The sequence below is a fragment of the Cajanus cajan genome, chromosome 8, assembly GCF_000230855.2.
Source record: "Cajanus cajan strain Asha chromosome 8, NIPB_CcT2T_4, whole genome shotgun sequence".
Classification (NCBI taxonomy): domain Eukaryota; kingdom Viridiplantae; phylum Streptophyta; class Magnoliopsida; order Fabales; family Fabaceae; genus Cajanus; species Cajanus cajan.
Genome location: NC_138524.1, coordinates 11,371,919 through 11,444,007, shown reverse-complemented (window position 1 = coordinate 11,444,007; position 72,089 = coordinate 11,371,919). Strand labels below are relative to the sequence as shown.

The 72,089-nt window shown below is 28.1% G+C and overlaps 4 protein-coding genes across 4 annotated transcripts; 1 reads left to right on the top strand and 3 right to left on the bottom strand.

Moving 5' to 3' along the window:
• Positions 1–7,816: 7,816 nt before the first annotated feature.
• Positions 7,817–8,870, top strand: LOC109790423 (uncharacterized). The gene has a single exon (XM_020349569.3). The coding sequence runs from the start codon at positions 8,008–8,010 to the stop codon at positions 8,680–8,682; it is 675 nt and encodes a 224-aa protein (XP_020205158.2). The 5' UTR covers positions 7,817–8,007; the 3' UTR covers positions 8,683–8,870.
• Positions 8,871–39,650: 30,780 nt separating this feature from the next.
• LOC109790426 (vascular-related unknown protein 1) lies at positions 39,651–40,669 on the bottom strand. The gene is made up of 3 exons (XM_020349572.3): positions 40,294–40,669; positions 40,124–40,189; positions 39,651–40,016 (listed from the first exon to the last, which is right to left on the bottom strand). Exons 1-3 carry the CDS (start codon positions 40,621–40,623, stop codon positions 39,858–39,860), a joined length of 555 nt encoding a protein of 184 aa, XP_020205161.1. The 5' UTR covers positions 40,624–40,669; the 3' UTR covers positions 39,651–39,857.
• Positions 40,670–43,353: 2,684 nt separating this feature from the next.
• On the bottom strand, positions 43,354–45,631 carry LOC145950833 (uncharacterized). The gene is made up of 4 exons (XM_083062636.1): positions 45,245–45,631; positions 45,028–45,160; positions 43,658–43,728; positions 43,354–43,532 (listed from the first exon to the last, which is right to left on the bottom strand). Exons 1-4 carry the CDS (start codon positions 45,326–45,328, stop codon positions 43,506–43,508), a joined length of 315 nt encoding a protein of 104 aa, XP_082918762.1. The 5' UTR covers positions 45,329–45,631; the 3' UTR covers positions 43,354–43,505.
• A 10,688-nt stretch (positions 45,632–56,319) lies between these two features.
• Positions 56,320–60,501, bottom strand: LOC109790424 (RING-box protein 1a). Its single transcript, XM_020349570.3, has 5 exons — positions 60,282–60,501; positions 60,157–60,207; positions 60,024–60,083; positions 56,752–56,823; positions 56,320–56,661 (listed from the first exon to the last, which is right to left on the bottom strand). Exons 1-5 carry the CDS (start codon positions 60,409–60,411, stop codon positions 56,624–56,626), a joined length of 351 nt encoding a protein of 116 aa, XP_020205159.1. The 5' UTR covers positions 60,412–60,501; the 3' UTR covers positions 56,320–56,623.
• Between the last annotated feature and the right edge of the window lie 11,588 nt (positions 60,502–72,089).

Genomic DNA, 72,089 nt, shown 5'->3' with positions numbered 1-72,089 from the left:
CGCGGACTTATCCGTTTATCCGCGGGCTTCACGGGCCGGATACGGACTTGAAGATTTAAGTCCATTTATTTCGCGGACCGGATTTATCCGGCCCATTAAAAATGCGAACTTCGCGGACCGGGCCTTAAACGGGCCGGACCGGTCCGCATACCCACCCCTAGTTGTATCCCTTTAGTAAAATTTTGACTGGTGTCAAAAAAAAAAAAAATTGACAAACATTTGGTTGATATCGCTTTATTCATTGTGATGAACCTGATAGTAAGGATTAGAACACATAAAATTTTAATGTAATTATAATTTTTACCGATATAAAAAAGGCAATTGACACTATACTATGTTTAACATGCATGAAAAAATATCTCTCGATCGATTCAAATCACTTCGTATAAATAAATGAAAATTTCAAATCACTCTCTTTTATCATTATCTGTATACTGATTTTTTAAATACGTATCCATTACAATTTAAAAGCAAATTTATAGCATGATTTAAATTTTCAATAATTATAAATAAAAAATTTAATATATATATATATATAAAATGTTTATTTATTATAAATATGATTATAATATATTTATATATTTAAAATTATTTGTTTATTATAAATTTTAATTTTGAACCTTATTATCAGTATTTTTTACTAATAAAAAGAAAGTGATAAGAGAAAAAAGGAGTTATTAAACAAAAGAGGACCAATGTGCTTGCAGTACCGTTTTTTTTTTTTATTGTTAGAGATATATTTTTTTTAACAAATGCTCCATTTATTACAATCAAAGATTACAAGAGTTATATATATATAACAAATTCTCAAAAACAATGTCATGAAATAATTAACAAAAATATTTCATATTTTTTTTATTGAAAATACTTTTTCAGAAAATGTTAATTATGATTCAGCACTTACAACAAAAATGATATTTTTTAATTTATTGAAAGTAGTAATAAGGGACAATTACATGTGGATACGATGAAGAGGCAAGTGAGTGGCAAAGCCTAATTGGCTATGCCAAATGAATACGTAAAACTTCATTTATCGGCCGTGCATCTTGCCTTTTCCAACTCGTCTTTCTATTATTCCAAGTACATTATTTAGTTATTTCTTTCAAGCATTTAATTCAGTCTATTTTAAGCAAATATTAATCGTTTTCAAGTTTTTAAGAAAAAATTCTTAAAAATGATTATTTTTTCTTAAAATTAAACTGATATACACTAATTATAAGTTCCGAACTATTTAATAAAAAAAACGCTGTAAGCTAATATTTGCCATGTGCCGAGTTTTATTATGGATTTACAGAATTTTAGGATTAAATTAATAATAATAAATAAATAAATAAATATATGTTTGGTTTTCTATGACAATTTCTTGAAATGTATTTTCATGATAACAAAATTTTAATTTTGTTTAGACATTTGATCAAAAATAAGTTTTAAAAAAATTGTTAATTGATTTAGGTTATCATTCCATGAAAGAATTCAATATCTTAAAATGTTTTATGGTCCTTATTCATCTGTCAAAGTCCACTTTGATCAACTAGGTCAATTGATATCTTAAATCTTAAACCTTAAACCCTCTAACTTGTGGCTTTATAAAATATAATAGGCTAAAATCTTATTTTGGTCCCTTATATTAATTGTTTGTTTGAATTTAGTCTCACTTTTATTTTTTATTTCAATTTGGTCCCAAACTAATTAATTGGTTTCAATTTAGTTTCAAATTAATTAATTGGTTTCAGTGTGGGACTTCCATCCAAATTATTTAAACGGAGTTAACTTTTGGCCACGTGGATGCCACGTAGATGCATACGTGGATGGTGACAATTTTTTTTAAAATACCTGGACCCAGAACGACCCGTTCTGAAACCGGAACAGGCCGTTCTGGTTGCACTTTTGGTGCGTTAATTTTGCATCCGGAACGTCCCGTTCCAGGTGCAAAATTAACACACCAAAAGTGCAACCAGAACGGCCCGTTCCGGTTTCAGAACGGGCCGTTCCGGTTTCATCCTTTTTTATATATAAAATATTAATAATTTTATAAAATATATATTATTAATTATATTTTAATTATGTTATTATATCTAATAAAATAAATATATTAATATTTTTTTATATTTTATTTTATTATGTTTATCTTATTAATTTTTATCATTTTATTCTTCTAATTTTAAATAAGTTGCAAAAAATTATAAAGTGATACTTAAATATTTCTTCAAAAGAAAGAGAAAAAGAAAAAATTATTACTCTATTTATAAGATAATTATATTTTATAAAAATAAGTAATTTTAAAATTTTTACCATAAAAAAATATTTTTCAAAATTATTATATTTTTTAATAAAATTAATAAAGAATATTGGTTTAATTTCATTTTTTATCCCTCAAGTATTACAATTGTGCAATTTTGATCCCCAAGATTTTAATTGGGTAATTTTAGTCCTTAAAGAATTGCAATTGCGCGATTTTGGTCCTTCAATTTTTAATTGAACAATTTTAGTCCCTCGAATATCATAATAGTACGATTTTAGTTTCTCTAATTAAAAATTAATAATTTTAATATAATATATATATATAATGTTTTAAAATTAAACAATTATTTATCTATTCAAATTAACGTATATTATAATTTTTGATATTATATAATAATATTATTAATATATTTATAGATAAACTAATAATTTAATAAATATAACTTGTTATATATTAATATACTTTTACAAAAATATAAGTATATTAACTAGAAATATATATGTGATCTTATATATTTATATTTTTGTAAAAGTATATTAATATATTAAGTTATATTTATCAAATTATTAGTTTATTTATAAATATAGTAATTATATTATTGATATTAATTTATCAGTAATATTAAAATATTAATAATATATAAATTTTATTTATTTAGTAATAATAAATATATATCATTTGATACATTAAAAAAAATTATAATATACGTTAATTTAAATAAGCAAATAATTATATAGTTTTAAAACATTATATATATATATATATATATATATTAAAATTATTAAATTATTAAATTTTTAATGAGAAAGACTAAAATTGCACAATTATGATATTTGAGAGATTAAAATTGCTTAATTAAAAATTGTGAGACTAAAATTACACAACTGTAATCTTTTAAAATTGTGAGAGATTAAAATTGTTCAATTAAAAATTGTGAGATCAAAATTGCATAATTATAATACTTGAGCGATCAAAAACACAATTAAGTCACAAATATTATATTCTCAGTTTTGGAACGGGTCGTTCTGAAACCAGAACGGCCCGTTCTGCTGCACTGGTGGCGTGTTAATTTTTGCATCTGGAACGGCCCATTTTAGTTGCAAAATTAACACCCCAAAAGTGCAATCAGAACAGCCCGTTCTGGGTCCAGGTGTTTTCAAAAAAATTGTCATCCACGTGGCATCCACGTATGCATCTAAGTGGCATCCACGTAGCCAAAAGTTAACTCCGTTTAAATAATTTGGACGGAAGTCCCACATTGAAACCAATTAATTAATTTGAGACTAAATTAAAACCAATTAATTAGTTTGGGACCAAATTGAAACCTAAAATAAAAGTGGGACTAAATTGAAACAAACAATTAATATAAGGGACCGAAATAGGGTTTTAACCAAATACATATGGTGGTGCTCAAGGTTCCCCAAACATGTTATTTGTGGTGGTCTTTTTATAGATAATATAGTGGAGCTTTTTTTTTGTGGATTTGTATCTAACATTGGTATTAAGGTTGCTTTGCATGCTGAGTTTATTATGTTATGTATGCTATTTGAACATATGCATAATATTGGGTGGTACAAGCTTTGGTTAGAGTGTGATTCTAAGCTTGTTATGGACGCTTTTGAAAACACCCAGATTGTTTCTTGAGACATCTGTGGTAGATGGTGACTTTGTCTCTCATTTTGTTTGCATATGATTTTTTTCATTCTCATATTTATAGGAAAATAAATCAATGTGTAGATAAATTAGTTGATTTTGGTTTAAAGCACGAGATTTTTTATAAGTGGTGGCTTATTTTACCTTTTTTTTTTGTTTTGGAGGTTTTTTTTCGTGATTGTTGTAGTTTATCTTCTTTTTCATTTTTGTTGATTCCAACATGAATTTTGGTATAGCCCCCATGTTATAGTTACTATTCTCCTCTTTATATATATATATATATATATATAGATAGATAGATGAGGGATTCGTTTATACCAAGAGTAAGTCTACCTAGACTTAGACCGTTTAATAACTTATATTATACATCAAATTTTAACGATCCAACCGTTAAATTTAAAGTTCTTAATGCATAGATCAAAAATGAAAATTTAAAAAAAAATGAAAATCATTTGATACTTCATTGCATTAATGTATAAAATAATTTGTAGTATTAAATGATTATTCGTCAATTTGAATTAATGAAATGAAGTATCAAATGATTTTCAAATTTTCTAAAAATTTGCAGACTTAATCTATGCATTAAGAACTTTAAATTCAACGGTTGGATCATTGAAATTTGATGTAGAATATGAGTTATTGAACAAAGTAAGTGTAAGTAGACTTACTCTTAGAGTAAACGGATTCCTCTTCATATATATATATATATATATATATATATATATATATATATATATATATATATATATATATATATATATATATATATATTAGTGTACTACAGATGATTGATAAACTTTGCGATGTCAACCTTATTGGGATGTCTTAGTTCTATAGTGATGGTTAGCATGTTAAACCTTTTAATGAAAAAAGTAAGTCTTCACATTTTTAAAGATAACAGTTTCTTAATCGAATAAATCTACTATTAAAAAAATAAAGAATGAGTATATTTAACTATAAATTTATGAGTATTTGTTTTCCCTTTTATTTGTAAAAAAAATATTATAACTTAAGTACGAGAAAATTTACTTTAAACGGGTTATTTTAAATAACTACTAGTTTGAGCTAGTTTGGAACTAACTAGTAGGGTGAGCTTAGTGATAAGAAGTTGTAGTAATATATGTAAAATTTTAGATTCAAATCCTATCATTGTGGTTATAATTCTTATTAAAAAAAAAGAGTTTTGTAACCTAAATAATACATTTCAAGTTAACTCATTGAGATCACTTAATTACAACCCAAAATTGTTCAATTTACTATTTTTTATGTATTTTTTATTTGAATAATATTTTATTTTATAGTTATATTTAAATGAATGATTTGAAGGAAAAAAGAATGTAAAATTTTCATTAAAAAATTATTTTTTTCATTTTTTTTTTACATTTTTATGTTAAAAATTTTATGAGTCAACCCAACATCTCATTAATAAGTTGAGTGAATTACAACTTACATAATTCACCAATAAGTGAAGCAAATCGAGCTAATCCATTTAAAACCGTTCTCTATATATTACATGAAGTTTCTTGTTATATATTGTGATGATGTTTCATACCGAGGGTCTTTTCATTTTCAACAAAAATAATTTTTCAAAATTGAAATTTCTTGGAATATAATTCCTAGAAGAAAAAAAAATTACATAACGTGTTTAGTTATTATTTAAATTTCCTAAATAAATATTTAAAATCGATTACTACATAAAGGTTACAATTTTTTTTTTGGTGAGATAAAGGTTACAATTATGTATTGTGTTGATCTCCCAAATCTAGTTAAGGTGCAACCCATAACAAAAAAAATATGTTTTTGATTATATCTCTAGATTTCCGCTAATTTCGTATTGACTTTGGGATGATAACCCCAATTCATTTTTCTAATGAAATGGTACTCTAATCATCATTCAAGCCAAGAACTAGTGTGCACGAATACGTATACAAAACCTTTTAGCCTGCTCTGATCGAGACAAATACTAGGGCTTTAATAATTAATTTAATGTCGAGTATGTATCAATTATTTGATGATGTCCATAACGTAATTTAAAAGTGTGCAAATTGCAATTCATGGGAAGAAATTCATTGAATAGTTCATGTACCATACTATAAAATTAGTCGCCTTTGTGATCAAATTCAGCGAATATAATAGAAATCATATAGAGAATATATTACAGTTATTTAGTTCTTAAAATATCCCATTCTTTATAGTTAAACGTAATTTAGTATACAGCATATATACTTTGACATAGGAATGATCATTCTTCAAGCTCGGCACCATAAATACTGTTCAACATATATACATATAAAATAAAATTCTTCATGTCCTTTTAATTACTTGAAGTTTTAGAATATATATTTCTGATAAAGTATGACTTTCTTTAACTTGGTGTTATGATGGGTTTAGGGAGACTCGAAAATGAATTATATAAAATCAAAGTGGTTACAACTTAAAAGAATACATTAGATAGAGTTAAATATTTATATTATAAATTATAATACTTTTATTGTATTTTTCTTAGAATAATAAAATATTGACACATGAATAATAATTATTCATTAACTAACATTAATTAAAGCTATACATAAAATAAAATGATTATTTTCTTTAAGAGATTAATCTTTTTATCTCCTCTTAATTAACTCTCTTATATAGAGTTATGGTCGTCTCGTAGCTTAGTATTTGCTTCCCAGCTAACACTTTAATTCTTGTATATAAAGTAAAATTTTAATAAAAAATAATTGTGTATCAATAACATTTACCTTCTAAACTTATAGTGAAGTTTTTGTAATTTTTATGGATAAAAAATAAGAAATGCTGAGATTTGTATCGATATTCCATTGTGTATTTATGTAAGATTAAATGATTGCAAATGAAATTGTCTCTCCTTTAGAGTAAGTTTAACTTTGATATGTTGCTGAATCAATTTTGTTTTCTCATATTTTTGAACAATTTAAGCACGACCATTAAAATTATCCAAGAAGTTTACCTTTCATAATGTAAAAAAACTCATAATTAAATAAAAAAATATATTAAAATTATGCTAGCATCTCGCAATCACTGTTTGGACTCGCATGTTTTTGCCCATTGAGTGGTTTGACAAATTTTAATATTGCTTTAATGTGGGAGGGAAAGGTCATTTATAAATTTAGTGCACTTAATTTAGTTGCCATAACCCATATCGAGTTCGACATATTAATTAAGGAAAGTGAGTTTGTTGATGATAATTCACGCTGGTACATATCACCACCCAAAAAAATTTAAAGTTTTTTTTGAATAACTTTATTAAAAAAAATACTTATAAGACAGAAAAAAAAAGTTTTTTTATAAATTAAAATGAGAAATTTTTTATAAATTAACTTATGTAAAATTCAATTTTAGCTTATAGAAAAATTAATTATATTTTTTTCCTATTTTTTAAGTTTGAGTCTTAAATATACAACTACATTAAAAAACATATTTATCATAGTACGTGATTCTCCTATTAGGCTCAAACAAGTTCGCTTTCGGTAGAAAATACATATGGTTCTATAGTATATAAAATAAAATAAGAAAGAAATCAGAAACATTTATTTCAAATTATCATTTTTTTTTAAAATTGTTTAATGTTGAGAATGTTTTTATTCTACATAAGTTACTAACATATTAAATGTATAATAGAAAAAATAAAGATCTTACCTTACAATAATAATTAAATCCAAATTATTAATCCTTAGACCCACTCAAGAGACAATTCATACAAACCCCTAAAAACATTTCCTGTGCATGGGGTCTAATCATATCGCTCCGTTCTTGGAGCGATTAGCCTCTTTAATTAGGTGAGTGAAGTTATCTACACATTATATATTTGATAATAATTAATGTCACATTCACACAACATATATCACATTTCTTTCCTTCGTCTATTTATAGGCATCGTTAATTAGTAGCTTTTAACAGTCCTTTGAGTATATGCACATAACTTTGTGTGGGTGGGGACATTAATTTGCTCTACGGCGTTTGTTCTCTCATTAGGAATCAATCGCCAAAGTTTTAGGTTACACCCAACTCTTGATTTTGATTTCTGCCAACTTAACCCCAAGAAATTGAGTTTCGAAATTTCACGTAATCACAACTATATAGTCACGATGAGACACTATCCAATGGGATCACACATTTTCTTGCGTGCGCCTGCATTCATTTTCCCCCAAAAGCAAGTTTCCAAAGGTAGCAAAAGTAGTCTCTATTATTACCCGAAAGCAGAAACCATGGCCACTAAAGGGCACAAAATCTGCTTAGCCTTGTCTTCACTTTTCTTGATCATTCTTGCCATTGCCATTGTGAGTTTAATTTTGACCATATTTAAACCCAAGAACCCTGATATATTCATCCACCCTGTTGACCTAGAAAATTTTCAATTATTTTCATCTAATTCAACTAGTGCACCTTTGGGCATGGTGATCACAATAGTGAATACAAACTACGGAAGCTTCAGGTACAAAAATGCCACTGGTTATCTTAAATATCGTGGCACCATTGTAGCTGAAGTTCCCTTTGAGACAAGATCAATTCCTGCACGTAGCATTACCAATATGAGCACTTCTGCGGGTATCATGACTGCAAAATTGATCAATGATTCCAAATTTTGGTCGGATATTGAAGTTGGGGTGTTAAATTTGACATCGCAGGCCACACTGGCTGGGAAAGTGACTATGCTCAAGATTTTGAGGATTAAGGCGAAGGTGCTTATCTCTTGTGGCATCACTTTCAACATAACTGCTGTGGATGCTGCCTCCACCTGCAGGTCCAAAATCAAGATATGATCATCCATTTCATTTTATTTTTAAGTGTTCAAATGTGCTCTTGGGTTAAGGAAATGGGTTCAAATTATTATTATTGTCGGAGAAAAATTGTATGTATTGACTCGTTTGATCACAAAAAGTTATATACTCGTAAATTTGTTGATTTTAATAATAGTTATTTTAAATATTACATTAAAACTGTTTTAATTCGTTCACATTGTAATATTCTGAAATTTCAATGTAATATTATAAATTTTCTTATTATTATCTCTTTTAAAAATAATATATATAATATTTCTTTTAATTTTTAGTTATCTTATTTAAAATAAATAAATATAAATGTTTTATTTTAATACATTAAAATTTTTATAGTTTGAACAAATCAAAATATTATAATTCAAATTTTCTTATAATTTTCTAGAATAACATTTTAATCATTATAAATAAATATGTATATATATAAAAATAAATAAATAAATATATATATATATATATATATATATATATATATATATTCTAAACAAAATTTCATAATTTTTTTTTATATAAGTGATCATACTAAAAAATAAAAAAAAAATCGAAATCTGAGCAAAAAAATCTGCTGCCATCTTATCCCCTTATCCCCTAATTAATAAACCTTATCCCTAAGTAACTAAAATGTAAAGGGACTTAGAAATCAAACTAAAATACACAAACTTCCCATTAAAAATTAATTATGTAATCATTAAAATTCACACTATAAATAGGCTTGAACATGCAGTGAAAATTTGAAGGAAGAACACAAGCTTACGGGGAGAGAAAAAAAAAATAGTGAGAAGAAAGAGATCGTAAAAGAAAGAAGAGAAAGAAAGAGTAAGGAAAACGAACATGAGAAAAAAAAAGTTGTGGTATACACTGAATTAGAAGCAATTTTGCATTTCTCCTAAGATAAGGTGGAGAAGAATTTTATCTTTTTAAAATTTTATATACTATTATATTTATTTGTTTATATTATATTTTATGTGTATTTACTTAGTGAGGTGTTCTTAACCTCACTTATTTACTTAATCTATGATAATTTTTACTAATAATAATTAATAAGGTGTTCATAGTTTATGTTGTTTAATTATTTTATAATGATTATCACTATCATTTACTTGATAGGTACTCTTTAATATATTCTATTTACGTAAACAATATTTTATTAAAGCTTAAATAATGATAAATACTCAAATTTATTTAGCGTAATTATTTTTATGATTAACTATAATATAGTTCTGTTAAAATATTTTTAACTTGTCTTGTTTTTATTTCTTCATGTATTTATAAATATATATATATATATATATATATATATATATGATGGTCATACGAATAAAAGTTTGAATTAATTTGTAGTTGGTGGTTTACCTTGATGATTTAAATGAATAAAAACTTAAGGTGAAATAACCTTTAGTTATTTGTTATTAAAATACTCATTTATCCTAACTAGTCACTACAATTATAGTTCAAATTTTTTTATATTAAAATATATATATATATATATATATATATATATATATATATATATATTTATTAGTATTTATAAATATTTCTATGCATATTATGTAATTGTTGATATTTCTTGAATAATTGTTCTCACTCCTTATATTTCTTGCTTAAATATTTAATTAATTATAATAAAAAAAAAATAGATGGACCTACCGGTACTTCCGGGGCCTTTCTCTTCTATCATATTCGCGATATTTTCAGGAACCACTCGAAGTGTGGATGCTGTCGCCAATTTGGTTACTTTTCAAGAAGTAGCACCGTCAATTTTTACATTTTCTCATACTCAGGAAATCTAGTGGTTACCTTTTTCCTACCTCCGAAAAATCACGTTAATCCTATAGTAAACTTATATCAACTTAATATGTAAACATTGTAATAGATGTGTGAGAAATGAAGGAGTTATAAGGTGGTCCAGGTAGTTTGGGGGGAGGGACATAGGGTTGGAGTGATAAGGAGGGTGTGGGTTCGAATCCCCCCACTAACAAAAAAACTAACAATTAACAACTAACATTTGCCTATCAAAAAAAAAAAAAAAAAAAAAGATGTGTGAGAAATGAGTAATTTTAATTACGCACGTTGTTGTAAATATTTTTTTTTTAATATTATGTAATGTAATTATAAGCTAGTTATATGTAAATGAGTTCGAAAAATCTTTCTTTATTATCATGTGTAATATTATTAATAATATATTTGTGTTTTCTACCTATAAATATAATATATATATATATATATATATATATATATATATAATATTGGATAGGACTAGACATTACATCAATCATTTATATATTTATTAAACTATTAATATAATTAAGTGATGAAACATTTTTTATGCTCTCTAAATATACTATTTAGTTGTACTTCTTTTCCGAATATAATGGGATCGGAGCAAGTAATTCATACCGATTAAAAAAGTCAGTTAATATCGTTTAACTATATTAGTTTATTTAAAAATATTTTTTTATATTACTTTCATTGGAACTTGATACATTAAGAATAAATCAAAGAGGATTGATGAAAATAAAATCGTAATTAAATGAAGAATATATTCTTCGTAAAATTAATTAAAATTTATTTATATTTAACATTAATAAATATGTTTTTTTTTACTTATATTTAATATTAACAATCACGTATTTTGTTTTACTCATTCGGGGTTTTTTAGTTAAATTTTGGAAATTGTAAAATTATGACTCACTCTTTATTTAACGAGTTTCACTTGTAGTTTTATGATTATCAATAAATTTTAATTAATAATAAAAATATTATAATAACTATATTAAAAAATAGGGAAGGAAAAAGGAGTTCCAGCCTATGGGTTAGATTAGTATTTTAGCCTGATAGACCATTTGACTTGTTTCATTTAATCCACCAATCATTTGGTAAACTAGTATAGCCCAACCCATTTTTGACGAGCCTAAAAGGGTTGGGTGGGTTTATTTTGCAACTCCTACTAGAAAGTGTATTACTAGTAGAGTAAAATAGGTTACACTAGACTATGTTTAAGTTTGTCCTTTATTAAAAATACATAACATGACTTTGACCTATTTACTTGTCATAGGTTTTTTAAAAGACTTGACTTGATCTACAAACTTGCTTAAAGGTTTATTTTATAATAATTTAATACCAAGATAAAAATGAATAGATATGCTGAGTTTTATTTATATGAGATAAACATAATTCTAAGATTTAATTAACATTCATAATGATAACTTATTTTAAAAAAAATATTTTGCAATAAGTTTGAATTTTTATGCAAGTCAACATCTTAATATTTAAAAAAAATGAATAATATGATTTTAATACATTATAATATAATAATATTAATAATAAATATTTATTTATTTTTATTTAAGTAGATTGACTTTTAAGCCTATAAATATTTTTGAGGATGTGGAATTTGACCTTTTTAGTTAAATACTCTCTCTCTCCTTAAATATAAAACTCTTACGTCTATTAAGAAAGTTCATTATTCCCATTAATATAAATTTATTAATAATTTATATTATTTTTAAAATATTATTTATAAAATAATATCTCTAGTCTCAATTTTATATTTGTTGAACCCTTTCACTTTTTTTTTCATCTAAATAATGAATGTGAGAATGTTATGTATCTTATTAATGTATAACATTTATTCTAAATTATTTAAGGATATTTTAATGAAAAAATAATTAATATATAAAAAATAAAAATAAAATAGTAAAGACAAACAAATCTATAAAAATAAAGTCTTACATATTGATACAAAGTAAGTAAAATTTAATAAAAGCATTAGCATGATTTATTTTCTAAAAGAATTAACTTAGATCTCATATAGATGAACTCAAAGATTCTTGTGGAGTGATTTATCTATATTCATCTCCATTTAGTAGCACTACTCTTGTTATTAATAATATTATTATTTTATCCTTTTTGAAATGCATGGTGATTTTATTTCTTTACAAAAGACTAGATGGTGATTTTATTTCTCTACGCTCTATTGCTTTTCTTCTCCACTGTTGGGTAGGTCTTGTTTTCTCTCTTATTCTTCTTTTTCTTTTCTTCTCTTCTCTCTGCCATTTCGTCGCTTCTTCTTCTAGGTTGTTGGGTGGCTCTTTCTTTCTCTTCGTCTCCTCTGTTATTGGGTATTCTGTTCTGTGCCTCCATGCTCTGTCCCACACCTCCACTACCTTGCTTCATCCCGCCTTGACTAATAAACCTTTTATGCAAATCGAAAAACTCGTCTGCTAAATCTGATTAATCTATGAACACTCACTTGACTATCTCGATGTAATGATCAGTTCACTACGAATCGAAGAAAGACGCAACTTGGGTTTCACTGATTTTGAAAATTCAAACCTGAACCCATCCGAAATCAATCGTTGCTCAAACATCTTAGGATGGAAGCAAAGTCTCACATCGTTCAAATAAGAGGATGCACATGAGTTTATATACACACACTTGTCTCCATTGGTTGAGAGACTTTTTTGGGTGATGTTCAAAAGCAAAATCGTGAGAGCTTGGGTCCAAAGCAAATAATATCTCATCCACATGTGTATATGTCATATGTGTGGTAACTCCTTCCGTGTTCAACAAAGCCTAACCCATCTTGACTCCTTACAAGTTGGACAATAGGTGGATTAATCCAATCTAACATCTCACCAGTGTAGAGACATGTATATATGTGTGGTAACTCCTTCCGTGCTCAACAAAGCCTAACCACATCTACCATCAAAGTGAGTAACCCATCTTGACTCCTTATAAGTTGGATAATAGGTGAGTTAATCCAATCTGACTCACCTTTTAGTGAGTTTAATAAAAATTAATTTAATTTGACTCACCATATGTTGGTAGGTTAAATGAGTTGGTTCACTTAAATTTTAAAAAATAAAAAAAAATAAACTTTATAAAAATACATTATAATATTATATTTTAGAATTACAACTATATTAACAAAAATATAAAAAAAATGCCATTAATAAAAATAAACATCAACCATAACCAATTAATTAACTTATAATATTAAATAATATCAAAGTTATTGCATAAAATATTGATAAATAATATCAAATTGACACTAATTATCATTATTCATAATTATGTACAATTCTTAGTCAATGTTTTAAATATATAATTACATAAATTAACATTTAGAAATCTAAAAAATAAATAAAAGTTTTATTAAGTAGGTCAACTCGTGAACCAACTTAACTTATCATGAGTTGATATATAGTGAGTCAGGTTGTAAATGAGACAAGTTAAAAAATTTTATAACTAAAATAGACTATTTTTTTTATAATCTAATTCAACTTAAATTTGTGATGAACCAAATTGACTCACAAGTTTCAACTTACTTCAATGATTTTATCATAATATATATACATAAAAGTTCTTTAATTTATTTAAATGTATGTGGAGTATCAAAATTAACAACTAATTCTTTAATGATGTTCATCATTAAGTCCATTACGTAGCATGAATAAAAGAGGAAGTGAGATTCCAAATCTTTTTTTTTTCAAGTTAAAAAAAAGGTTTTTATTTTTTTATTTAATGAGAATTAAATTTAAGTTATCTTACAAATTTTTACCACTGTACATACCTTAATAATTCAAGTAAAAAGAAACTTAACTACTGCTGCATTAACTCCAATAATATAATATCTTCGATATTCAGAAAATATGACTAAAAACACAAAAATAAATATTTTATTTTCAATATAGTATATTTGAACCCTGAAGAAATTTGATTAAATAACACAAGATAGTACAACTTATACCAAACAATATTAACAATAGATGTGTGTACATTATATTAAAAAATGAAATAGAAGTGTTAAAGAATAAAGACATGGTCAAAAGAGGAGGTGGTTCAAACTCCAAAGCCCAAAACTAATTAAGCTCCTTTTTGGCCGCCCCAAAAGATTCGTGATTTAGAACTTTGATGGATAGTATTGTTTTCATTATATTCCTAAGTTGTTCTTCAGTTTATGCATAGGTTGTTAGTTGCCGGCCATTAAGAATTGACACTCACAATGTTTAAAGCAAAATATAATAATGAATAAAGTATCGAGTCACTTTAAACTTAATAGCAAAAAAAATAATCTATTTTATATATATGCATTATTGAATCTCTGAAATGTAATGTGCAATGTATTATTTAATACATTGTACAAGTAATATTATTGTAACATATACTAGTACTATATATAGTAGTATTTGATTTCGTCATCCAATTTTGGGTCAATTGCAAACTATTTTCTATGGGAATACCAAAAAAAAGATAAAATCTATGGTCCTTAAAAAAAGAAAAAAAAAATACTTCAAAGTTCAATGATGTGTTTTTTTATATGTAAATATAATGTGATTATTTAAACTTAGTTGCTTGGTTCTAAGTGATAATCAATGCTAATCTCTAATAATTGCATCTACCAATCCAAAGGTTTTTTATTTTTTATTTTTAATAAAAGACTACTATATGTCATAGCCAAGTAAATGAATGGGTTTTTCACCGTATTAATAATCACAAGAGAAAGGAATAATTTTTATTCATGAGAATCGAAGACACTAGTAATTTAGTTCGTATATTTTATAGGTTAAATATTTATTATATGTAATTAAAATTTATAATAAATTATATATATATATAAATATTAAATATATAAATTATATTTTAAATTTATATAAATAAATATTTTTAAACTTTAATATTATATTTGATATTTTAGATAAATAATTTGTATTGTGATATCAAATTATTTTTAATTATTAATAATTTATATTAAAAAATTAAAATATAATTTATAAATAAATATGATAAATAAAAATTGAATTAGAAAAGAAGTTAAGAGGATCTCTTAAAATGCTTTCATCAAAGAATAGTCTATAAAAACGCCCTCATATAAGATAGTTATTCACGTTTAATGTGCAACAATTCGTCGAGTCATTCCACTTACTATAGTATAATAACAACACAACGGAAAACTAAAAGAATCAGCTAGTCTTGGTTTAACACACGACAGTACCTAAACATCTATATAATAAATATATGTATAGGATGTAGAAAACATAAAATTGTCTCTACCAATTTTAACTTAAAAACATAAATCCCCTTATAGGGTTACAACTCTATACATATATACTAATATACATTTAGCATTGAATACTAAAATTGCAAGCCCTAACACTAGTTAAGTGTCTTTATACAACTACTATATCAGAATAGCACAATAGAGACACACAGTCCATCTCCAACATGACTATCCACCAACCATACCTATCAACCTAATCATACCCTACTCTCATATAAAGTATGATTATCGTAGTCTAATCACATGAAAAACAAGGGTAAGCTTATGAGTAAAAACAACATAAAAACAAATCAATATGTAATATTCTAAATTTATGATACAATATTATCTTATATATATATATATATATATATATATATTTCTTTTTAAATTTTAGTTATCCTATTTAAAATAAATCAATTTGGTGGTACTATTAATTTTTTTTTAGATAGTTATAATTTACATCATCATATAAATATATATATATATATATATAAATAGTTATATATAAATATATATATATATAGATAACATCCAATAATATAATATTTATAATATTATAATTATAAATAAGATTATCTATTATAATATGATAATTTATGTATTAATAAGGAAGTAAACGTATTGGTATAATTAAAGTAAATAAATAATTAAAAGAAATACATAAAAGCAAGTGATGTAATATGTGTGATGTAATATGTGTGCTTAAGAGAAGATAAGGTGAATAGAATACGTGTAAAGGTGTGTGCAGTGAATGATGAGGGATGCTAAACGTGTATAGAATATAAGGAAAGTGAAATACGTGACATGTGAAAAAGGGAGAATATAAGAAAAGTGAAATGATGAATTTAAACGTAAGGTGGAGAAGAAGGATGAGTACTGCAGTAGATAAGGTAAATGTGTAGGGTAATTAATTGAAGAGCAGAGGAGTTACGCATTACCTTACGTAATTCAAGGAGTATTACACCTCTATAAATAGGTGTTGCAATGGAACTGTTCAGCATTGTAAAAAAATAAAAGAACGTAGAAAGAGGAATACGTGAAAGGGAAAGACAGTGTGTTAGAAACAATTTCATATCTACTAAGGTAAGGGGGAGGAGAACCTTGTTTCTTTAAAATTTTATTTACTACTATGTTATTTATTTATGTTATTTTCTTGATACATTTATCTAGTGAGGTGCCCCTAACCTCATTTATTTGCCTAACCTATGCTCATTTTTATCTATAAAAATTGCTAAGGTGTTTATATTTTATATTGTTTAATTATTTTATATTGATTGTCATATTTATTTTTATTATTGGTACTCTTAATATATTCTTTTTACGTAAATATTTATTATTAATATATTTATAATTAACTATAATATAATTGTGACATCTTGAAATTGTCTTGTTGTTATTTTGCATGAATTTATGAAAATAAATATTGTTCTATGGCCATAGACGATAAAGTTTGAATTATTTATAGCTGGAGGTTTGACCTTGGGGATTTAAATGAGTAAACATTCATGGTAAAATATTCTGTTGATATTGGGTTGACATTACAATAATGCTCATTTATCCTGACTAGTCACTATTAAAATGATTCAAATTTTATTATTAAATTTTTATGTTATTATATATAATCTTATTCTTTATTTAATTAAATATAATTATTTCATAGCATAAAACATGAATTTACAACTTAACAGTTTTATCAACATATAACTTAACATATAAACAACACAACTTATCAATAATTCGCAACTTAAACAACACTACAACATGACAATATAGCAATATAGTAACTTAAACAACACTGCAACATGCCAACATAACAATATAATTCCTCCAACTTAATACAACATCTCAACATAGTATAATGGCAACGTAGCAACTTACAACACAACTACAACTTGGTAGCATGCCAACTTGAAAGCATCAAAGAAATATAATTACTCTATCAGGTTAGCTCTTCAAGTTTAAAGATAACATCAATCGGAACAACATTCTCTTAATCAACGAAAAATAACTAAACAACTAAATCAACTTCAATCACAACTTTCAACTTACAATACAACTTACACATAACCCAACACAATTAGAATTCTACTATTCCAATTAAACTTATATTTATCTCATATGAAATCTAAAAAAGTTATCTACAACTTTTATAAAGATTTTAAGTTCTAAGTCTATCATTTATTATACTAAAAATCACAAAAAATGCAACAATTTAGCCTAAAGTTGTCAGCTTGAACTTTGCTTCCTAAAAAGGTCATAACTTGAGCTCCATACCTCCTTTTTAGGTGAAACCTAAACCATCAAAATGATTCTAAATAACATATTCAATATGGAAACCAGTTCAAATGCAACATGCAGCCTTCAACAATGAGAGATCAACAACCTTGGGTTTTGGGTTCACCTTCCCCAAAAACCTCGACTTCACAACTTCAACATGCAACAATAAAGAATCAAAAAGAACAAGTTCCCCTTACCTCGGAGTCATCAAAAATAAGAAAAGGAAGAAGGAAAAGTGAAGAACGAAGCTCCTTGAGAGTTTTCTATATGACAACCTCAACTACAAATTCTCTCTCTCCAAAGTTTGAATCTTCAATCCAACACCACTTTTCAACTATTGGAAGAATTTAGAGTGTTCTCACAAAATCAAAAGAAGAACAGAATCTCTTTGACTTTAGAGTCTATCTCTTTAACTTCTCTCTAACTTTCTTAAAGATATGAATTTCTGAAGTTCACATCTTAAGAAAATCCTTATATATTTTTTCTTAGGTTGAGCTAGCTTAACTACAATTGAGATTACCTTAGAGATAACTTATCTCTCAAGGGTCCTTCGACCTCAAGAACTCTAAACTACATCAATTACAACAAAACAACAATTCACACACCTTATTATATTCAATCAACTGAGTAAACCCTTAATAAGAGGGTTATACAAACTTTTTCTACAAGAATGATATTAGTTTTATGAAAATATTAACCCAAAAATTTTATGTATTTATTCAATTTGTTATTTTTAGGCTTTGAGTGTATTCTTGTTTCTCAATCCTCATTTTTCACATTTAAATGCAAACAAAGGCTACAGTGGACCATTGTCATTGGTGGTGTATGTGGATCAAATTTGTTCACCTAGGACTAATCTAATCTAATAGTTCTACCATACACTCGCACATGATGGATCGTATGTTCCTCAACTCCTCTTGCTACCGCGACGACCATAACACCATAACCAATTGCAACCACAGCGACGACAAACTGCCACAACATTTGCAAGATCTCGAGCTTTCCTATCAGAACCCCTCCCAAGGCCACCTTGACCGTTGCGTCATCCATTTTGAGTGGCCTAGTCATAATAGTCTCTTCCTCTCCATCATTGTTGCTCTTCACTACGACAATCTCATTCTCCAACACACTCTGTACATCATAGCTTAGATCCATACAGCTTAGGGATTGTATGATATAATTATGAGGATTAGATTAATCCAAGGTGAAAAAGTTTGGTCCATATACTAATCAACCACCATAGCCTTTGTCTTAAATGTAGTTGTGACTCAAAATGAGTTTACAACTTCATAAATTAATCAATATTTTAATAGTTGGATGATTTGTTTTTGGGTCATCATATACATGGTGTGAATTATTTGTTCATTTTGTTCATGATTAATATTTTTTTAATAAGAAAATTAATTATAAACGATTAAAATTAAATTTTATAATAAATAAATACTTTAAATATATAAATTATACTTTAGATTTATAATAAATATTTTAAATTGAAATGGATAGATAATTTAAAAAACAAATTTATAAATAAAGATAAAGAAAATAATAATTTGAGATGATTGAGAGATATTTTTTGACCAAAGAAGATAAGTAATTATATGTCTACACATTATCTTAAAATTGACAATCAAAAATTAATTTATGTTTGTTAGATGTGACTTCTACTAATCAACTCTCTGTAATCCAGAACAATGAAATTAGTCTCTAACCCATTAATTTGAGATATGCTAGTCAAAGAAAAAAAAACTCAAAAATAGGAATGAGGAAGAGTAAGATGAGCCTACACGTATTCTTCATGCGAGTTTTTAACGTGAGTGGCATTCTCTAGAGTTTAATCGAGAAACTCTTTTATATAATATTTTTGTAAAAAATTTAAGAACAAAGAGAGATAAAAAAACTCAACAAGGTAAAATAATTAATGAAATAAAAAATAAAACTGTTATAAAAAAATTACATAAATATACTATAACTTAATCTAAAATAAGGAATCAATAAAAATATGAGTTTAGCATTATAGGTTAATTCGTCCATAGTATGGTGAATCAAGATTTAAAATATTCATACTCATATTTAATATTCAGTGATTGCCAACCAGTTGCTGATGATGTGTGGAGTTGGATTGGTTCTTCTTTCTTGTTGAATAACTTATTTTTTTGTATTAATGGGAAAAAAAGGTAGGATTTGATAGTGGAGAGGGGGACAAAAGGAAGGACATGAATAGCAAAGACATGAGGAAGGAATAGAAAATAAAAAAAAGGGTGGCACATGGTGGTTGTTAACTAACGTTGCTTTGGTGGGGAAGCTATGTTTTGAAAACCAAACACCTTTCGTGTGCCTTTCTAACTGCTTCCACGCCCATGCACCGAAAATCACGCGGACATGTCCTTCCAAATCAGTGTTTAAAAATCCGGATCGAACCGGTTGGATCGGGAACCGGTGGTCCAGTCAGTCTGAATCTTAAGTTGGATCGGTTATACAGTCAATCCGTTTCAAACTGGATTGAACCGGTTAATCTTCCGGTTCAACGGTGAACTGGTGGGTCAAACTAGTTCAACAACTTTTTTTTCTTATTTTTTTAAAAAAAAATTAAGGGACCATAAACCACAAAAATAATAATGAAAATTAAATATCTTAATGAAAGAACAAAGATTCTTATTAAATATAATAATGACTACATGTTCTAATGTATTTGTTTATAATATATACAACTTAAATAACTTTATATATATTATTAATTTTAAATTATATATTTAATAATATAATATCTATGTAGATATTACATATATTATTTTGTGATATCAATTGCAAACATATTATATATATACATATTATTTATATTTTTAATTTGTATTAATATACAGTTTAACATGTAATTTTTTTATAAATTTTTTTACAAAATAAAAATAAAATAATTTTAAATAAGAGAAAATTTAAAATTTAAAATAAGATATGAATTTATTAAAATTTATAAGTATAAAATATATTTAATATGAATATTTTTTAATAAAAATAAATAAAAATCAAGTCATGCAGTTCAATTAATGACCCACAGGTTCAACCTTTGATCCATTGACTCAGTACCTTAACCGGTTCGATGACCGGTCCGACTTTTAAAACTATGTTCCAAACTATTTCCAAGAAACTCTTTGCATTACCAACATCGGTTTTTAACATACATCACCTCACAAATAACTTAGAATTAAACATAATATTATAATTTTATAACACTAAAAATTAAAATAAAACTTATTTATATACTCTTAACATTTAACATATATGTAAAATTCTAAATTATATAAAATATAACATTTAAATTTGAGTTTTAATAAAATATAACAATGACTATTATTAATAATAAATTTATATTTAGAATAAAAAGTATCAAATTAATATAATACAAATTATAAAAAATATTAAAAATTACAATTAACATAAATAATTACATTATATTTATGAAATTAAATTATATTTATGAAATAAGCATTAAAAATAAATTATTCTAAATTTAATTAAATATTATTTCAAATAAAAAATATTTAAAATTAAAAAAAAATTGTACTGGACTAAACTAGTTTAACCAACTTTTTTATTAGTTTTGATCAATTATAAACTTGTTCTACCAATTTTTACCAATACCATGCGTAATAATTCTCTAAACCAAATCGAACTAGTTAAAAATCGATTCTCGATTAAATTGAGTGTGTGTTTGGATTTGCGTTTGAAGAATTGATTTATCAAAATCAATTTTCTAGACGCAGAAGCTATATTTTTCAGCTTCAATCAAAATCAATTTTCACCCTTAAAATCATGTGATGAAAAAAAACCCAAACATCCTTTCTACATGAGGAATCACGTTTTTGCACGAAAATACGCAGGTTGAATCAATTCAACGCGTATCCAAACAGGCACTGATCCAATTGATCGGTTTGATTTGATTTTCAAAACATTGATATTTAATAAATTGTCAAGTAATTATCTTAGAAAATACCAAAGTATTTGCAATATCATGTCAATATATGATATTTAAAAAAAATTATAAATCCATAAATAAACACTATTTATCTACTTTAAGATGAATGTTAGAAACAAAAATATTGGTTTCTGATTTAGAGAAATAATTAAAAATTTATTCTTTTATATGGACCAAACCCAAAACTTAAAACTTATTAATTTTATAGAGACCAAAATAATAATTTCTGATTAGAAAGAATAAAAATTAAAAAATTTATTATAGAGACTAAAATTAAAATTTATTTATTTTACAATTGTAAAACATATTTAAGCTAAAAACATAATATCTTCAAATTTTTATTATAAATAAATTTTTAAGTGATTTTATTGATAACCTTTTTATCTTATGTTTCAAGTGTACACGCTAAGAAATAAAAAGTATTTATTATATTAAAAAATGTAATATAATTTTTAGGTAATTAAAAGTATATAATAATTTACATTATTAAATATACTTTAACTTATACTTTGTACTCTTAATTATCTTGTTTTATTATAATTCATTATTATTATTTTTGTTATAATTCATTGTTAATTACACCAACAAAATATGATAGTAATATTCTATCTTTTATTTTATCATATGTTTGTTATGATAGAAAAACTGAAATAAGAAGTAATAAGATTATATATATATATATATATATATATATATAGGGAGTATATCAAGTGAGAGAGAATTTATATATTATGAGAGATGAGAGGGTTAAAATATAACCCTTAGATTAATTTCTTCTCACTTGATTAAACCCCAAATTTTCTCTCACTTGATTAATCTAAGGGTTATATTTTAACCCTCTCATCTCTCATAATAAATTATCTCTCACTTTATGCTCATATATATATATATATATATATATATATATATATATATATATATGTGTGTGTGTGTCTTTTTATATACATTATTAATATTATCTCGTATAATATATATTAAATTCAATTAATTATATTATGTTTTATATTATATTATACAAATAACAAATATATACATATATAATAAATATAACATATGTAGTATTTAATATTAATTTATAAAATACACAACATTATATTATAATGTATATATTACTATATACATATAATATTATAGAAAAATTATATAATAAATATAACATATATAAATTAAATATTAATTTATAAAACATATTATATAATATTAATTTATATAATATATGTTGTTAAATTTGCTTTCAAAATTTTATTTTATATATAATATATAATTATAACAATTTTGACATGTAAATTTAAAGTATATTATTAACTATAATATTAAAACAAAAATTATTATTTAAATAATTTTAAAAAAATATTTGAATAATAATTATAATTTTAAAAATGTTGTATATAATTTTAATAAAAGCAACTACGATACTAAAAGATATTTTTTTAAAGTATTCTTTAATTCATTTTTAAAAATAATTAAATTAAAATTTATATGTAATTTATTGAACTACTTTGTTTTACTTTAACATAATTTATATCATATCTTAATAGTTTATATTAAATAAAAATATATGATATAATAATATTATTTGGTTTATTATCATGATACAACAATCTACTATTTTATTTTTAAAATGTATTTTTTTTATATTTTTTTTTACTATTTTTTTAATATTGTAACACTGTATGTTTTTCTTAAGTGTTATTGATTTTATTAAAATTTGTGTTGTGATTGATTTGTTGTTAAGTTATTGAAAAATTTTAGAATTAAGTAATTTCTTATGAGTTTTAGACTTTTAGATGACAGAGGTCTAGTTTGACCATGAGAGAAGATATTGTTGAGATTTTCGTTGAAATTACTTTTATTATCATTATAAATCATTTTAATTATATCAACGGATTTAAACATGGCAAGTATACCGGCCGTTCAAGTAGTAAATTATATCGTATCCACAGGGACTAGTAGGTAAAATAAGCATTTATTGACTATTCGTGACTAAAGAATAATTCCAAATTCATAGTTTGTCATGCAAGTTGAATTGAAGGTTATGACTATTGGAATGTTGAACTATAAAAGTATTTGTTTTGTGTGTGGAGAATGGTAGAAATTGTAACATCCCAAATTTTATACAATATTTTATATTTATGAAAATTATTTTTCTATAGTTAATAATTAATAAAAGGGTTCTTTTTATATAGAATATTTTAGAGATTTTAATAAATGATTATTATGTATTTCAAATATTTATAGGATTATTAAAGGGATTTTATAATTAAAAATAATAAAATAATATTCTGGGTCAGAACGGGCCGTTCCCAAAAGTCGAATGGGCCGTTCCAAATTTCTAAAAAGACTTGTGTTTGTTGGGCCGGAACGGGCCGTTTCAAATTTGTAAAAAGGCCTATTTGGTTTCTCCAGAACGGGTCGTTCCCAAAGTGAAACGGGTCGTTCCAGAGTAAGAAAAAAGCCTAAAAAGTTAAGCTGGAAATAGGCCGTTCTGCTTATAGTCAATATGTGTTAAAAGGAACCCCTGAACGAGTCGTTCTGATTTTAGAACGGGCCATTCTACTTTTTGAAAATGAGCCGTTCTAATTTCAGAACAGGTCGTTCTAGTTGAAAATTTTATATATATTCGAAGGCTCCGGAACGGGCCGTTCCGGATGCAGTACGGGCCGTTCCGGGAACCCCTGGATGCCTATAAATAGGAGGCAGGGGGTGAAAAAAAAATTATACTGACTGAGAAGGTGAAAATCTTAGAGAGAGAAAGAGAGAGAGAAGAGAGAGAGAGAGAAAGAGAAAGAAAGAGAGAGGGAAAGAAAGAGGGAATCCAGAGGAGGAGGTTCTGCTCAAGTTTTAGCTCCTGCTTATCCAGGTAAGGGGGAAGAGTTATCTCTTTAAAATTTTATATACTATTATGTTTATTTATTTATGTTATTTTTATGTATATTTATTTAGTGGGGTGTCCCTAACCTCATTTATTTGCTTAATTTATGATTATTTTTATCCATAATAACTATTAAGGTGTTCATATTTTATATTGTTTAATTATTTTATAATGATTGTCATTTTTATTTATATCATTGGTACTCTTAATATATTATTTTTGTTTTACGTAAATATATTTATTATAAATATATTTATAATCAACTACAATATAGTTGTGATATCTTGGACTCGTTTTGTTGTTATTTCTTCACGTATTTATAAAGATAAATATTGTTCTATGGCCATAGAAGATAAAGTTTGAATTATTTGTAGCTGGAAGTTTGACCTTGGGGATTTAAATGAGTAAGGAATGAAGGTTGTAAACATCCAATTTTATCCTCTTCTCTTTGTACTCCTTTTTTGTTTCTTTTCTTTATAAATTAATCACACGTTAATACATTTTTTTCTTTCTTTCTTTCTTATTCAATATTTAAATTAAAGTAAAAGACTCAAACACTACTCTCTTTAGAAAGAGAAAAATTGTGCCAAATGCCAACCATTATTGTACATAATTATCTTGATAAAGCTGTATAAATTAATATTGTATGACACAATTTAAAAGGAAACACAAATGAGTGTCTCACGCAACTCCAAATTGTAATGTTTTTTTTCAAAATAAATAAATAAAAATATATACTTATAATAATAATAATAATAATATAACATAATAAATAATAAATAAATAAAAAAAGCATTCATTTATTGGCATACAGTGCACATAATCTGGAAATTTCTACACTCTGAAAATATCCCTGGGTTAGCCTTCAAGCGCCTCCAATATTAATGAGGATGTGATTGATTACACACCCTTGAGCCCACCCCTCCGGAGAAATCACGTAAAGAGACAAATTATAATAATTACCTGAAGGTAATATAAAAGGAGACCACTACGAAGATAAAAAGGGGTCTTCTCTTCAGAATTTTCATCCACGCGGATTGGCTTCCTATCTGACATTCAGTGGTTTCTTCGCACAAACAAAAGCTGGTGCAGTACGGGTACAATTTCGTTTTCTTATTCGTGCTAATGGGTAGAATTGTTACCCTATATTCTTTATTTCATGAATGCATGATTGGTAGAAAATCAGCTTGCTGTACAGGGATTCTCTTTCATGCACGGTTCCTATTATTTCTCTTTAACATTTGATCCATATAACTTTTTGCCACGTTTATTCATGTCTGCTTTATCATTTACTATCGTGCTTTTTTCTTTTTTCTTATTGGCTCCACAACATGAATGATAAACATATTGTTTTTCCTTTCAAACATGCATTATGATAATAATCATTCCGCATCCATTATGTTTGAAATTGTATTTATGTATATTTTGATGATTTACTTTCCTTTTTTATTAACGTTACGTTGTATTGGGATTTCGTTAATCATAATAGACATTTATTGTATATGACTTGATTAGCATGGCCTGTATAGCTAAAGCTATTAAATGAAATTAGTAAAATAGAATAAAACTGAAGGAATCTGAGTTGAATAAAATAGGAACAAGTGTGTTAAAATAGTGGATTAAGCCTAACTCAACCCTACAAAACCGGCTTGTAAGGTGAGGGTTGCTTTCCACTTATATACTATTCAATTGCTTAATCTCTAGTCGATGTGGGACTTGGGTTTTTCCCAATACACCCCCTCACGTCCAGCACTATTGGGCTTGGTACGTGGATAAATGGTGGGTGACCCTTTTTAATGATCTTGGATAGGCGGGACTTGGGTTTTTTCCCAATACACCCCCTCATGCCTATGACACATGCATCAATGGTGGGTGGCCCATTTAAAGTGGATCTAAATGGCTCTGATACCATGTTAGAATAGTGGATTAAGCCTAACTCAACCCTACAAAACCGGCTTGTAAGGTGAGGGTTGCTTTCCACTTATATACTATTCAATTGCCTAATCTCTAGTCGATGTGGGACTTGGGTTTTTCCCAACAAAGTGTAACGTGTAGATTTTCTTGTTTAAACATTCTCATATTAATTTAATAAATATCAATATTAATAATATTAATTAAATAAGAAAAATATGTCATCGAAGCAATAAATTTTATGATAGAGTTAACTAGATGAGACATCTTTTAGACTCTAATATTTTTAGATGCAAGCTGTGACAGCTTGATAGTCTTAAAACTTAAAAAAAATGTTTTAGTTAATGTTAATAATTTCTCACGAATTATAAATGTTAATTATTAAAAATTTTGTAATATAATTAAATTAAGGGTTATTCTAAGACAAAGGATTATCTGATTGTGACGTTCTTTCAATCCTAAAAGTTTAAAAGTGCAAGTTGTGACAGCTTGTTATTTTAAACTTTTCTCTAAATTAATAATTTATAAAACATTACTGTTGCAACAAAATTTACTATAAAAAAAAAAAAAAGAGGGACTAAGATTCGCATGTAATAATGGCAATAAGTATAATCAAAATTAAATAATTCAATTGACTTTGGTGTACACCTCTGTCAATTTCGGGATGTATGAGCTGAGACAGCTCAAAAGTCCTAAATTAAATCAAAAGAGTAAATTTAAATAATAATAAATAAACAAAACTATTAAAAAATTTTCTTTCAAAGAACTACGTGACTCTGATTCTTCATTACATATGAAGATACGTAGGACCAGGAAATTATTCCTGTCGAGCCCAAAAATAAAATAATAATATTATCTCAGTAATAATGATAATAAACAACTTTCAACGCACTTGTTGAATAAAATATATGTGATTATCATCGTTAATTTCTATTAATTTGGGGTGAGATAAATATTTTTAAAAGTTATAATAGTTTGCTTGATTAATTAGAGGTAACCGTCTTTATGATGGACGTTGTAAGGTGCTAATACCTTCCTTACACGTAATTGACTCCCGAACTCAAAATCTGATTTTGTAGACCATTTTTCTTTAATGTTTTTTTCCAATGTTTTTTTATAGAAATAAACATTGGTGGCGACTCCATGTCTATCAAGAAAAAAATAATAATAATATTTTTCGCCGTCCCGTCGCGATCTCGGTTGTGACAAAGGTGAAATATCATATTGTTGGTTAAGGTGAAATATCCTTTTGTTGGTTGGTATTATGATGATGCTCATTTATCTTGACTAGTCACTACAAGTATAATTCAAATTTTATTGTATCATGAAAATCTAATAAATGATTTGTATATATATATATATATATATATATATATATTTATATATATATATATATATATATTTAATATTGATTATAAATAATCTTGTATATTCTTTTGAATTATTGTATTTATTGGATATTGTTCTCACTCCTCTCTTTTCTTTGTTTTTAAAATTAAATATATTATAAAATAGATGGATCTACTTGAGATTCCAGATCATTTTGCAGTTGTTGTTACTACTGTCCTACTTGGAAGAAATTGGAATATGGATGCTATTTGATGGATCTGTTATAATTTTATTTGCCAACCATATTATTTTAATTGTAATTTTCTTTCCACTATTAATGTAAATATTGTAATAGAAGGGGAAGAAAAAAAATAATGTGTAAAATAGTACGTTATTGTAAATATTTTAGAACGATATGTCATGTATTAAATTCACAAAATATTCTTTTTCTTTATCTTTATCTTCATAAAATAAAAAAAAATAGTTAATGATATAATTGCAAAAATATTATATAAGAAAATATATAATTATTATTATATAAATTGAGCGTTACATTAAGGCGTTACAAAAATGGTATTATGATTTTGTAAGATTGTGGAGTCAGATATCACCAAACGTCACACTAATGAATCCTTAATCTCTTATTATATCTATTGCTTAGTCAACCCATAAGTTTACTCAAACCTAATCCCTTAGAGCAAGAGCCTAGGTGCGGATAGTAAATATCAATTCCTTGAGTATCCAATACCTACACCCGCACTACGAGTTAGGGTTTAAGACTACTAATGGGCCAAGCTCCATTCCTAGATACATTTCCCACTAGGCATTTGTTTCAGAGCTAGTTTCAATGGTTATTTTCCAATACCCAATGGAACCTATATCATGCAAGGAGAATCAATCCAAAGCAAGCATTAAGAATAGAAACATACACAACAATGAATGAAACATGTATATATCATTAAAAACGTAAGGATTACAATAGAGTATCGTTGGTTACATCTAACCACACAAAATAATGGGTAGAACCACTCAAAACAATGAGGGTGAAACAAAAATAGAGGTGGAAGAGAGAATGAAAAACCGAAGGAAAGACCCACACACGAACGGTCCCAAGCTCTGGGAATCCCTTCCTCAGCTCCTAGAATGCATCCAATGTGCGAATGAGGAGAAAAACCTTGAAGATTTCTTCAAATACGCGCTTGGGGAGTCAGATTAGGGTTACACGCCCGGTGCATTAGTCTTTGCGCCTAGCGTAGGTCCTTCCAGATAGCTTAGTTACTCTCTGCCTCATGACACGCCCGGCGCAATTCCTTTTAAGCCGGGCGCAATGTCTTCCAGAGAGTTTGAGCTACTCTCTGTCTCGATCACGCCCGGCGCGGGTAGTCTCGCGCCCAGCACAATGATGACTTGTAGAGGTGTGGCACTTTGTTTTGCTCAAGCCCGGCGCGGATATTCTTGCGCCCAGCGCAGTTACTCTTCCCTGCTTCTTAGCTCCTTAAATTTCCAATCCTATGGGTCTTCAATCCTCAATTCTCTAGCTCAATACCTGCACAAAAAATGAGGTGTATTAGGGTATTGTTAGCTAAATTCTGGGTTAGATATATCTGCACACAAAATGAATCAAAAAAAGAACAATTATCTTGCAATGGTGCAAAGGATGAGTGGATTTGTTCAATAAGTCTTGTCCAAAAAGAAGTATAATTGAGACTTAACAGATATATAAGATTTTTTTTAGATTTAAGCTTCATATTTTCATTTCTTAGATAACCTTAAAGAGAGAGTCGTGAAAAGAGCTCTGGATTTTTGAAACCTTAATTTTTCTTCTTTCTTAGCCTGTTAGGAACTTTAAAAGCTCTTAATCGAGTAGCTAGTTGGTGATTCAAAGTTGTCAGTGTTGAGAGTTAGTCTTGTATTGGTGGTGCAGAGTTCTCAAAACTCATGCATCTTCTTCTTCCTCTTTTCTCTTGAGTTTGGAGACTTAGAGGTAAAGGAAGTTATATTTCAAAATTTTGTTGAATTGTGAAGTTGCATGATGCTTGATCTATGTTGGTTGATTTTGTGTTGATTAGTGTTGAGATTGAGGTTTTGGTGCTTTCTTGAAAGTGTTGAGAGAAATTTGATGTTTTGTAATGATTTGTGAATGCATGTTGTTATTTTGAGTTGGTTTAAGTTGTTAATGATGTATATGAATGATATCTTGTGTTGCATGTTGGAAATTTTCTAATTTTCAAGTGGTTTGAGCCAAATTTATGTCTACAAGTGCAGAACCCATCATCGCATTGGGTGTGCCTTCAGGATGTCGTATGTGGCTTGAATCAAGGGCCTCTATCCCACTCTCATCAGGTGTAGGATTGGTTGTGCTAGGCTTGATGAGAGATAGAAATCTTTGACTTGGTCACGCTAGGCGTGGTTTGAATGACATCAAGTGTAAGGTAGAGAATTGACTCTACCTAGATTGGCATTGGGTCAAAGGAGTGATGTTGGGTGTGAAAAGAGAGAATCATCTTTGCCTAAAATGAGGTCGAGCAGCATGGGGTTTTCCACACCAAATGTATGGTCCTAAGGGTTTCTTACCTCATTCACGTCAAGCATGGGTCGAATGACATTAGACGTGAGCGAGATAGAAAACTCATTACCTCAATGGTGTTGGACGCAAGTGTGTGGTGTTGAGCACAATTTACTTTGAAAATTCATGTTGTTTGATTGATGACATGGTGAACATGAATAAGTTAGGTAAATCTATTACATGTTATATGATGATTATGTTGTGCTATATGTCATATGTTGATACATGATATTGAATCTTTATACCTTAACGTAATATGATCAATGCATAAGTTGATTAAATGATTGAAAGTTGAGTTGAGTTATATGTTGTTTAGTTGAGTAGCTATGTTGAGAATGCTTTGGCATTAGAGTTGTACTATGTTGATCAGCCTATGATTAGAGGAGAAGTTGTTTTTAAAGTTGCATATTCCATTATGAGAATATTGTGTTGTGGTGCTCCAAAAGCCCAATTTTTTGAAAATACTTCTTAGAAAGTAAGCCCTTGAAGTGAATAGTTGCATCTCCCCTAGGACCTTAATTAACGTGGTATGTAGGCTAGGTCGAGACATATCGACTACAAGAGACCACTATTAATTCATATGTGGACAAGGTCGAGAGATACATGTATAAAGTGACCAAATTAGAGTAAGGTACAAGGCCAGGGCCAAAATCCATAACCAAGTGTTGGAAGTGCATAATATTTAGAGGATAGTTGACAAACTAATCTCATAGGTGACTTAATTATGCTAGCTAATGTAGTGGTAAACTCATATCCAAACTATTCTACCCTAATAGAAATACTAGATTTCCTAATTTAAGTGACGAAATTCGAGAAATCATGTTGTGTTGTGGATTTTATCCAAATTGGCTATATTGATCTAGCTGGATTGAAAAGATCGGGTTGTTGGTTCGATAAGGTCAAGTCACTTAGGCTATTCACATATGTTGTATGAGATCTCTTAATTGAAATACATGACGATGCATATAGTTGATTTGTTGTGCATATGTGGTTGATATGTTGGTTTGTGTGATGCATATGTTTAATTGTGGTGTGGTATATGTATGTTATTGAGTTGAAAAGTTGTGTTGTGAACGTATTATGTTATATGATTGATGAGTGTTATTGTGTTATTAAGTTGTAGGCTAATATTATGTTGAAGCATGTTGAGTTTATTGTGTTGATAGTATATTAGGATTTACTTCTATACTATTTGTGTTAATTCTTTTGAATATTAATTAGCTTACTTTAACATATTTTACATGTGATTGGACTATAATGATCATATTTGGTATAGAGCAAAACAGAAATAGGTTATTGGTGGAGTTCTTTGAGGCCATGTTGGCAATGAGAATGTTGTTCTTTTGGACTACTTCAAAGTAGCTAGTCTAATAGTTATTAATTATTGCTTGACCAACAACCTAGAGTTATATATTATTATAGTTCATGGATTACTATATATACATATATATGTACTTATATAGTGTTTTAGTTGTTGGTATAAATTTTGCACATGTATATATATTATTACTTGTATATCTAAGATCTGTTGTATATTAATCCTAGGTAGGAAAATATTATTTTTTTCCTACTTATGTGAAACCGTTAAGTATAAAGACCATAATAAGTCGTTACAAATATTGCTTTAAGTAAACACTATTTTTACTCTTCTAATTTTCATCTATTTCATTCACTTTTTTTCTTTCCTGTTTCATCAATTTCATTTTTCATCTATTTCTTTTTATTGACCAAACACATCATAAATTAGCTAGCATGTGAATATCCTACCACATATCATCAAGAAGTTTCTATATGCAGGGGAGGAGGGAGAACCTGGAGAGGTCATGGTTCCTGTCATTTTTTTTAATATATAAAAATTAATTTTAAAAAAAAATTGACCCCTTAAAATTTATATAAAGAAAATATTATAGGTTGATAGATTAAAAATTATAATGTTAATTTACACTTATGAAAAGAAAATGAGAAAAATATATATATGATTGTAATATAATATGCTAAAATGACAAATAAAAAAATATAAATAATAATGAACTATTTATATAATGTTAAAATAGTTTCATATATATAAGTATTAAAAAAAAAAAAACTTAGGCCCCTCAAAATAAAGTTTTGCTCCGTCCCTGGCTATATGCAGATTACGTGAATAACGGAAGTTTTACGTACGGAAGAATTTGGTATAGGTCAAGGATTAAAGTTTTTTTTTTATTTTTAAAAAAGGTCAAGGATTAAATAAGAAGATTTTATAATTATTAAGGGGCATTTGCGTATATATTTTTCCTAAACTTCATTATTATAAGAAGAGCAAAACGATGAAGGAACTCGTTTATATTTTACAACATAAAATTGCAAAATATATGAACAAACTCATTAAGGCAGCTTAAAGGCTTCATAAAAGTGAGTTTGGGGGGTAGAAAATAAAACTACTTTAATTATGAAATTAAAGAAGAATAAAACTACTCTTATTGTAGTATACTATTAAAGAATAATATAATCCAACCTTTCTATACATCCTAATATTAAACCAGTTCAGTACTGATAAAAAAAAAGTTCATTTTCTTGCATACATATAAGGTCTATTATGTCTGCAATTATATATATAACTAATTAATTAATTAATGATGTGGATGAAGAGATTAATGACGATTGATCGTCATGAAAGCTGAAGCTGATTCTCTACTATCAGTTTTTAGCATGAGTTAGACCTTTGATCTACCACCCCATAACGCAAATCACATCATTACTGGTTGTTATAACTATTTGATTGAGTACCTAACGTGTGATGTTTAACAAGTTTTAGCCAAGTGGTTCTCACTAAAATTGTCTTTTCAAAATATATTATAGTAGGTTTTATCAAATATTAATAACATATTCTTAATTTTTTGTATAGATCACATTTATCATTTACTAAAAGTAAGATTGTCAAATTATCTCTATAAAATTTTCTTCAAAAATATTTTAGGTGACCATATATCCAAAATTTAAACTCAAATTATATCAATAACCTATTAATTGAAACACGTGTTTAATAATGATTTTTTTTATAATATACTATTATAGACGATTATATTTGAGTCAGATCGATAAGGTACTATGTTTTCACAGTAATATAATTAATTATATATTTGACGTAATGCATTTGAAACTTCCCTTTCCTTGATCAATTATTAGTCTAATCTCCAACCGTCTCATGTGAAAAACTTTGATAATCTTGCCGTGGCATGTGGTTTATATACAAGGCGATCGTTGTCAACAGTTTCGCCAATTTTGTAGTATTTATATTCTGAGATGGAGACTGACAAATTAACAAAAAATCATATATACCAGTGGTTGGCAATTGAAATCTTAAGCTAGGGCATTGAATTGCATACACACACACGTATCCATTTATTTTAGAAGCTTTGATCCATAATGTTATTATATTGTTGACCAAATGAGCAGGGGCAGCTGTGAGCATGGCATCCACACACAATTATGGAATGCAATCAGCTACCATTCCCAATAAGGGACTAAAAATGAAACTGAAAAAATAAAATAAAAATAATTCTTACCTAGCTAGAAGAATGAATAATGGAGCTAGCCAATGCAACCCACTATTATCTATATCAATTGATAAGGAGTTGTTTAAATTTAATCTATGATCTTAAGTTCGATTAAATTTTGAATATATAGTTGTATGAAATATTTAGAGGATTCGAATAAAATTGTCTCTTGTAAAAATTACCTATAGTCTAAATCAAAATAATGGAGCTAGCCAGTGAAAGAAAACATGTCTTGGTGGAATTTATATGTAATATATAAGATTCTGCCAATCTTCCATTCTAGCCTGTTTTAAATGCTTTGAGCACATGGAGGGTTCTTTTGTTGCAAATATATCTATTTTCTTTTATCTAATGAATGCCCAACATGCAGGAGGTAGGAGACGAATGCTCATAATATTTAAACTTATCAATCTACTCATTCATTCTGATTAAATTATTTTGATACGGTCCCTTATAAATTAAACAAAATTGTTGGTACAAAGTATAATTTTAAAAATTGATTTAGACTAAACCAATGAATTACACCAAAACTGGTTAAGTCATTGGTTCAGATAATAATAAAGAAAACTACAACAATTAAAAACCTATTAAAGCAGCCAAAAACCAGATAAATTGGATAAGAATTCAGAGCCAACAAATGAGTCTTAACTGTTTTTTAAATAAAATATTTTTAAGCATTTTTCAAAATAAATAAAAATCACATAAACTATGCATATGAATTATTATTATTTAACTATTTGCTAAAAAAAATGTGATATAATATTATGTTAATTTAAAAATGTACTTAACTTAATTTTTAATAGTTTTATATTATTTTATTATTTAATCTCTCTCTCTTAGGCATGACAACAGGACGGGGCGGGGGCGGGTTTTACGTTCCCCGCTCCCGCTCCCGCAAATTTAAACCGCCCCTGCTCCCGATATTCACTAGGGGTAAAATTTGTATACTTATCCCGCCCGGCGAGGTTCGAGTTTCCCTGCCTTGCTCCCTCTCCCGCTCCTATGTTTTTTTCTTTTTTTCTTTTAAATAAATATGAACAAATTTTAAAAAAAATAAAAGAAAAGTAAAATAATATAAATTTTTACATATATATTTTTAATTTTAGTTTATATATATATATATAAATAATTTTTTAAATATATTATTAAGCGGAGCGAGTACGAGGGCGGGGGCGGGGGCGAGGATGAAGATGTTAATATTCGCTCCGCCCCCGCCCCCGATTTTATCAATCGCGAAAAATCCGAACCCAACAAACATGGGTTTTCCCCGTTCAAATCAGGGCGGGTTCGGGTAGGTACCCACAAGGACGGGTTAGATTGTCATGCCTACTCTCTCTCTCTCTCTCTCTCTCTCTCTATATATATATATATATATATATATATATATATATATATATATATATATATATATATATATATATATATATATATATATATATATATATATATATATATATATATATATATATCACTTGTTTATCTCCAATTTAACTAGAGAACGTTGAACTATTGTAGTGAAGAATAATTATCAGTTTAATTCAGTCCAATTTTAAAAGCATTGGAAACCTCTCTGATCTCTCTGCATATAATATAACATATATTATGATTTTCTTGCTTGAATAAAATAAACTATGTGTAATACACTAATATATATTTTGTAAGTAGTAATAATTGTTTTTTCCTTGAAGAAAAGTAGTAAGAATCAATTATATAATTATTAAAATAATATTTAACCAACAGAATTCACATTTTTATAAATATAAATTAGTCATTATTTTTAACTTTGAAATATTGTATAAATTATGTTAAAATAAATAAATAAAAATAATATTATATATTTATTGTTTATTGTGAGCGTGTCGCTGAAGACATCCATAGCATATATAGCAGACGAATGTTCCGGGGAATCAGACAATAATTAAATAGGAAGAATATATATTATAGCATGTACATACATGAAACACAATTTCGTCCGTAATTCTAACTTTTTGACATTCATTAACAAATTATTGAAATCTAAAGTTATATAAAATGCAAGCATGCTACATTAATTAAAAATATTGCTTATTTGATAAGCAAGTCTTTGCACTCACATTATAATTAGTAACTTTTCAAAAAATATAATTCTAATAAATTTAATAATTTAATTTATAGAATGTATATAATCTTAATAATTGAGCGCACCAAATTTTAATGAATTAGACAATAGCTCATAATGTGTCTTTTTCTCATTTTTATTTATGAGTACTTTTGTAAGTTTTCCCCACTTTTATGCAAGGTGTTTCTCTTAAAATGTAATGATATATAACGTAATAATGATAGGAAAGTGTCTCCCAAAAAATAAAAAATATTCTTTATATGGTATCAGGCTTGTCACGCGCAACAGAAATCCAACTTGCATGTTCTTTTTTTTTTTTTTTTTTTTTTTTTCCTTTACTATTAAAATATAGTTGTGTCTTCGTCTTTAAATCTTTAATTTCTTCTTTTCGAAAGTCATCGTCTATAAAATAGTTGAGTCATCGTCTTTAATTTATTTTTTTTCCTTCATTCACTCATAAAAATTATTACTGTTGCCTGTCAATTCTCTTATGCATTTTTTTAAAAAAATTTATAGCGACAGAAATGAACATCAAAGTGTTTTCTATATGTAACTATTAAGAGTTTGAATTTTTTTTTTTTTAACGGAAGTTTGAACAATTCTTTTAAAAATAATAAAGAAGATTGATATGTGTTAAGGTTTTGGATTATCACCTATAAGTGGTTTACTTGCTACACATTGATAAAATACTGTCTGATGTTCAACTCCCCAACCTAATTAATTAGGACCGGTTCAAACATGATGAGGTCATTAAGGCTCTATAATTTTATTTTTTTTTATGGCCCATAATTTTATATTAAGTTTTACTTAAAAAATAATTATTCACTAATTTAAATTAATAAATATATCTCATAATTAAAAGTTCCTCTTTTAAAGACATTGATTATCATTAAAACTTCTATTATTTAAATGTATTAATTAAAGGTTTCTCTTTCTCTAAATATTAATTCTCACTCAAAATTAGCTCAAACGTTTTATATTTGCTAATCATTCTCTTTTATTCTTAAAGAACTCTCGTGACATTCATGTTGATCCTTCATAATCCAATTATTTTGTTGTCTGACCCTATATTAGTTCATCATTTTTTAGAAGTCAGAAACTATCAAATCCAAGGTTACATTTTTTCCTTTTTTTTATTGTTATCTGATGTCTTTCACTTTTCCTTGTGTTGTTTAGTTGTTTGCAATACTTATTGAAAAGAGATATTTTTTAATGTTTTTTATTTTGCAGTGTTTGAAACACCTAAGTGTGATATTGTTCTTAACACCTACTCGGTTACTCTTTCAACTAAATTCGGTATGTTTTTTTTCTATCAATTTTTTTTTATATTTTATAACATTGTATTTATATATTTTCTTTATTGATTTTTTCTATTCCATTTTAATTTTTCTTATTTCTATCACTTTTAGTTGCTCTAACCTTATTGGTTACTCGGTACATAAAATTGAAAGTTAGTGGAATTAATAAATAATTTTACATCTCTAAAAGTTTGAAAGATAAACTTTTAATAAAAAAAGAATATATCATTGAAATATTTTAATTTTTTTATCAACATATATTATTTTAATTTTAAAAGGCCCAATTTTATGATTTGCTTGAGGCTTAAAAATATGTTGGATCGACCTTGGACCTAACAATAGTATTAAAGCTAATGGTTCAATCAAGTGACTGGTAACTAACTTAGATGAGTATTGGCCAATAGAATAGGTAGTGGATCCAAGACTGGAATCCCTATTAGACAATGGAATTGGCAGGAGAGTCAAGAGTGGGATCATATGTCTTGTGTCAGAAGTCTTCATGAAATGTCGGGGATGTGGTTCGTTAAAGTATGCTAACAGTTATACAAGTAAGTCAGCATTGAATACTCGTGGATAAGAAAGACTTTCGCTTGTAGGAGAGTGTAACTATATGGAAGAGACTCACACTTAAGGGGAAGTATTAGAGTTCAAGTGTGAATAAAGTCTCACATCAATAAGAGTTGAGCATGTTTAATAATATATAACTGAGAATAACTCATATACCTCATAATTTAAGGTTTTGGACTATAATATGGTGTTAAGTTCACTTATATGATGATTTATTTGTTATACCTATTAGTAAAGTACTTTCTAGTATTTAACTCCTCAACCTAATAATATGAACATTTTATTATCACATTAACTCACAACATGGATATATATATAAAAGTGTTATTCCTTTTTTAAGTAAACATATTGTTGGTATAAAGTAATAATCAATTTTTTGTTAATGGTTAATCTCACTAAAAGATTAGCTAACAACTTAATTGTGCGTCTTTCAAATTAATAACTTAATTTTTCATTTACAAGTTTTATAATTAAGATATTATTTAAAAAATTCAAACTTTTCATTTTAACCAAAACATGTTAAGATATAAAATTAGTGTTATTTGAGAATATGTAAACTTGTGTAAACATGATGCCATTAATTTTTTTTTAAAAATATATGAAAGACTTGAATATGTTTTCGATCTCTCAAATATCAAGTGAATTTGTTTTTATTTTCTAAAATTTAAAATTAAATTTTATAATTTTATAATTTTATAATTTAAAAAAAAATATTTCAATCTCCCTATCTAAAATTCAAACATAATTAATAAATCTATCACATAAAATCTTTCAATTACTAAATCTGTTATACAAAACTCATAAATATTTTCATTATTAAAAATATAGTATCATCCTCAATTCACAATTAACTCAAGTTATTATTAATGACACAAGTAGTCTTATAACTTATAAGGGAGTATACATCATTCTTTTCATTATTAAAAATATTATGTTTCAATATATTGTATTTTCTAGTTTAAGTAAAAATTATCAAAATGATATTTTATCCTTTCAAAGTATTTTTCATTCACACATAAACTTGGTTACTTTTTCTTATGTTTTAACTCAATGCCCACATTGGTAGAAGCATCAAATTTCAATAATGTCACCACCACACTGATCAGTCTCTTCTAATTCTAAAAATGTTAAATTAATAAGTACCATCTAATTACTACTTTTGGTAATCTAATTTTAAGTTAAACAATACCAACATACTGCTTATGAGTTATGACCCACCTGATTCACTTTGACTGCTATACCTATTCTTTGGCCTTTTCTACCTGTACTCATTACCAATAACCAGCATCAATTAATAGTGTTTTTCTGTCCTTGTTGTATGAATTATCAGAATCACATTGATTTAGTAATTTCAAATTTGGAGCATTGTCGTCCACATGATTGCGAAACATTATCTTAATTATGTTTCATTGAGTGATTAATCATCGTGGAGAATCAGAAAACTGGCACACTACTAGAGTTAAGTTTCCCTTCAAGAACAATTACCAAACACAAATTTATCAAACTGCTAACTAGTAACTAGGATCAATATACACATAATCACATACAGATTATACATCACAGTCACTGATCATGCTCTTTAATATACAATTCCATAATTTGAGTTACACAGAAGATCACAAAGAAAAGGAGACAAGGAGGGGCAGAAAGATAGAGAGAGAGAGTAGGTATATAGACAAAAGTATCAGTCACCCCAAATAATTAACCAACAAAGACAAAGGAACCAAGCATAGCCCCCTTTTCTTCAAGTCTTTGCAATCAATATTCTTTCCATTAAAATTCAAATCATGCTTATCATCATCCATCTTCAAATCTGAATAAGGCCCTGATGATGTGATTCCCTTACCCTACACAATCATGATCATGAAATCATACATAGAATTTGTTAGCTAGCTAGGATTGAGAACCAAATTTATTTCTTCTATTGATGAAAAGCATTATAATCCAGGTTTACCATAGAACCTTCTAGTTGATCATCAACCTTCCTGGAACTGATTTCAGTTTGATTCAAGTCTCTGACCTACAGATAATTAATAATGATATTAATGGAAAGAAAAAAGTGTCAGCATATGATTGATGAAAGAGGGAAAGAGAAAAAAAAATGAGATCATAAGAAATTGGTACCTTGGGGCTATTGACTGGAGAGCTAGCAGTATCTTCCAAAGGGTCATCTTCTGATATCTGTTTGGCTCTTGCTTTCTTGAAACATAGCTTTTTGGGTAGATTTGGTGCACTGGAGAGGAGATGATTGTGATGAGAAAATTTCCATGCAGCAGAAGAAGCAGCATCTGAGAGCAAAGAGGAGCCATCCAAACTGGAACAGTAACTTGGCTCTATGCCCTTTGAGAAATCTTGCAAGTAAGATGTCCATCCACTTTCCCCATCAGAACCATTTGGGGTTTTGCTGCCAGCCACTGCTCTGCCTCTGGATGAACAATTCAGAGAATGATCCATTGGTCAAACTCTAACAAGAACAGCATATATACTATATAGACCACCACAATAATAACAATCATTATTATTATGGGTTTAGTAGTAATAATCTCTGTTGACTAAAAGTTATAAAGTATTTCTTAGTTTAAGTAATATTAAATTTGATTTTATTGAGTATGATTTTGTATTTTAGTTTTATGTATATAAAAGTTGTGATTGAAAGGAAAGATTTTATTAAAAGTGATTAATCAAATTTATCAATAGAGATTAACAATTAACAAAATTTATAAATACTTCATACTAATAATATAATCATAAAAAAAAAATTATAATATTAATCAAATAAAAATTATTATTTGTATAAATTTTAAGATAATCATCATAAAAGTTAATAAATTTGTCATATATTATAGTTTATAATTGAATATCATGTAAAATTATTTTACACTCTCATTATATCTTATTATTATTATATGCAAATAAAAAATATATAAAAACCGTCATCTAATCACATTACTATGTATAATTAGTAGTAATTTTGACTACCTTTACAATATATACTAAGAGTATTTTTTATTGGTTAATAGGTAGCAAAATTTTAGTAACTATGCATAAGCATTAAACTAATTATAATAATATTTGGAAGAGTTTGAGAAAAGCTTTTGTAGGGATTTAAAACCGAAAGTAAAGAGTGAAGAATGGAGAAAAGGGGAGCCCATACAATATTCCTGGGGTGGGCCATAGGGTGTTGAGGAAGTTAAAGTAACAGTTGAAATTCCAACTGAAAAACCAAAGCTAGAAAGTAGAGAGAGAAAGAGAGAGAACGTGCATTGGAAAAAGAAAAAAAAAATTATAGAGAGAGAAACAGTTGACCTTTGAGGTTCTGAAGGACGGCATTTTCCTATTTTCATTTTCAAGAGTTGCCTTTGTGGGGATGGAAATTGTGTAGATTCATTGTATTTGTATGCCAGTAAAATATACTACTCACAACAGATACATACGTATATGTAACTAGTTAGCTGATTTTTATATTAGTTTTTTAATTAGAATTTAAGTACCACTTTATATAATAACTTAGACTAACTTTTCATATATATTTTTATTACTTGAATTATTGATGTGAGATTTTAATTTAAATAGAAGAGCAATATTAAAAACACTTAAATGAACTGTATTAATTTTTTTTGTCTAAAATAAATACCTCCATGCATCATCACACGAATTTTTTTTTAACAGCAAAGTGTATATATATTATATTGGTATAAGGGATACCATAATCCATATACAAGATTGTTATTAAAGTTGGGCTTAATTTAAATAATAAAATTAATTACCAACTACAACTTTCTCTCTCTCACACACACACACACATATATATATATATATATATATATATATATATATATATATATATATATATATATAATATTTAATATATAAAAGTTATTGGGTTGTAATTTGGCATTTAGCACATTATTGTGTTGTTTTTAGCTATAAATGAATGGTTCAATTCATAATTCTGTTAAATTTGATGTTTTTTTTAATAAGTGTTCTCATTTTTTATTAGTATTTTACATTTTATAATTTATAAGATAAATATTTAATTATATATAATTAAAATATAGACTTAATTATATTTTTTTTGACATTCAGGTTTCATAATTTTACAAATTTTGCTATCCAAAATTTTAAATTTGTATTTTTAATCACCCAACATTCAACAATTCACAATTTTACTTTCTTGTTAATTTTTTTTACGTCATTAGTTAATTATTATCATGATATATCGATTCTCAATATATCATGTTGAACACTGATATATGAATTGGTGATACTGCATACAGGTATTTGATATAATATGTTATGTTAGTAATTAATATATTAAAAAAATCTTCTAAAATAGCAATCAATATTTTCATTCAAAAATAATTTCTAAAAATTACTTTTATTTGATAATAACATCTAGAATCACACTCATATAAGGTGATGAATCAAATTTATAATATACTCCATATACATCCCATTTGATCGGGTTTTTAGAAAAAAGAATCTTATTTTATATTGTAATTTTAGAATATATATCAACAAAGTACACTAGTAGAAAAAATACTTTTAAGATCGGTCATTTTTAAGTTTTAAGATCGGTTCTTTGACCGATCTTAAAAGAGATGATCTTAAAAGTGGAACTTTTAAGATCGGTCGTCAGCCGATCTTAAAAGTCTAGCTTTTAAGATCGGTCATGCCAATAGCTGATCTTAAAAGCTGAACTTTTAAGATCGGTCATAGTAATAACCGATCTTAAAAGCTGGTCAGCCGATCTTAAAAGTCTAGCTTTTAAGATCGGTCATGCCAATAGCCGATCTTAAAAGCTAGACTTTTAAGATCGGTTATGATAATAGCCGATCTTAAAAGCTAGACTTTTAAGATCGGTCATGATAATAGCCGATCTTAAAAGTTTTGAATTTTTTTAAAATGTTTAGCTTGTTTTGAGAAGGTTCCTGAACAAAACCTACAAATTAATACCAGGCAGTTGATATATTTTCAATGGTCCGCAATACATACAAAATACAGGATAACTTTTTTGAAACAATTCAAGATTCAATACAAATGATTAAATAAAGTTAATCATCAGTATTGAATCTCAAATGGGAAACTAAGGTTCACTCAATACAAATGATTAAATAAAGTACCTAATTATGTTATGAAATAATCTGATCACACCACGTCGACCGTAGTGGATTAAGAGAGATATAGTAAATAACGAGGCTATGTTATGAAATGAAAATATTTACATTTTATTATGTTTCCAAAACAACCAAAATGACATCAAAGCTTAATAACTATTGTACAATGGTAATAATATACTAACAATTAATCAAGAGGACTTCAAGGACGCTATCTGGTCAAGGCAGTCTAGCAAGTTTTGATCCCTGCATAATAAATGAAATTATAAAATAAATAAACAAATATTACCACTCACAAAAAGGAAATAAGAAAAACTAAAAGTGACAAATTTTGTTTAACAAGCACACTCTCAATTCTCAAATAAGTATACCTCCCGACAATGATAGTTTGGACCAAGAAGCTGCGTAGCATAAAATGTGACTATGCGAAGGACTTGGAAGCCTGCAAGTTTTTAATAACCCAATCAACAAGATAATTAAGCTTTAACATATAGGACTAAGGGTAGGGAGAATATAAATTTTTTTTAGTACTTTTGTCACAAAGCGATGATCCATAATTAGTCACAATAGTTTGATAAAAACTTATCCAGAATTAACCCGAATACTTGGTATGACACAAATTTATATATTTTATAAGAAAAACCATACCAAAACCTTCACTGTTAGTTACATATATTGTCACAATTACATTTTTATAAGTTTAAGGTAGTTATTGGAAGTGTTAGAAGTCTTATGGGGAACCACACTCGAATTATGATATTGCGAGAGAGCTTTGTTTGAGTTTTCTACTACTTTTCTTAATTTTCTTTGTAATTACTTATTGTTTTCATGACTAAGAGCATTTAAATTCTATTTTGCTGGGACTAGTTGCAATTACTGAATCTTATGTAATCATGTTCATATATTAAGTTATATTTATGCCGTTATCACAGTGATTATTTATGTTATTAATTGTTTTATGGTTTGATTGCTCACACCTAAAATGATAATTGACTAAAATGATATTGAAAAATTAATTATAAGTCTAGGACCGAAGTAAACATATAAAAGTCTTGATTAATAGAAATAAAGTTTATTTTAGTCATCTTAAGACTTTTGTTCTAGTGCAAGTTATTTATTCAAGTGTTGCAGGAATTAAAGTTTAATTATGTGGACTGTGTTGTGCAGGGGAGGGGTTCTTATTTCATTCGTCCTTCTAAATATTTTAATTACAACATTTTAATGCACGATTGTAGGAGAAAAAATTGCTAATGTTAAAATAAAAGAATACGCTTTTCTAGTAGTGCCCAACAGGTCTCATAATGTGTTAACTCAAACTAATTTAATTTGTTTGTATATAGGTTAAGTAATGAGTTTTAATTTTTAAATTTAATATATATGATTCAATCTAATTTCTGTTTTTTCTTAATAGTGGGAGGTTAAAAGTATATATATATATATATATATATATATATATATATATATATATATATATATATATATATATAAATCAATAAAGTATAAACAAATAAAGGAATTTGAATATGAAGAGATGAATTTTGAAATAAATGTAGTTTTCCCGTCAAAAAGTTTCTAAGATTAACAGGTCTATTTATAATTGGTTTTATAAAAATGTGACCGTAAGAAATTTCTTGATGATGATTCACTAAATTCACAAAATCCGTTAATTACAGTATAGCACAAATGATGTCTCAAACATTCATCATTCAAAACAAGAAAAAGTAGGATCGAGTTAATTTACCTTGGAGATTGAAGAGTGGCACAAAGCAGCGTGTGAAGAAGCTTGATGGAGCGAAGGAGCCTACCCGGCCACGAGGACCGAAACGGAAGAGTCGCGATCGGGAAGACACTGCATCCACAACGAGCGTGCTACCCTGCATTCACAGCACAGTGAGTTGAACACTGAAACACACCAAAAACGAATCGAAAATAGTTTTTGTTTTATGACGAATTGTTACGTGTCGATGAATGGAGGCGCAGGGGAATGCGGGGAATGAAACGACGCGTTTCTTGATTGCTCGGAGCAACGCGCGAGTCACCATTGTTTCTTCGGATATGGCTTCGTAAGAAACAGTGATTAAGCTTAAGGGAGGAGTGGGAGTGTCATGTGCGTTGGTGACGACGCCTCAGAAAATAAATTAGGGTACAATTTAAAATTTAGAATAAACTTTTAAGATCTTGAGAGCTGATCTTAAAAGTGATTTAGTGGTATTTTTGTAAATAAGATTACAATTTTTAAGATCGATCATATTTTAGCCGACTTTTAAGATCGGCTAAAATGTGACCGATCTTAAAAGTTGTAACCTTATTTATAAAAATGTCACCGCATCATTTTTAAGATCGGCTCTTTAGTGACAGATCTTAAAAATTGTAACTTTATTTTAAAAAAATGTCACCGTACTACTTTTAAGATCGACTCTTTAGTGACCGATCTTAAAAGTTGTAACTTTATTTACAAAAATGCCATTGTTTCACTTTTAAGATCGGCTCTTTAGTGACCGATCTTAAAAGTTGTAACCTTATTTACAAAAATGTCACCGCGTTACTTTTAAGATCGGCTCTTTAATGACCGATCTTAAAAGTTATAACCTTATTTACAAAAATGCTACTGCGTCACTTTTAAGATCGGCTCTCTAATAACCGATCTTAAAACCCCGATCTTGAAACTAATTTTTGTACTAGTGGTAGTAGATATAAATATTACACTGTGGAGTGAGAATAAAAAACGAAGTATGAAAAAAAAAAAACAAAGGAAATTCAAAGGAAATTCCTTAACAGTACAAAAATACCATGTACGAAAAGTATGAAACGGGTATCCCTTGTTTTTTTTTAATCAAATTTAATCGGTGATCTTTGCTTTAATAATGTTGGGGAGTTTTACATTATCGAACACTCCATATAATGAGTAATAAGTAAATCACCTAAACGGATTTGATATCACAATGTAACCTAAAAATTTAAGGTATTAGATAAGTGAATCTTTTTCATTTATATACTACTCACCATATCCAACTTTAACATATGTGAGACTCACTTTATATTTGAATTTCAGCAGTTCTCCTCATATGTAAATCTCTTTCACATGGTCACACTCCCCCTCAAGTGGAAGTCTTTTTTTTCGTCAACGAGTATTTAATGTGAGAAAAGAGAGAGAAGCAAAAAGAGAGAGTAACAGATTTTATAACTGAATTTGTATTATGTGAATTGTGTTTATTCAATATGTAGAACACTATATATATAATACAGCTGAGTATTCACTAACTAACTAAACTTTAGTCAGTTTAGTAAACTAGAGTTAGCAACCCAGAGTCAGTTTGATAACTGCTCTTTACAATACATTCACACCCCCCCCTCACAAACTTAAGTTGGGTGAGAAGCAAAAGGAAGTTCAACAACTTTAAGTTTGTCTCTCAAAAATAAACATCTGGTAGAAGAAAGAGGCTTGGTGAGAGCATCAGCCCATTGATCTTGAGCAGGGATGTGTTGAACAGTGAGTTGATTGGCAAGAACTTTTTCTCTCACAAAGAAAAGATTTATCTCCATATGCTTTGTTTTTGAATGTAGAACCGGATTGTGAGCAAGAGACACTGTGCTTTGGTTATCACAGTAAATTGTAGGAGTGGAAAAGGGAACCCTTAATTCATGAAGTAGAGTTTGAATCCATAGAACTTCAGAAGTAGCTTGAGCCAAGCTTCTATACTCAGCCTCTGTACTTGATCTAGCCACGACAGGTTGTTTCCGAGACCACCACGAAATTAGATTGGGACCAAGAAAAATAGCTGCACTAGATGTTGATCTTCTGTCATCAGGGTCAGCTGCCCAATCAGCATCACAATATGCATACAGTGAAAAGGGTTGATGAACACGAGCTGATTGAAGGTGTAGACCATAGAAAATTGTACCCTTAAGATACCTTAAAATTCTCTTGACTGCATTCTAGTGACTTTCAAGAGGATGGGCCATAAATTGACAAACTTTGTTGACAGCAAAACTAAGCTCAAGTCTGGTTATGGTGGCATATTGAAGTGCTCCAACAACTGATCTGTAGAATGTAGAATCAGCTAGAGTGTCTGAACCATGTATGGATAACTTGTAGGATGACAACATAGGAGATGAAATAGCATTGGCTTCAAGCATATTAGTTCTTTGAAGCAGATCTCTGATGTATTTACTTTGTGTGAGGAGAACAGATCCATTCTGTAAGTGTCTGACTTCTATTCCCAAGAAGTAGTCCAGCTTGCTAAGTTGTTTGAGGGAAAAAATAGAATTAAGCTGATTTATAAGTTGCTGAGTAAACTGAGAAGAATTCCCTGTAATTATAATGTCATCAACGTATACAAGAAGATAAACAATATTAGATTGCATGTGATAGGTAAACAGAGAAGGATCACACTTGCTGGCCTTAAATCCAAACTATAGTAAAGTATATTGTAGTCTCTCAAACCATTGACGTGGAGCCTGTTTTAGACCATATAGTGCCTTGTTTAATTTGCAAACAAGAGTAGCATCATGGACTTCAAATCCAGGAGGTTGTTGCATATAAACAGTTTCATTTAGTGAGCCATTTAAAAAAGCATTGTTTACATCTAATTGATGAATGTACCAATGATTTGAGATAGCTAGAGTGAGGATCAATCTGATGGTAACAAGTTTGATGACTGGTGAAAAAGTCTCATTAAAATCAAAACCTGGTTGCTGAAGAAAGCCCTTAGCCACTAATCTGGCTTTATATCTATTTACAGACCCATTAGAATTTTCTTTAAATCTGAAAACCCACTTGTAGCCAATGGCATTTCTGTTAGGAGGTAACTATACAAGAGTCCATGTATTATTTTTTAGAAGAGCAGAATATTCTTGTTTCATGGCTTCAAGCCATTTAGGATCCTTTAAGGCTTGCTTAACATTCTTTGGTTCAGACTGAGAAAGAAGAATAGAGGGATATTTGGGTTTGTGAATGCCAGATTTAGATCTAGTTTGCATAGGGTGAACATTCTGTGACTGTACAAGAGATGTAGACTGTGGATCAGTGTTGGACAGAGATGAAGTTGAGTTGGTAGACAAAGTGGTAGGTGTATAGCAAATAGGATCAGTGGAGGAAGTAGAATTGTGTACAGTGAGTTGTGGAGACAGAGGTTGAATGATTGGAATGGAAGTGGATACCTCAGTTTAAGAGCTAGATAATGTATGTGATGATTGAGTTATGGATGAGGGAAATAACTCATGATAAGGAAAACGATACTCATTGAATACAACATCTTTGGAGATAAAAATTTTGCCTGTAGGAGAAAGACATTTATATCCTTTATGAGAAGTAGAGTACCCTAAGAATACACACTCGTGAGATCTAAAATCTAACTTGTGTTTACTGTATGGTCTCAGAAGAGGAAAACATGCACATCCAAAAGTTTTAAGAAAGGTATAGTCTGGAGACTGTTTAAACAAAACAGTATATGGAACAACATATTTGAGTGAGGCCAAGTTCTACTATATGTCTGTGCTTTCTTTCAATTACTCCATTTTGATGATGAGTGTGAGGGAATATGACTTTATGATTAACACCTAAGTCTTTTAAGTATTTAGACAAAGGTCTAAATTCACCAACCCAATCAGTTTGAAGACTTTTAAGAGAAGTATTAAATTGTAACTCAACCATCATTTTGAATTGTTTGAACACAGTGAGAGTATCAGATTTGTTTTGCAGTAGATAGATCCATGTAAAACGTGAATAAGCATCAACAAAGCTTAAGTAATATTTGTAATTATTCGAGGATTGTATGGGGGCTGGTCCCCACAAGTCACGGTACACTAATTCTAAGGGATTTTTATACACTGAATTAGACAAATTGGAAGGCAAACGATGTGCTTTGCCCATACAACAAGCATTACAAAAGAAACCATCAATTTTATTCACAACAGGAATATTACATTGTTGAGAAACAAGCTTTTGAACATGAAAGTTTGGATGACCTAATCTAGCATGCCATAAGGTATGAGAGCTAGACTTGACATTATTCAATACATCAACATCAGAAACTACAATATTGGAATTATTAGAAACTATGAATGCTGAGGAGTTGCTTGGAGCAGCTTGAAGTTGAAGATTAGGAAAGCAGTATAAACCATCAGACCCCACATTTCCTTGCACCAACACTTCATTGGTGACCTGAGATTTAACCAAGCAATAAGTGGGATGAAATTCATAATATACAAAATTATCTTTAGCAAACTTACTAACACTGATAAGATTTTTTGTAATATGAGGAACATGTAAAAGATTATGTAGAGCTAGAGACATTTTAGGATTATTTTGAGAGGTAAAATAGGATGAACTAGAAGAATGAATAGGCAAACCTTGACCATTGCCAATGAATATCTGATCTGGTCCTTCAAAAGGACTCATTTGTTGAATATTCTGTTGTTCTCCTGTCACATGAAATGAAGCACCAGAATCAGGAAACCAGTTTGTAGGATTACTAGTTGAGCTTGTGTTGGTCACCATAACACTAGGTTGTTGAGATGTAGCAGGTCTCATGTTTCGATTCACTTGATTGTTGAAGTTGGGAACCATAGGGTTATGTTGTTGCTGATTAAACTGATTCTGAAATCCACCGGTCTGATTGTTAAATGAAAAACCAGAGTTCTGAAAACTAGGATTCTGAGAGTAGCTTCCTTGAAAATTGTAAGCCATCAAAGGTTGATAGTTTTGATCAAATCGATGATAAAAATATGCAGCAATGTGACCAATTTTATGATAAACTTGACACTGAACACCTGATAACCATCCACCGCGACCACGTCCACGTCGACCTCCACGGCCACGATAGGTGTTTCTTCCAGCATTCATTTCCATATCAACATCTTGTGAAAGCTGATTAGATTGATTTGTAGACTCAGTTTTCAGTTGCAAACCAGAGTTAGGGTTTGTTATTTGAGCCTGTGTTAAATTTATTGACGCTTATTTTGACAGAAGCCTTTTCTTGTATTTTTGAAGTCGCATCTCGTGTGCTAGCAAAAGAGCTTCAACTTCTTCAATTGAAGGAGTTTCAAATTTACTTTCAACGATAGAAATCACAGAGTTGTAGTCTTGTGAGAGACCTTCAAGAATTACATCAACATGTTCTTGTAAGGAAACTGATTCTCCAACAGACGCTAGCGCATCAACAAGAGCTTTGATGCGAAGAAGAAATTCTTCCATAGGTTTTTCTTCAAGAGAAGTTGATCGGAGTTTGGTTCGTAACTGTCGAGCTCTTGCTCGAGTTTGTTTATGAAAATAATCGTGAATCTTGTCCCAAACTTGATACGAGTGATTGCTTCCTAAAACGCAAGACAGAATCGCAGGAGAAAGTGAAGATTGAAGCCAAGACATGAGCATTTGATCTTGCTGCTCCCAGGCGATGTATTCGGGATTGAGCTTTCTTGCATCTCGATCTGTTTCGTTCAAGAATCTGAGTGGAATTTTTGGACAAACAACAAAGTGTTGAAATCGATGAGCTTTGATGACTGGTTCGACTTATTGACACCATATGAGGAAGTTCGTCTCATCTAACTTTGACGAAATCGTGTGTGCAAACGTAATTAGGGCAGACGAAGGTTGCAGCGAATACGCTTCAGCCATTGATGATCATCAAGCTCTTGATACCATGTGAGAAAAGAGAGAGAAGCGAAAAGAGAGAGTAACAGATTTTGTAACTGAATTTGTATTATGTGAATTGTGTTTATTCAGTATGTAGAACACTATATATATAATATAGTTGAGTATTCACTAACTAACTAAACTTTAGTCAGTTTAGTAAACTAGAGTTAGTAACCCAGAGTCAGTTTGATAACTGCTCTTTACAATACATTCACACAAATAAGGATCTTACTGCTTGCATTGTTGTTACACATCAATGACACATGTCCTCCACACCTCTAAAATAACTTTCAATATGATTCCACTATTGGATCCATCCACTTTCAATTCTATTAGTCAATATTTGTTTGAGTCAATCATCAATAACTTGGTCGAAGCATCGACTCTAATACTACTATTGAAGAGTTTTACATTAGGAAGCACTATACACAATGAATAGTGAGTAAATCATATAAGTAATCTTGATACCTGATGAGCCTAAATTATACTTGTTTTTATACAAGATTTAATGATCAAATTCTTCCATTCTTTGTATCATTGCATTTTAATTGTTCTCATTTTGGTTTCTTTTGTATATGCAGGTATTCAAGTAGAGAATTGAGGATAAAAAGGCCATTGGAGTGGAAACTCAAAGAATTAAGGAGCAGAGAAGGCTACCGCGCTGAGCGCGCCAGAACACGCGCCGAGCGGGCACAAAACAGAGAGAACTCTCAGCCTTTGGAGCTTCACGCTGAGCGCGCAAGTAAAACGCGCTGAGCGCGCTCGAGGCCGAGAGCAATTGGAGCATCAGGGAAAGCACCCGCGCTGAGCGCGCAGCTTAACGCGCTGAGCGCGTAAAACCTAATTTGTCTCCCCAAATGCGTATAAAAGGCAAATTTTGAGGGTTTTCTCCCTCATTCACTCAGGGGCGCCTCCAGGAGCTGTGGAAGGGATTCCCAAAGCTTGGGAACGGCCATGGTGGATCATTCCTTCGGTTCTTCCTTTCCTCTTCCATCTCTATTTTATTTTTCCCCTCTTTGTTTTGAGAGGTTCTATCCTTTGTATTGGGGTTTTGATGTAACCAACAAACTTTATTGTAATCCTTTTGTGTTAATGATATATATATGTTTTGTTTCATTCTTTGTTGTGTATGATTCCATGCTTAATGCTTGCTTTGGCTTGATCACCCTTTGCATGATTTAAGGTTTCATTGAGTATTGGGAAATATCCTTGAAACTAGTTCTGAACATATGCCTAGTGGGAATTGTACCTAGGGATAGGGCTTGACCCATTAGTAGTCTTAAAACCCTAACCGGTAATGCGGGTGGAGGTATTGAGTACTCAAGGGATTGATATTCAATATTTTGCACCTAGGCTCTTTCTCTAAGGAATTAGGTCTGAGTAAATTTATGGTTGACTGAACAATGAATGTAACAAGAGACATAGGATTCACTAGTGTTTGTTTGGTGAAATCAAACCCCCACAACTTCAAGTGTCCATTTTACCATTTCTCACCCCATTTCATTTCTAATTCATTTAATTGTGTTTTAACAATTCCAGTAGTTTTGTTCTTAAATTCATATTCATATTTATTGGGATTGTTCTCAAGTCACAAGTAGCCAATGAATGCTTAGTTTACCTTCTAATCCCTGTGGATACGATATTTTTACTACTTGTACGGCCGGTACACTTGTCGTGTTTGAGTCCGTTGAGGGAAGTAACCTAATCTATAATTATAATAAAAAGTACTTCAACGGAAATCTCAGCAATACCACAATAACCTAAAATCTTAAGGCATTAAGTAGGCAGATTTTTCTCACTTATATACTACTCAACATATATTCAACTTCAACTAATGTAAAACTCACTTCATACTTGAATTCTAACAAATTGATGATTAACATCCATTTAGTACTTTTATACCAAATAACATTACTCATACATCAAAAACTTACACCTTAAATAACATTACTCATGTGAAAGATATGTATGATATAAAATTGCATAATAATTGTTATAAATAATTTATTTGAAATTGTAATTAACATTTTAGATTTTATATGGACTTATTTTATAAAATATATGGACTTATTTAACCCTATCCGATTCACTATTTTTAATATATTTTTAATATTCATATATTTTGTTTATATTTTACAAGTTTAGCTCGACCAATGGGGCCATGTAAATTGTCCATTTTTTTCTCTCTAAACTTTACATTCTGAACCTAATTATGGGTTGTTCAAACTATTACTTTACATTTAATTTGTCATCTCTAATTATTAAAATAATTTTTTTATTATTAGAGAATATTTATTAAAAATTAAAAAAGTTTATAATATATTTCTTATTTAATGAATCTTATTCATAATCTTATAATTTTTAATAACTTTCATTTAAAATTATTTTTGTTCATTTTCATTGATGTTTAAGTTTTTTTACACATAAAATAAGAATTATAATTAATATTTTAGATTTAACAACGATCATTATACAATTTTCTAATAAAGAATTGACAATAATTAATATTTTATTTCCTTTTTATTTATTTTTTATTTTTATATTTTCGCTCTACAATAATAAATACAGGTATTTAAATATATAATAATTGATTGATATTTTAAAATGACAACAAATTGGGACAGCATTTTTTTTGTTGCTAAATTGTCAAATAAAATGGAACAAAAAGAGTAGTTGATAGTGTATTAGAAAACATGTTAGTAGTACCAATCATTGCTTAATTATTTTTCATTTTCATTGGACACCACAATAAAAATGATGTTATTAATCACAAAATCAAACTATTATTAATGTGAAGAATGCTACCAACACATATTTTTAATACACTTTTTATTAGTTAAATTAAAATTTCGAAATCATAGGTAAAATAATTAAATAAAAAATAAGATAACAAATATTATATATTTTCTAATGAAATTTAACTAATAATAATACCTTATTAAAAGAAACTAATAATAAAATAGCCAACAAGAGACGTTAAAGTTACCTATAGAACAGAGATATATCTAAAATGGACAGGCAATCAATCTAGCTATAGCTATAAAAGAACCTATACGAACACAGGAAATAATAATATGGTGATTAGTTATGACACCTACAAATGTGCTGTATCCATAAGTTGACAAATAAGTAATGAATGGTTTTATCCGAAAATTCATCCTTATCACCATGAATACAAGAACCCTAATAAAAATACAAACACGTAAATTATTTACACAAATTAATTAGCACGAATATGGACAAGAAACCTATCTATCTAGTAGCTAGCTATAATACTATAAGAACAAATATAATTAAGATTCCAAGATTCGCAATCAAAATGTAACCGAAGTGTCCAACTATCTGCCTGTACTTTGAAATGTGGGCAAGTATAACAATTTTGCTTAGATTAATATGATATCGAGCTATGATAGGAAATTAATGCTACTGTCGTCTTAAATAAGCGTAAATCACAAACTTTTTTTTAACTGTAATTCTAATATAAAGACTTTATGTTATTTATATATCATCGTTTAATATTTAATAATTTGCAAAAATATATAATTATCAAGGCATGATTTAAAAATATATGCAGAATTTCAGTGTATCAAATAATATGTTTTTAAAACAAAGTATTCACTATCAATAACAATAATTAATCTCTATTAGAGATTGTTAATGTATTTTAAGTGAATGTTTTTCTTCCCACATAATATGTGATTTTGGGTTGATAAAGAAAAAGATGAAAGAAAGAATAAAGAGGAGGATGGAGGAAAAAATGAAGAGAACTAAGAATATCTCCGACGGAAATTGCTTAAAAATAAAATATTATTTTTTTATGTCATATGATTTGGAATTATTTAAAGTTAAAGAGAATTACTTATATAAACAACTATTTTTTTTGTGAATTGATTAGCATTTGTATGTGTAGATATAAGAAAAAGAATATTAGATATTGAAAAGAGAAAATATATTTCCAAGTTAAGTATTTTTTAATATAAACGAAAATTATAGGAGTTGTTTAAAATTAAGGTCACATGAATAAATTCACTTAAAGAAATAAAATGAGTTACTTGCTTTTAAATAGCATTGAAACTTGAGAAAAAGATACGGAGAGAGAAACATAAGGGAAAGAAGAGGAGAGAAAGAGTGAAGAGGACAGAAAGAGTGGGAGAGAGAGGGGGGACAGAGAGAGAGAGAAAAGAGGGAAGAAAGAAAGAAAAGAGAGGAAGAGAAGGGGAGAGAGAATGAGAAAAGGAGAAAGGGAGACAAAAAGTGAGAGAATAAATATAAATTTGGGACTATAAAGAGAAAATAAGTATGGAAAATTTTAAAATTGTTTACAAAATTTGAAATTATACTGTTTGAAATAATTAAAATACTTTCATAAATCATTAAAATTTTAACTTATTTTTAAATTCTTTGTCCAAACCAAATATTTTAACACAAGGCATTTTAAATTCACAAAAAACGAATAAAAATAAACTATCCTTTTAAAATTTCTCATCTAAAAACTGCATTGAAGGATCATCACTTATCCTTAGTAATATCAAATTGTTTGATACACATTAAGGGGGCACAACCAGAAAAAAGGAAGACATTATAATAGATTTGAATCTTATGTGCACTTCATCCAATAAAATCTTATTCTTAACTGAAAGTAACAAAGCAAATTTAAATGATAAAGAAAGTAAGACGTTTTCATGACTGAGCTTTTCACTTTTCCCTGCAGAAGATTCAAATAAAAATTCCATTAGAAAATTCATTTCCTACTATGACCATTAAGTTTGCCACACTAGGTTTACTTCCTAAATTTTGAAAACATGGGACAATTGTCGCGTGCTCAAATTCTGCTCCTGCATTATATAATATTTGTATCTAGAATTGCATTTCGTTCTTCCTATGTAACATTGTATTATCATAATATGAAATCGAACTAAGCTTGGAAAAATTACAAATGCTATAAAAAATCAAAGAAAAGATAATTAACTATACATTTTTCTTCAAATATATGTAAATCGTCTACCACGGATCCAGGATTCCTTTCTAAATGATTTTTTTGTTGCAAAATTAAATATTTGGGTACTTCAGACGAACCAAGAAAGATTCCCCAAAAACCAAGAAATAACGAAACATTTTTTAACGGAGCACCATCTTGGTAAACACTAGACAATAAAACTTACAACAAATACTGTTTTCTAATGCTTGAGAAAGGAATGTAGCCTAGCTTGAGATACATGAAAGTGCTTGTAGCCTAGATAGCGAGCCTTCAGTACCCTAACATAATGTATAGTCACCTTTACAAACCACTTGAAAAATTGACAAGGCGGTCTACAAAAAAAGATGCAACACCTCCAGCTGAGGCAATTCACCAAATAAGGAAATGTTAATATAATATAGCATGTAATGATCCTGCAAATATGCTCGAATGAGATTTAAAATTGATGAAAAAAAAAACATTGTCGATTATAAATTAACCAGCTCACAGCTCAACAACACTACAAACACAAACAACTGAAAGGAAGCATATGAATTACACAAATCAAAGCATTAAAATAAAACTTTACATATTACCATCCGTGTATATTAAATTTCATTAGACACTGATTTCTTGAACATAATAAAGTCAGTAGACAAGCAAGAGAAAATAACAGAGGGCTGTAAATATTGAAAAGCTAGGATAAACAGTCCAAATGTCCAAGGAGCTCAACCACGTCAAAAAGTTCTAGTGGCCGTATTTCTGAAACTCCCACTCACTGTTATCTGCACAAGCACAGAAATACAAGTCAGAAGTGCACTTCTTAATCCATAAGCTGCCATAAGAACAGGATGAAAGGAATTAGGCACTCATACCTAGAGGACAAACTTGACGGGTCTTTAGCCATCGACTAATGCAATGGAAGTGAAAAGCATGGTTACAAACTCCTGTATAAAATGTAAGCCAGTGCAACAGGTTGAGTAACGAGCACAAACTATCCAGAATAGTAACATAAGCCTTCTTAATTAAAGAATGACCTACAAACACTTCTTTGAAGTCCCAACTGATCAAAAGAATTTATCCTAAACTGAAGGGCACAATATTTTTACTCATGAAGAAAAGCATTATATTTTATTCCCAAATACACCAAAAACAAAAATGAGTTGACACAATTTGGGGCAATCTAGCAATATCAAAATCTTTGTGGAGTGTTAGATAAAGGAAAAGTTAAAATAGTAATGATATTTTTCATTTCATTGTTGATACGAAACAGAATGTAAGGGGAGCATTTTATAGAAGCTACCCCTCTTGGTACAGCTGTAAGATAGATTTACTAAATCAAAAAAGGAGACAGGTGGCATACAACACACCTTCAGGAATATTCTGTTTGTTATAACAGAATTAAAAGAAAAATGCAGAACAGAAAAGACACACGCAAGTAAAAAACAATATTTACACACTAATATGGAGACGTAAGGAATATTTACAGTTATGCAAAATTGTTCCTATGCAAGGATATTTTTTAAGTAACAAATAAAATCATGATCAAATGCATTTGTACAACTCTAATGATAGGGGAAATAACTTGCAGTAATGAATAAACAAGTTTAGAATTAGCAATTTGTTTGGTATGTCATTCTAGAAGGGAAAGGAAAGGAAATATAATGTTGATAAACATCATCCCTAGTTTGGTATCAAGGGTGGAAAAGGGGAGATTAGAATGAAAAAAAAAACCAACTAGTCCCACAATTTCTCATCCATCACATTTTGGGAGGAGTACAAAGGGAGGAAAATGAAGTGGGAACATGTTTCTTATCCATCTCAATGTTACTAAAAAGTATTTCCATTATTTTCATTATGAAACCAAACAAAGGAAGGGAAGCATCATTTATTTCCATTATAGAAAAAAACAACAGAAATAATAGCTCTTTCACTTCTCTCTTTCTTTCCTTTCTATTTTTAGTAAGTATTCCTTCTTTCCTTTCCCTCCTTTGCACCAAAAACCCAGAGGTCATCTCATAAATTATAATAGTTGATTCACATAGTTTAAACCATAACTTCAAGGGTCAAGACAGAGCAATTAAATTTAAATATTGCAGGTATTTGAATAGAAGAGTGGCCCTATTATGGTACCATTCAAACTTTAAAGTTATAATCTAATAGACTCATGAACAGAATGATATAGGATCTCGATACTACAATAGTCTTTAAGGTACACAAGACTGAAATATATCCTACATAAAATATATAATGTGATTTGCAATAACTGTTAGTATCCCCATTAACTCTAAAGAGAAACATATGTGGGTTAGTGTTTAGCTTTTGGCTGATTTTTGTAAAAATCATGTTGCTATGTTCAAGGTTGAACTTTATAAAAAAGTTATTTCCTTATCAAATCATTAACTACTTGATCACATATGATGATGCTTGATCCCATTATGGTGCAAGGTTATCACTAAGGTTATACGGCGGATGGCGGCAAGGACCTTTAACTGCCATACTGCCATGGCGGACAAAAAAAAAAATATATATATATATATATATATATAATATGATGTAAGAACAGAAAAATAACAAACACATATTAAAACCAACAATATAACAATCTAAAATTCATGGCATTCATTATCTAGTGATAGTCATCATAAAAAAAACATAAATTCCTAACCAACAAAAGGATTAAATAGCCATCAAAACAAAGATATAATGTTAAAAACTAGCAAACACAGCGACAATTCCTAAAACTATTTTGTTTAATCCTCTTCATCCTCATCGATGTCTACATAATTAATTTCCACATGATGATGTTGCTCATTTCAAAATCCTTCCTTCTTCTCCATCTGATTGTATGAGGAAGAAGATGCAGTCACGCGGAGGGAAAAAGTAAGAATCGCCCGCGGAGAAGAATCACGTTTGCGAGGGAGAATTGGAGAAGAAAATCGCGTCAGATGCGACGGTGTCAGCCGCATCGGAGGCAACGGTGGTGGCCGTGTCGAAGGTGACAGTGGCGAAGGGTCTTGTCAGAGCAGGTGCTTGTTGCACGAAGGAGAGGGCTATGCAAATTAGGGTTTCTGCGGCAACCCTATTTTGCACAATTAAGCTAATGGATCACCCAACCCGATATAGAAACCCGGGCCCAAACTGAAAAAAAAAAAAAAAAAAAAGGCCCATAATGGCGCCATGACCCTGCCATGCCGTTACCCATGTAACAGCCGCCATATGCAAAATGGCGGATCCCCACCATACATAGGCCAAACGACCATAATGGATCGCGGCGACGGCCGCCATACCATTATGGCGCCATTATGCCATAACAGCCAATTTGACGACACTGTTATGGTGAAAAGAATAATTTTATATTTCCTCAGAGAAATGTTCTGATTGTTTTCTGCTTAGTTATGCTTACAAATAGGTATATTTAGAGAGAGAGAGAGAAGAGGGCAAATGCCAACTAGGATAAGAGGGATACCAAATATTACAACTTTAAAAGTCGCATCAATTGAGGCATAGGCAACGGCCACAAGGTTAAGTGGACAGATTAAAAAGAAACACTAAAATGTAAAAGCATTACTACTGTATGCACAAGATAAAGATACTACATTTGCTTCAGTTGAAGAAATGAACAAAAAAAAAGGTAACATACGATAAAGCAGTGTCACTTGGTAATGTTAATCAAAGAAACATCAAACGATCAACTCTGTTCAGCTTACATAACATCCATATTCCAATCCAAAGATATATCACACCTTTTGCCTCACTCAAAATCAAGGAGATAAAGCAGCCACCAGCCCAATAACAATCTTACAATACACAGCATAGCACAAATAGCACCAGGAAGAATTGGAGGATCAAATTTAAGATATTGCATTCAAACAAAGGTTTTTATTCTTTTGAATCAAATTCTATACCCATTGCCTATCGCATGCTATAAGTGATGTTTAGGAACATCAAACTCCCAAGTCATCTCCTTGCAGCAATAGAGATCGAACCATTACAACTAAACAATATCTTAATTATTAATTCTACATTTTAAATCTAAATATAACCATAACATTCCAACAATTACACCTAGCTTCAACCCTAAGATGACAAACAAACATAAAACAATCCATTTCGAATTGGAAAGAAGAGAAGCTTTGGAACATACCCCAAGCCACAGTGCATTCCTCGCTAGTGGCGCTAGCCTGGTTGGCTTGGCACTCGATGCCTAAAATCAGATACCAAAATTTAAAAAGCGGAACGAATCGCCACAAATTGAATAAGCGTTTTGAATTGCTTACAGAGATCCATGATGTGGTTCCGGCAGATAGCACAGTTATCAACAACGATGTCTGCAAAAGGAGAAAAGAAAAAAAGTGAGATTTCAAAAATAATCGGAAAATTTAGGGTTTAAGGAGGGAAATACCCCAAGCCCAGAGAGCGACGGCGTTCCACTTTTTGATTTCGAAGCGCTTCGGCTTCTTGGAAGAAGGGCCGGCACTGCTCGAAGGCTCGCCGGCGGGAACCATCGGAACGTCGGAATCAAGAGTTGCCATCTTCCTCTCTCTATCTCTCAAGTTCGCAACTCTCTCTCTGATTTGTGCAGTGTTTATTTCTCGATGGCGGAACAATAGTATTGAAAGGTCTTCTACGCTTTTGCATACTACATTCATGCGTATGTATGTACGTACGTATGTATGTATGGGTGTTCCTTTTCGATGGGTTGGGCTATTCTGTTTAATGGGCTTACATAACTATTGGGCCTATTATTGGGCTTACATAATTTTTTTGTGCAGCTACTGTTTTCTCGGTCTACCAATTTTTAATTTTCTTTTTGACAAAAATATAATGGTTCATGATATATACACCACCTTTTTTCTATAAGTACATCTCCTATTTAAAAAAAATAATTAAAATTTTAAAATATTTTTAATTTTTAATTTTTAATTTTTAATTTTTTAATTTTTAATGTTACATCCACAATATTTAATTTAATACTTTTTTTTCACACATTTTTTCTCCTTTTTTCAATTTTTATATGCACTTCCTTATCTTTCTTTCAATCACCTATTTTAGTAGCATGTGAAAACTAAAAGAAAAAAAAATGTATGAAAAAGAAGAAGAAAGTAGTAAATTAAAAGTTGAAAGTGTAAAATTAGAAAATTTAAAAAAAATAACTACAATATTTTATTTTATTTTTTTCAAAAAAGGAGGTATACTTATTAAAAAAAAGAAGTGTTTATATCATGAGCCAAATATAATTCATAGAAACTAGTTTTGAATAGAAATTTTTGTCATACTGCCACTGAAAAAAAATAATTAAGCCCACCCCCAAATTATTTATCAAATGATTAAAATAAAACTTTACATATTAGTGCCCCTGTAAATTAAATTTCATTAAACAAACTAGTTTCTCAAACATAATGAAATCAGTAGACAAATAAAATGAAATAATATAGAGCCTTAAATATTCAAAAAATAAAATTAAGATAAACATTTTAAAATGTCCAAGAAGCTCAATCACTTCAAAGTAAACCACTATAATTAACCTAGTGATTAGTTAGGAAGGAATTGTGATAATTACAAGCATGAGAACTTAGGATATATCTTTTCTATTTTTACCAAAAAAAAAAAAATCACTTTAAAGTAGTGTTTTAAAATCTGACTCCAACTACCCAATTAGATCGGTCTAATCGAGAATCACACATATAATTAATAAAAGGACGATATTATACATTTCGAAAAAATGGTTGAATCATCCTCCGAATAAATAATAAAGTGATATTTGTTAAAAAATTTAATACATAATATTCATCATCAGTGTGTCGAATAATTTTTATGTTTGAAGGATGTAGCATTTTTCTTGATAAAATCAACATCTGTATCAGATATGTAAGTGACTGGCCATTGACATCATCATACTAGTGAACTGGTCTAAATGAACCTTTTCTAGTTGACTTGGACTTCTTCTTTTCCCAGAGACTCGCACTTACTACCCTTCCAGACTCATGCTACCCAAGAAGTTTGTTGCTACGTCAGAAATCACACATTTCAAAATGTCCAAGGAGCTCAACCACTTCAAAACACTATTTTAAAATCCGACTTGAACCGATTAGTTGGATGAGTCTAATCAAGAACCACACATATATCTGGTTCAAATCAACATTAGGATTGAATATGCAAGTAACTCGCCATCAATGTCATCAAGCTGGTGAACCGATCTGGATAAACCTTTTCTAGTTCTAGGAGTATTTATGTATCGATTTTTTAAAAAATTCGAATCGATTATAAAATAGATCAGTTAATCGATCCGTTTTTTATAAAGTGGATCAGTTTAACTTTTTTAAAATATGGATCAATTATCTATTTTTAATTCATATATGAATCGGTTCTTTTTAAATTAAATCAAATCAAACCGATCTATTTTGTAAAAATAGATCGAATAATTGAATCGATTTTATAAAATAAATTGATGAAGATTTTTTTTCCAAAATAAATCAGATTTTTTAAAATGAATCAGATCGATTATGAATCGGTGAAATCTGAATTCTTTTGCACTACACCAAAATTAGTTTTTTGTGGCAATTAATTTATTATTTAGCGGCCATATAATGGTCATTATTTTTTTTACCAGCATTTAACTAATGACTGGTGTATCCAATGTCGCTAATACTATTACCGACATTTATATAAAATGCCGGTAAAGATCTACTAAATTGTCGAAAAAACTTATTTTTTTTAGTGGCAATTCTAGTAGCCATTTTAAATGCTATTAAAAGTTATTTTTTTCAATTGTCTCCTTTACTTTAAATAATTTATTTATATATTTTTTAATTTATTTTTTTAATTGTCTTGTCTTTTAAGAGATGTGAGATTTATAAGGTGAAGGTTGCTCTCTAATTGTTTTATAGCACTATTGAACTTGGTAACAATAAATGATTTGATATCAATTTAGAATAGTGAATTAGGAGTCAATCTTATAAAATGAACTTGTAAGGTAATAATTATTACTCACTTATATACTATTTAATTATCTTATCTCTAATCAATCTGGGACTTAAGTTTTTTTTAATAAATAATTGTCGCTACTAGTAAACTTTAATGTAATATAAATATATTTTTAGTGACTATTATATATTAATCATTAATATTTTTACATATAGCGATAATAAAATTATTGTCATTAAATAATTGTCACTAATAATAAATTTTGTTGTAGTGTTGTCACCTATTAATTCGAACTTCTTCTTTTTCTGCGTTGCTTTGCTTTCACTCACACTACCGAAGAAACATGCTACCCTTCAAGACTCATGATGCCAAGATGTCTGCTGCTATGTCGGAAATCACGCATTTTAGTTTTTAAAACACTTTGTTATGTAAGGTAAAAGTGCTTGAAAATTTACGGTGAAGAAGGTTTGACCTCTTACAAATTAGTTACAGAAAACTTGTATCACTAGGCTAAATGGAATTGAGTGCTTATGTCTTATATATATATATATATATGATTTGTTTATTTTAAGAATAAGTCCATATAAACTTACTCCGTTCAATAATTCATATTCTAGATCAAATTTTAACGATCTAACTGTTAAATTTAAAGTTCGTAATGCATATATAAATCAAATCTGTAAATTTTTAAAAATTTTAAAAATTATTTGATACTTTATTTCATTGATTCAAATCAATGTATAAAATGATTTTATGATTATCTGTTAATTTGAATCAATGAAATGAAGTATCAAATAATTTTCAAATTTTCTAAAACTTTGTAAACTTGATCTATGCATTAAGAATTTTAAATTTAATGGTTAGTTCATTAAAATTTGATGCAGAACATGAGTTATTGAATGAAGTAAGTTTAAGTATACTTACTCTTAGAATAAATAGATCCCTCCCCATATATATATATATATATATATATATATATATATATATATATATTTATTTATTTATTTATTTATTTATTTATTTATTTATTTATTTTTTATTTTTTTTAAGTTAAAGGTAATTTTGGATGAGAATAGGTGAATGTGACTATTTAACTCGTTAATTTATATAATCAACTTAAATAATCTATATATAGTATATTTTTAATTAAAAATTACACATTTAATTCATGCAATTCAATTAATTTATAATTTAGTTGTTATGTCAGTATTATATTGATTATAATTTTTTTGAGGACCTCTTTATAGCATGGTATGAATTTTCTTAAAATCTATAGATATGAAATAATTATAATGTGAACATGTTTTAAAAATTTTATAAAGATTGGGTCATGATTCATGTGATTCAATTAGTGACCCTAGTTTGATTCCTACGTATTGACTCAATACCTTAACTAGTTTGATAAGCTTTTTCTTCATATAATCTTCTCTCTTATCTAGAGGTAGGATAGTTCTTCTCATTTGAAGAATTTATATTTATTAACCTTACATCCTTACATTGTGAGATTAAATAAATATCTAAAATAATTAAAATATAGTTAATTTTAAACATCATCATAATGAGAGAAAATATGTTTGTATATATAAACAATATTTCAAATATTAGAAATTAAAAATTTAAATTGTAATCAAACAGGAAAAAACATTTTCAAGTAGTTCGCATAACTTAGTTAAAATATATCACACTATTAATGTAAATAAGATTTTTAAAATGTTAGTTTTTATATTATAATTTATTATAAAAATTTTGCATCTATAATTATAACTACAATTTATTTTGAGCATAGACATAGCTATGAGCTAAAATATTTTATTTCCTCGATTTTATTGACCGGCAAATATTGGTTTTTGGTTTTTCAGTTGCGTGAAAGAAAATAGAACAAAAAATGGGATAGAATACAATATTACAATTTGTACACAACATTAAATCTTTAGAAAATCTTTACGACGTATCGGGCCAATCTTTTGTTTCAATATATGAACCAAATCATTTATTGTAGGGAAATAAAGTGCACGAAATCTTTCTTCATTGAATCCTAGTAGTTGTTGATCTATCATGGCTTGTATGCAATATCCACATAGAAGATTTCAATTTCATAATAAATCTTGTACACCTACGATATCTATTTCAATAAGAAGGCATTAAAAGAAGTGTGCAGCATAAATTAAGATCACTCAATTAATGTGTTCATTGCAATGTTTCTTAGTTCCATTAAATATGAATCTTAGTTGGGCATTTATCACAGCATATACTAGCATCTCAGTCTCATTGGTTCGTCAAGGACAATTAGTTAATCTGAATTATGTAGGATATGAATTCGAAACTCTATTATGGAATGATATTCGGTGCTATGTATTTACACTGTGACAGTATACGATCGAGATCAACTAATTGTAGGTGACTGAAGCTTGTTTTATTGTTGTGGTTCGTTGCATCAATTGTATTTGTATGGTTCCTTTTCTCTTTTTTCCTCATTTTTTAGAGGGTAACAAGGGACTTGCGTACGTCAAAACCAAAAACAACGCAAACAAGCATAAAATTCACACCAGATTTTATAGCAGAAGGGTGGTGCATGTTAATTAAGGTCCTCAGATGGGAAGTGCAAACAATTATTATGGCAAGCTGACAAGGGTGTTGTGTGATGGGATGCTCAAAATAAACAAAATTAATTATTAGTTGAAAGATTTTATATGATGATTTTAAAATATTCTTTATAACGTTATTTAATGTTTATTTTAATTTCTTAAAGTCGGATAATGTGATACATGCACGCGATGTCATTAATTGTTCACATCAATTAGGTTATACATTTGTACTTTTTATTGTCAATGGACGTCAATAAAAAATATTAATATGCTTATCTTTATCGTTTTTATAGTTTCTTTTAATGCTAACTTGATAGTTCTGTTACAATCGATAGTAATTTTCTTTTTATCATAGTGCATTTGGATTTTCATCCACACACTCAAATATAGGTTAGAGAAATGATTATTAATTATTTTTAGCTCAAAAGACGATAAAAGGTAGATTACATATGAGAATCCGAACACGCACCAAGTTATATTTACAAAGAATTTTTTTTTTTTTTTGTATTTTTAAATGGACACATGGAGAACTTTAACACATCATTCTAGATCAGTTATAACTAAGAAATTTAGAATATGAGTTTCTTGATCAATTATAATACAACTGATAAAAAAAACCTCATAAAATTTTGACAAAATTGTCAACATTTATTTTAGATTGATCAGTAAAGAATCGATCTACAATACATATTATAAAACAATTCATTGTATAATTGATCTAAAAAGTGTTCTTTAGAAACTAATTTTGATTGTTCATGATAATATAACAACAACAAACTATCTCAATATGTAACATCTTAATTTCTTTCGTCAATATATATAACACCGCAACATATTGACATTTCTATGCCTGAATTGTATTCGCAATATGTAATCAATAATTTTAGTAGCAAGCTAGGTCTTAATCAAATTGAGTCGTTATATAACATCTAATAGTATTACTACTAGATACTAGAAAATGACGTATTAATTTCGGTAGCTATGTTTTTTTTAATGAGTTTAATGATTGTGTATTGTAATTAAGTGTAAAGTTTTTTTACATTATTGATCCATAAAAATATTTATTAATATAATTTTTAATTAAAATTTATGAAAGTCAACAAATTTAACATAAATAATGATTTTATGATTGAATGATAATAAAAATATTTCTCATTGTTATAGTGCATAGGTTTTTTCTCTTTTTTTAATCCATTTACTAGCTATGTCTTAACCAAACTAATGTCTTAATGTTTTTATAATGAAAAAATATATATATTGTTTGACATAAATATAGTTCTTTCATGTTTAATTTAAAAAATATATAGTGACAATATATATATATTTTTATTGATTAAACATATAGACTAATCTTCTTTTGAAGTGTGATAGACATCCAATGATAGTAGCAAAATTACATTATAGTGAGTGTGGATAAAGGTAATTAATATTAAAAAGGATAATATAGTAAATTTTATATCACTTTATTTATGATGTCTGTTGTCTATTAAACATTACATGAGATAAAAAGTTCTCATGTAACTTTAACATTTATCTTATCTTAATATGTATCCAACACAGCTTTAATATGTATTAAAGATATGCATTAATATTTACTTTGAACATTGAATATCTAATGTATTTAGAAAATAATTTTTAGGCTTAATTGCATTTTTGATTTTTTAAGTATTGTAATTGAGCAATTTTAATTTCCAAAGTTTTAATTGAGTAATTTTAGTCCCTAAAAAATTGCAATTGTGCGATTTTAGTCTTTCACTTTTTAATTGAACAATTTTAATCATTCAAATATCATGATTGTACGATTTTAGTCTCTCTCATTAAAAATTTAATAATTTTAATATATATATATATATACAATGTTTTAAAATTATACAATTATTTGTTTATTCAAGTTACGCATATTATAATTTTCTTCAATGCATCAAATGATATATATTTATTATTAATAAATAAATAAAATTTATATAATATTATTTTTTATAATATTACTGATAAATTATAATATTATTTTAAAATTACTAAATTTTTAATGAAAAAGACTAAAATCGCATAATTATAATAGTTAAGGAACTAAAATTGTTCAATTAAAAATTAAGAGACTAAAATAACACAATTACAATCTTTTAAGGACTAAAATTACTCAATTAAAACCTTAAAAGATCAAAATTACACAATTACAATACTTGAGGGATTAAAAACACAATTAAGCCTAATTTTTATTATTTTATGTACATTTTTTGTTTATTATCAAGAAACATTTTACGAGTTTGATAGGCACTAAATAGGTGAATATCTCTCTCAACTTCAATTTTTTATGTTTGTAAGAATCAAGATTTAAACTTTAACCATTTGATTAAGTAACGTGGATCCTTAGTGACTTGTGCCGACTCAAGTTGGTAATTAATATAAATAACCTACCTTATGCAAATCCTCTCCAACCATTGTTGTCATGATTTGGATGTTGATGATGATCCATCACGACTGTGACACGGGGCAAGTCCAATGTTGACGAAACTTCATCACTACACAACCTCATTTCCACCATTGTTTCGACTTTGTAACTCATCAAAAAAAATTGTACTGATCGAGCAACTTGATGACGAACTAAAAAAAATCTCAAATTAAGACGTAAATCTAGTGGTATTGTGTCACACCACATAAATTTCCCTTCGCTCGAGTTTTGGAACAAGGATCCAATGTGAAGACGACATAGCAGATTAAGTTGGACTCATGGTCAACACCCAAGCCTCACGCAAAAATGGGTGGAGGGAGGCTTAGAGGCTAGCTAGCCACTCTGACATTTGCGTAGAAGAAGAAAAATCAACGTCGTAATGGTTTAGATTGTTTAACATCTCCTTACAAAAGAACAATGTCTTACTATAAGTCCATAACGGCTATAGAAAATCATTCTTAATTTCTACTTTAGTTATCATATAGTAGATGTAGAAAGTTTTCCCACTTTTTTATTGGTAGGATCAACATTGATCCTAGTAACTGTTCATTTTGACCGATACGAGAAATCTTTGGTGATTTTTCTTCTTTTTTTTTGGAAGAACTTATTAATGTTTATTGAAAAAGAAAACTTCATTTTGAAAATTTTGAGATGACTTTGATATCATATTAATTTTCACAACACAAAAACCTTTAAGCCAACATTGACTAAGGATTAGAATAGATAGGGTCTATAAAAGTTATAATACCTATTTTTATATTTATATTTAAAAATAATATCTTTATTCAGTTTCATAATCGTGTCAATAACAATTTTAATTCCTATTTTTTACTCGTTGAGTACTTATATATTCATTTATGCACTTGTGACTTACATTTTATTTATATATAAAGTATATAAATAAATAAATAAATAGATAACATTTTATAAAAATAAATATAATATTAATTTGTCAGATCTTTAACATTATAAAAGTTTAACATAATAATTCTCATTTACAAAACATTCAATTTTTGTAAATAATTTTTTTTAAAAGCTAACATAATAAAAGTAGTTATTAAACTTTTAACATCATAATTATATGTTAATAATATTCTCTGATACTTGTAAAAAAATTATATAAAAATTAGTTAGATTAAAATTATAGATTATATTTTATATTATAAATTTCAAAAAATAAATATGTAGATATTTGATCTCATCATTAGAATCAACTTCTCCATAATTTTGCAAATGATTATCTTCCAAGTTTATATATTATTTTGATCCAATAATTTCAATAGAAACTACATGACAAGATAATAAATGATTATACAATTTAAATTAATAATTAAAACTAACAATAAAAAATAAAATAAATTTTATTAAATAAATAAAGTTTAATTATTAATTACCTTATTTTTTGTGTTTCCACCAACTTTGTATACACATAAATGTTTTCAAGTGTAAATTAATTCATGGGACTTACGATGACGAATACTCAAAAATCTACCTCTTATGCTAAATGCAAATTTTGAAGCTACAATTGAAATTGTATTACCAAAACATTTTTAACAATTTTTTTATAAAAGTGGATATTTGATCCCATTTATTTTTCATCATTCAAGAATGTCTGTTCATGATTTAATTGTATCATTTATAATGAGTCATAATCACTAAGAAAAATGTTAATATTTAAATTACTTAAGTTTGACTCATTAACATTTGTTCATAAAATTAAACAATGAATAACATAATTTATTAATATTATTAATTTCAATTAAAAATAAGCTATCATAAAATTTAGAAGAAGAAAAAATACTCTAACTTCAACTTGTATCTTGAATCTAAAATAATAGCATTATTATTTTTATTATAATTATAATATATATATATATATATATATATATATATATATATATATAATTGTGAGACTAGATGAGTATCATTATACCTGTATTTGTACCCGCATCCACTAAATTTTGCGAATTTATATCTATGAATATTGAACACATTTTATGTATATTAGTATATAGGCCACATATACTATATGACAACTAAATTGTACATAAGCAAAAGATGCCCTCCATTGCACCTGTGTTCTTTACCAATATTCTCACGACTTGTGTTCATTGTTTCATTTGACTTGACCAATGTATATAGAGAAAGGCCATGTGTTCAGTGTTTCACTTGACTCGGCTAATATTCTCATTTGAAAAACTAATTAGAGCCTTCTTGACACTGGCCATGGTTTGGTTGTGTTTGAAGTTTGACCTCACCAATATCAAAGACCGTTTCTCACTGCCTCATAATTTGCTTTTGTAGTCAATGATGACGAATATGGGAGTCAGTTGTGTTTCTCACAGAGCCATAACAGCTACAGCTACACTCAGATCCTCGCTGTACATTAATATGGACTTACATCACCATGGCCTACACCAAATATATATTTCAAGTGGGGGAATAAGTAAACACTATATATATTAAATCAATATATAAAAAAAAATATATTCAGATAGTAAATAAAACGCCCAACTACCCCAGATTTTATTTTATTTTTAACCATGTATAGTGTTGTTATTACAAAGTATTTATTACAAAGTATTTATTACCAGAAGTAAATTTCATTAATTAGAGATAGTGAATATATATACAAAACAATTTGATTATGAAAGATAAACCGTTACAACTTGTGTAAACGAATATTAATACCACTCCAAATATATACATAAAGAAAGAAAATTTGGAAATTAAAATCATATAAAATTATAAATGATTTATTTCCTCTTTTGCATGGGATATGGTGCTAGCTGGTAGAAAGAGATATACGTGAAGGAAAAGGATCATCATATGATTGGTTATAAAATTATTTGTTATATTTTTTTTTCTCCTCCTGTATCTTTTTCTAACAGAACAATTTTCCAATATTCAAGATTATATTATAAAAGAGCCTTTTGTGAGTATTTTCTTTTCTTTTCAACTTTTAGAAAGGTCCCGACAATTAATTTTAAATACTTTATGGCCGAATTTTTAATTATAAAATATGAAAAATAATTTTATTTTATTTTTACACAAAAGTTTAGATGAGTTGAATTTGGAAGACAGCGTCAAACTAGAACAAGCGAGTTTATGAGAAATAGTTTTAAATATTACCATTGTCAACTTTAAAATTTTACTCAAAATATTTATCTAACTTTTAAATCCTAAATTATTTTGTAATATAAATTCAAAATTATTAGTTATCAATGATGTTGAATGGTCCTAAAGAAATTAAAGAAAAACTACTCTTTATTAGAAGCATGAAATAACTAGGTAAAATAAAATATCCAATGGAAAAAGTGTGTACCCATTGAAGAATGAAAATAAATGTAATATAAACATGTATGAAAAAATTAAGAAACGTGCAATTTGCCTTCTTTTTTCTTTAAACTATTTTTTATTTTTAGAAATGACTTTGATTTTAAATCTGCTTATTTTAGTTGTATACGAATAAAAATTCATATAAATTTACTTGTATGTGGTTTTATTTTTAATTGTTGTCACGGATATTTCAGGCAAAAATATGAAGTAATGATATTTCATTTATCTTAATAAATAATTTATTATAAATCAACAAAAACATCTAATTTTATAATAAAATTTGAAAATTGTTCTCAAATAAATAATTTAAAATCACTAAAGTTGGTTTAGTATTGTGGGAATTAGAGTAATGCATGAGGGTACTACAAGTTCAATTTTCATGAATTTATTGAACTTTTAGGGAATAAATTAAAATAAATGATAAATTTACTTAGGTACTTAGGCTCTTTTTTATTGAAATGTATAATAAATAATACTGTATTAACTAAATAATTTCATGATCAATTTGATTCGATGTGAATAATAATTAAGAGAGCTTTGTTGTTTAATCATATGATTAGAGATATAGAAATTACTTAAGTTGATGAGAGGGATGTCATGTATTAATGTCTTTCAAACTTTTGAAATAGATTAAATTTCGTGTTCAACGAGGATATTTTTTGATAATGTAAAATATAACTAATATATATATATATATATATATATATATATATATATATATAATAAAAGTAATTGTTATCATAAGAAAACAAATTATAGATACACATTCCCACATATATAATTAAAATATACTAACATTAATTTCAGAGAAATTTAGATCCTATATATTTGAATGCAAGGGCCAGCTATTTCATGCATTGCTCGTTTAAACATTCCCACAATTATATATTCCTATATATGATATGTTATG

What these genes read in the sequence shown, in the direction of transcription:
- LOC109790423 (XM_020349569.3), top strand. Translation starts at nt 8,008, where the DNA reads ATGAGACACTATCCAATGGGATCACACATTTTCTTGCGTGCGCCTGCA.
- LOC109790426 (XM_020349572.3), bottom strand. Translation starts at nt 40,623, where the DNA reads ATGGATCATTCTCTGAATTGTTCATCCAGAGGCAGAGCAGTGGCTGGC. An exon ending in CTCCAGTCAATAGCCCCAAG is followed by an intron (nt 40,190 to 40,293) that starts GTACCAATTTCT and finishes AATTATCTGTAG; the next exon opens with GTCAGAGACTTGAATCAAAC. An exon ending in ATCAACTAGAAGGTTCTATG is followed by an intron (nt 40,017 to 40,123) that starts GTAAACCTGGAT and finishes ATGATTGTGTAG; the next exon opens with GGTAAGGGAATCACATCATC.
- LOC145950833 (XM_083062636.1), bottom strand. Translation starts at nt 45,328, where the DNA reads ATGGTGACTCGCGCGTTGCTCCGAGCAATCAAGAAACGCGTCGTTTCA. An exon ending in GCGCCTCCATTCATCGACAC is followed by an intron (nt 45,161 to 45,244) that starts GTAACAATTCGT and finishes CTGTGAATGCAG; the next exon opens with GGTAGCACGCTCGTTGTGGA. An exon ending in GCCACTCTTCAATCTCCAAG is followed by an intron (nt 43,729 to 45,027) that starts GTAAATTAACTC and finishes AAAAACTTGCAG; the next exon opens with GCTTCCAAGTCCTTCGCATA.
- LOC109790424 (XM_020349570.3), bottom strand. Translation starts at nt 60,411, where the DNA reads ATGGCAACTCTTGATTCCGACGTTCCGATGGTTCCCGCCGGCGAGCCT. An exon ending in GGAATGCACTGTGGCTTGGG is followed by an intron (nt 56,824 to 60,023) that starts GTATGTTCCAAA and finishes CATTTTATACAG; the next exon opens with GAGTTTGTAACCATGCTTTT. An exon ending in CCGTCAAGTTTGTCCTCTAG is followed by an intron (nt 56,662 to 56,751) that starts GTATGAGTGCCT and finishes GTGCTTGTGCAG; the next exon opens with ATAACAGTGAGTGGGAGTTT.